Source organism: Hemiscyllium ocellatum, chromosome 18, assembly GCF_020745735.1.
Source record: "Hemiscyllium ocellatum isolate sHemOce1 chromosome 18, sHemOce1.pat.X.cur, whole genome shotgun sequence".
NCBI lineage: Eukaryota > Metazoa > Chordata > Chondrichthyes > Orectolobiformes > Hemiscylliidae > Hemiscyllium > Hemiscyllium ocellatum.
The window spans coordinates 32771160-32843248 of NC_083418.1; the positions used below are offsets into that span (position 1 = coordinate 32771160).

The 72089-nt window shown below is 42.3% G+C and overlaps 1 protein-coding gene across 1 annotated transcript; it reads right to left on the bottom strand.

The window, feature by feature from the left end:
• Nucleotides 1-21745: 21745 nt before the first annotated feature.
• spty2d1 (SPT2 chromatin protein domain containing 1) lies at nucleotides 21746-57040 on the bottom strand. The gene is made up of 6 exons (XM_060838468.1): nucleotides 56804-57040; nucleotides 39579-39693; nucleotides 34479-36104; nucleotides 32832-32991; nucleotides 25018-25095; nucleotides 21746-23134 (listed from the first exon to the last, which is right to left on the bottom strand). Exons 1-6 carry the CDS (start codon nucleotides 56861-56863, stop codon nucleotides 23041-23043), a joined length of 2133 nt encoding a protein of 710 aa, XP_060694451.1. The 5' UTR covers nucleotides 56864-57040; the 3' UTR covers nucleotides 21746-23040.
• Nucleotides 57041-72089: the final 15049 nt, after the last annotated feature.

A 72089-nucleotide genomic window follows, 5' to 3' on the forward strand; every position in this document is an offset into this window, starting at 1 on the left:
ACCCTCCTGTACACATTGGACAAAAATTGATCTTTCTAAAGTACTCGAACTAGAGCTTTCCAGTCAATATTTGGAAAGTTAAAGACCCCATAACAACTACCCTGTTACTTTAGCTCCTATTCAGAATAATCTTTGCAATCCTTTCCTCTATGTCTCTAGAACTTTTCGGGGGCCTATAGAAAACTCCCAACAGGGTGGCCTCTCCTTTCCTGTTTCCAACCTCAGCCCATACTACCTTAGTAGATGAGTCCTCATCAAATGTTCTTTCTGCCACCGTAATATCCTTGACAACAATGCCATACCTGCCCCTCTTTTACCACCTTCCCTGATCTAACTGTAACATCCAAGCTCCAGAACCTGCAACAACCATTCCTGTCCCTGCTCTATGCATGTCTCTGAAATGGCCACATCATCAAAGTCCCAGGTACCAACCCATGCTGCAAGTTCACCCACCTTACTCTGGATGCTCCTGGTGTTGAATTAGACACATTTGAAACCATCTTCTTGCCTGCTGGTATACTCCTGCGACCTAGAAACCTTATTCATGACCTCACTACTCTGAACCTCCTGTACACTGGAACTACAATTCAGGTTCCCAACCCCTTGTAGAATTAGCTTAAACCCTCCCAAAGAGCATTAGCAAATTCCCACCCCTCCCCTCCCCCTGCCCAGGATATTGGTACCCCTCTATTTCTGGTTCAAGTGTAGACCATCCCGTTTGTATAGGTCCCACCTTCCCCAGGATGAGCTCCAATCATCCAGGTATCTGAATCCCTCCCTCCTGCACATCCCTGTTCAACTGCTCTCTCTCCTTATTCCTGGTCTCACTAGCATGTGGCATAGGTTACAAACCAAAGATAACAACTCTGTTTGTTCTAGCTCTAAGCTACCACCCTAGCTCTCTCAACTTCTGCCTTAAATTCCCATCCCTTTTCCTATGATGTGTCTGTGTGGACCACTGACTTGGTACTGTTCCCCTTTCCCTTTAAGGATCTCAAAAACACGATCCAAGACCCTAGCACCTGTGAGACAACACACCAACTGCAAGTCTCTCTCATTGCCACAGAATCTCCTATCTGTCCCCTTATCTATGGAGTCCCCAATGACTGATGCTGTACTCCTCTCCCCATTACCCTTCTGAGCAACAGGGACCGATTCTGGGCCAGCGACATGCATCCCACGGCTTACCCCTGTTAAGGCCCCTCCACCAAAACGGTATACTTGTTATACAGGGGAATGGCCACAGGGGATCTGACTGCTTCTTATCCCTTCCAACAGTCACCTAACTATCTTAATTTCTCAGAGTAACTGCCTCCCTGTAGCTTTTATCTACAACTGTCTCTGTCTCCTGAATGTTCCTGAGTTCATCCAGTTCCAGCTCTAGTTCCCTAATGGGGTCTTCAAGGAGCTGCAGTTGGGTGCACTTCCTGCAGGTGTACTCAGCTGGGATACTAATGGTATCTCTCACCTCAAACATCCCACAGGAAGAACATTGCACTACCTGTGCTGCTATCCCTGCTAACTTCTCTTACTAAGGAACAAAGCAGAAGAATAAAGCTCACCTGATTTCCTTCCAGTGGTGTAAGGTTAGAGGCAGTTATTGGGTGGGAGGCCCTACACCTTTAGGGGCAGAAAGAACAGACCCAGCAGTCTCTTCACTCTGGAAGGTTTTCAAATGAAGAATTTACCTTCCCGACAGCCACCTGAGGACTGTTCTAAAGGAACATTGCTATTCACTGAGATGTAGCATTATCTCATTGGTCACCATTTCATAACTAGTTATTCTAGTAAAAGGATGTGTAAAACTCCATGTATTCCTTAAACAATAAGGTATTAGTTACTGCTGAGGTCAGAGGTATCAGATGTTACTTTGGTTCCTGAAGATTGATTGCAGAGTTCTTTCATTTATATCACATGATGCAGCCTGTCGACAAAATTTAGGAATAGATGAAGGCTTGTTAGAGAAGCTGAGGTTTGATATCTGCTTTCTACCTGTGTCCATTCCTCCTTCACTTGTTTTCACTCGGATGATGCCTCCTGACCAGTATCCATTGCAGTTTGTCTCTATTAATTCTTGCCCCATTCCCAAATATCGCAAATCTTTGCCCTTTTTTGTTTTGCCAGCAGATTTTGTGTCATTCATCAGTCTACATGGCTCATGTTAAAATTTTTCAGCTTCTCTTGGGGAGTGTCTCCTCAGCTCTATCACTGTTTCATGACATAATCTGTCAAACGTATGTGTGTCTGTGTATGTTCCAAAATGACTTATCCTACAAGAACTAACAAAACAAAACCTTTTGCGTGAATGTTTGTGTATCTGTGCATGAGTTGGGTGTTCCTCAGACACAGAAAAGCAAAAAACTGCATGTTTTGCTATACTTATCCCCAGAATGCTCTATTTATCTACAAAAATACAGCTTCACTGTTCAGAGTAATGAGGTAAATTACAAGAAATATCCTCCAGCTACAAAAAGATAGCCAGCTCATATATACAAATACTCCATCATAATAAAACCATTTGACTAGAAAATTGCCATTAATTCTGTCTGGTGAATGACATACTCTCATGATCTGTGGGACGTTACTTGATTGTTAGTGATATTTATAGACTAATGAATGTTTAACAAATGCAGGAGATTTTTGCAAACAGAACTATTACTTTCATTCACTTATGGAATTTAAAAACATGGTTCTGTTCCTTTGTGAGGAATGGGAAAAGAATAATTTTTTTAATAGAATCCCTACAGCATGGAAATAGGCCCTTTGGCCCAACAAGTCAACACTGAACCTCTGAACTGAAAATGTGTTGCTGGTTAAAGCACAGCAGGGCAGGCAGCATCCAAGGAACAGGAAATTTGACATTTCGGGCCAGAGCCCTTCATCAGAAATGAGGAAAGGGTGCCAGGCAGGCTAAGATAAAAGGTAGGGAGGAGGGACTTGGGGGAGGGGCGATGGAGATGTGATAGGTGGAAGGAGGTCAAGGTGAGGGTGATAGGCCAGAGTGGGGTAGGGGTGGAGAGGTCAGGAAGAGGATTACAGGTTAGGAGGGCGGTGCTGAGTTCAAGGGAATCAACTGAGACAAGGTGGGGGGAGGGGAAATGAGGAAACTGGAGAAATCTGAGTTCATCCCTTGTGGTTGGAGGGTTCCCAGGCGGAAGATGAGGCGCTCTTCCTCCAACCGTCGTGTTGTTATGTTCTGGCGATGGAGGAGTCCAAGGACCTGCATGTCTTCGGTGGAGTGGGATGGAGAGTTAAAGTGTTGAGCCACGGGGTGGTTGGGTTGGTTGGTCCGGGCGTCCCAGAGGTGTTCCCTGAAGCGTTCTGCAAGTAGGCGGCCCGCCTCCCCAATATAGAGGAGGCCACATCGGGTGCAGCGGATGCAATAGATGATGTGTGTGGAGGTGCAGATGAATTTGTGGCGGATATGGAAGGATCCCTTGGGGCCTTGGAGAGAAGTAAGGGAGGAGTTGTGGGCGCAAGTTTTGCATTTCCTGCGGTTGCAGGGGAAGGTGCCGGGAGTGGAGGTGAGGTTGGTGGGGGGTGTGGACCTGACGAGGGAGTCACGAAGGGAGTGGTCTTTGCGGAACGCTGATAGGGGAGGGGAGGGAAATATATCCTCTGAAGACTAACCATCCAAACCCATTCCTCCAACCCTCTATTTACCCCGACTAATGCACCTAACCTACACATTCCTGAACACAATGGGCAATTTACCATGGCCACTTCACCTAATCTGCACATCTTTGGACTGTGAGAGGAAACCAAAAGAAACCCACACAGACATGGGGAGACTGTGCAAACTCCACACAGACAGCCACCCAAGGCAGGAACCGAACCCAGGTCCCTAGGGCTGTGAGGCAGCAGTGCTAACCACTGAGCCACCATACTGTCCCAAATCTTTGCCATAATATACACGGAAAAAGATTTTCGAAATTTAACAATGGTGTTGTTTAGCACAAAAATAATTCTGAACAGGAATGTGTTGTGTAAGGGGTTAGATACTAGCCTGGCCTCTCTGGTACTTGAGGCCCTGTGTATTTCAGATTGATGAGGTTATATCCAGTCCAATTAATGCCAAATCTCAGCAGTGAGAATGGCTCCACAGCAACGTTCCTCCAATTCTGCAGTGACCCACCCAGGGCTTGTTCTATATAAATAATGGCAATATATATTAATTGTTCTGAAGAGATAAATGTTCATGTTACATTGGCTCCGTTCGTTCTACTGATGTTGCACACAGGTGGCAACAAGAAGTCCTGCTTTAGTTTTCAGAGAGTGCGAATGTATCCATTAGCAGCTTCTCTAACATCCTAGCAATAATGTCAGAGCAAGTGTACATACTCCCACTCTGCAATGAACTTCCTAGTTATTTTGAGAAAAGGTCCTCTTCTGTAGATACTCTGCAGTGGTTTATTCTCTATCACTTATCACTAGATTGGCCCAAGACAGAGCAAAGGCATAGGAAAGTTGATGAGCCTCAGTCAACACTCCTGTTCAAGGTAACAAATACTGCAGGAGTGTTCATCTGTGAAAAGACTACACTGTTGCAGTTGTGCAAATAGTTCTCTGAAGGAAAGAAGTTGTGCATAACTGAATTGTAAAGGGAACATTGATCCATTTAAGATGGGGTGTGAATCAATGCAGTTTGGTGTTCTCACTCAGGAAAGGCCAGACTGGTTAAGTACAGGTGGCTCTTTGAAAGGTGTAGTGAAACTATTTTTGAGTGAAGTTGAGAGAGCTTCACTTTGCTCTACCTGACCTTGATAGCCATTCTTCTGTTCAACAACAGGATTTTCTCAGTATTGAGTGGCAAAAGTTAATTTTAAAAATGAAAATTGCTGCCATGCTCCTGTTAGAATTAAGGGGATTTTTGAAGTAATGAGCAGAATGAATTGTGTAAACCTGTTGGAACTATGGTGGTTAAGTCCTTTGAGCTATGTGAATAAAGTTTCTCAACTATGTAGTGTGACTTCTAAAGCTCTATTATAATCAGCTTTAGTCTATTCTCGAGAAATTTATTATGGCAAATAATCAATGCGACATTGCTTCCTTTGTCAGCAGAGGTAGTTGTGCCTCAAAGAGCTACCAACCAACATTACCCAGTTGGCTTTTAGCCAGTCAAAAAACTGAATGCTGCATCAGTATTTAAAACCTTACTATGAATTATCGGCTGCTAATTTCCTGACAAAGTACAGAGCAACCCCATAATCCACGACAATGTTAATTTTTGATGACATGATTTGGGGATGTATTTGTGTCCAGTTCTACAAAATTTCATAGTTGGTCGCAAACAGTTCCGTCAAGAACATCACTGCGGTGCCAGAGAGAACACAATTGCAGGCAAATAAGCATCTCGGTATTCCGATGCAACATCATAAGTCACTTGGGTGAAATGTAGGGGAAACACAGCAGTTTTGTGTGGAACCTAAAGATAACTAGTTGAAATTGTTCATGTGGATTGCATGACACCAGCGAGGAATGAAGCAAAACACAAGGATGATCCATTTGATCACAAGCAAGAGTTTGGATCCATTCACAGGCAATGTCTAATGTACCAGTTTCTGAGAAACAAGATCGTGCTTGAGTTTTGAACCAAAACCAAACTGCATAATACCTGACTCTGTGCCAAAACCTGTAAGGCAATCTGGAAGACTTTGTAACCCAGTCACTAAATTTGATTTGTAGGTGTGCTAAGAAAACGTCGCTAGTAATTAAACTACGTCTGTCCAATGATAAAGATTTGTTTACTTACATCTTACTTTTGGAAGCTGTAGAAATAATGAAGCAGGAAATAGTTTATTAAAGGGAAACAGAGGTATTTTTCTTTACAACAGGGGAGACAATGTAATGTATTCATACATTATGACCGTGCACAGTACACAATGATCTAACAAACACTTAAATTGGATGTCTTTGTCTTTTCTGAGTTAGTGCTACTCAATATGTAACAATAAGGAAGGTGAGAAATCTAAACTACAGGCGAATATGGCCGCTTGTTTAAATGGCTTGTTTGGTCCATTTGCTGGAAATCTCAGAAAGTGATTCGACCTGAGAAAAGAATTAATGACCTTGAACTGGGCATGTGGCCAAGTAAATCACCATGGTTTACTTTGCATAAATGTGATAGTGTCTCACCCCTGAGGCAGGAGGCTTAGGTTCAATCCCATGTTGAATAAAATATCTACTTCTTCTGCAGCCATCCTCGCCCCTTTTTAACAGCTATAATAGCAGGTGATAAGAGCAATCACCAAAATCCTGCAGACGTTTATTTTTAATGTGTGGCTGTAAAATTATGCCATGGAAATGAAACTGTAAATCTAACTGGATGGCCTCAGCTAAACCTTTCCTATGAACCGAAGGCAGCGAGTATGGCTCCAATCAGGTCAGTACATTTCCTTTGTGAGTTCAGGAGGAAGCAATTTCTTTCTGAATCATACTTGAGTCATCCTTATCACAGAAGCCTACTGATTATTTCCTAATCATAAGTTAGTCTGTCAACCAATTCCCAACCCTTACCTGGGCTTCGTGCATGGCGGTTTGTCAGATCTGCCAAGTGTTAACCTGGAGGAGCAGGAAATCAACCAGAGGAATTCAAGTATCTAAGGGAAAATGAACTCACCAGCCTAGCTTCCCACACCAAATTCAGAGGCAATTCAGATCCAAGCCTGCATTGCAAAGCTTGAGTGGGGTCAATTCTGTTGGGTTTATGAACTCAAGAGCCTTTCTTACTAGGGGTCTTATCAAACAAGTGCTCATTTTTTAAAACCTTAACTATATTTCTGGCACTGAGAAAAAACTTCTAAAAATCTAAGATCAGTAGTTCCAACAAGTCCAGAACGTTTTGATATATCAATCCTTAATCTTTTCTATATAGCATCATCTGTTAAATAAACTCCTCACTGCACTGAATAAATTCCCTGAACAAACTTCACCTCATTCCTTCATAATGATTACAACTACTTTGTTTAAAAAAAACAATTTCATAGAATCCTTACAGTGCGGAAGCAGGCCATTCAACACATCGGGTCTACACTGACCCTTCAACCCACCCTCTACTACCCTATTCTCGTGATCCTGCATTTCCCATGGCTATTCCTGGACACAATGGGCAATTTAGCATGGCCAATCCACCTACCCTGCACAGCTTTGGACTGCGGGAGTCAACCCATGCAGACACAGGGAGAATGTGCAAACTCCACACAGTCAATCGCCTAAGAGTGGAAATGAACCTGGGTCCCTGGTGCTGTGAGGTAACAGTGCCAACCACTGAGCCACCATGTTGCCTTATCATTTTTTTATACTTTTTAAAAAATCTTTCCTGTGAACTTAGATTCTTGATAACCTGGAAACAAAATATAGGTATAGCATAAATTCATTAATACATTTCTTTCCACGCTAATCATTATTTGATCACAAGTTACAGGTTTGCTGTATATTATGCATTAAGCATGATGCATTGTGGCAGGAAATTAGCTGTACATAATAGCCCAGTTTACGGATGATCTAGAAATTGATTCCAGGAAATGACAGTGGAATTAATTTGTGGCTGCTATGTTGTGTCTGTTAGAATAGTTATGAAGCCATGTTTTGGGTGTTTCCTTATTCACACATAACTCTTCCAGCAGTCTAACAGAAATTAATATACACTGCCCTGCTTCCTCATTTTATTAGCAAACTTAGTACATACATAGATCACAATGTTTCTGCATTCAAAACCACCATACAAAATGTGTCAATAATCATTTATTGCAAAAGTAACATAATGCTACATATCTCCTCTTTCTATTGCATTGAATTGTGGGTGCTGTTGACTTCTTGCATTTCAGATACAAAGTAAAATCTCAATGAGGAAGGATTGAGAGGGATATGGGGCAAGTGCTGGCAAATGGAACTAGATTAGTTTAGGATATCTGGTCAGCATGGACAAGTTAGACCAAAGAGTCTGTTTCCGTGCAGCACATCTCTGTGACTCTATAAGTGCCATTCAACCTCCCTGGTTCAAAGACAACTTTTCCAAGTGTGGAGTTTTCACATTTAATTTGACAAACATCTTAAAATGTAAATTTTAAAGCTTTTTATTTCACTTTTCCTCACTCTAAATCAGTTTTTCTTCCTTCTGATCTTGAAGTATCTTTGAATTCATCCATTCAAGTCTACTCCCTTTACAGTCCTTTGTCTGTAGACAATTAGTTGTCACACTGATCCCAATGCCCAGTTTCCCTCACTGTGATGTTATTAGCTCAATGTTTCAACAGCATCCCACTCAAATTAAAAGCCCAAGAGTAACTCTAACTATAGGCACTGTATCTCAAAATCAGCAACCCTGGGAGCCAGTCTTTGCTAAATTCCAAACCTTGCCTTTTTATGCAGAAAAATTTGGAATTTTAATTGAAGTTAGTGAAGATGCACAAAATCAAGAGAATAAATTGACTTTTTATTAAAGTTTGATAAAAATACACAAAAGTAAAGAAATAATGTTTGAAAACAAAGTAAATAATGGGTAAGTAAGGCTGACTCACATTCTGTGCCAGGGTGGGCTGTTCTATTTTGGTTGAACAGTTTGGATAAGACCAATGTGTCACTCTGTCAATAGAATTGCCGTGTAAGCTATTTTTTTCATCAAATGGCAATTAAAATTAAAGCACGGCACTTGCTAAAAATGCCTTTCTTTTATGGTTGTTGGATAGCTGAGTTTTGGATGCTGACTGTAATTGTAATTGATAGATGTTCTGCACAGCAGATTATGATCCAACATATGTTTGGTGACCTGACAAAAGAAACCAAAAGTCAAGAATACTTCATTTATTGTCACAGCTGAACTAAAATTCTCAGACCTGGGAAGGTTGTAGCCTCGTGGTGATGTCACAGGACTGGTGATCCAGACACCCAGGCTAATATATGGAAATATGTGTGCAAATCCGACCGTGGGAAATGCTGAAATTTAAATGCAATAAAAAATAATGATGATCATGTCACCACTGCTGATTTTCATTTTAAAAAATAACTCCCATTTGGTTCACTAATGTCTTTTAGGAATCTGCAATCCTTATCCAGTGTCTCTATGATTTACATGTGACTGTATAGCCACAGTTTGACAGTTCTGGGGAATTAGGGACAGGCAGTAATTACTGGCTTCGCCCACATCCTGTGAATGAATAAAAAAAAAATTCCAATCCCCCGGATTCCATGGAAATTTAAATCTACTGATCCACGTGTTTTGCAAATAGGGCTCGAGGCACAGGACTTAATAATATCTCCTTCTGAGCATGAGATCAATTTAAATTGTATTGAAAATTTCAAACTTTGGAACAATAAATCGTCACTTAGAAGTTTTGACTGAGTTCTAATTGATAGCTCAAGTAGCCTCTTCTGTAATATATGATTTGATGCACAGATTTATTGAACTAGTAGTGGTACAGACCTGGTAGACTGAAGGGCCTCTTCTATATTGTATGATTTTATCTATCTTGAAACAGTAATATCTTCAAAGGCCATGGTAGCATCGAAACTGGCTAACCTAACTTGTGGAAAGGGAGGAACAGATCTCATACTAACTGAAGATTAACATTTTATTTTCTCATGAGTTCAAACATGTTTGACTGCAAATCAACACAGATCCTAACTGATACAATGTGCTGCTGTTGTGGGTTCAGTGTGTTGTAAATTAATTGAAAATAATAATATTGCATTAACTGATTTCACTCTGGTGATGATAGGGTGGCAACAATTGGTCCAGCTGTCTTAGGGGATCTGTCCAATGATCTCCTGCTGCAAAGTGTATTGGTGTGGGAATCAGGTCAGTACAGCAAAGGCTTGGCTGTGATATCCTTCATTTTGATCAATGCCCTGCCACCATTTACACAAAGAACAAGTATTGTGGGTGAATGGGACACCTCTGGAGGTAGGTGGAGCAATGAGAATTCAACCAATTGCAGTGAAACTCAAATCATAGAATCTCTAGTTTGATGCAGGCCAGCCAGCCATCAAGTCCACTCCAACCTTCGACCCTACCCCTGTAACCCTGCATTTCCCAGCTAACCCACCCGGACTACACAACTCCATGACACGACAGGCAATTTAGCATGGCCAATCCGTATAACCTGCACATCTGTGTGAGGAAACCCACACAGACATGGGGAGAATGTGCCAACTCCACACAGACAGTCATCCAGGGGTGGAATCAAACCCAGGCCCCTTGTGCAGTGAGGCAGCAGTGCTAACCATTGAGCCACCATACCACCTTATCATTGGATTAAAACTGAGAACAGAGGAATAAATGCATCATGCCTATATTTGGTAGGTCTGCAATCTGCTTATTGCTCTGGCAAAGACCTATATTGACAATAAACCCAATTTTAATTTATTCAACAATTCAAACAGTCTCAATGTCAAAAATAGCAGCAACAAAGGAATTAAAGTGATGCCTCCCTGCCAACATTAATTCAATTTGATATCATTCCCATTTTAGGAGTCTTGGGGCCTGCAGCATAATTCCACTTCTGCAGACATGGACAAGATATAAATAGATGTTTGCAATTCAAATTTCTTTAACAGACAAGGGCTGGTCAATCCAACTTCAAAAATATTGGTTTATTTTTGTTGTATTAATTGCTGTGTTGCTGGCCAATTACTCTCCACACCCATACTTAATGAATGAGTGGAAGGCGCCGTGTTTTGAGCATTATGATAATAGTTGTACTTTTTCTGAAGATGGGCGATATTGGCATGACTGGATGCTTCTGCCACAAATTTCAATGTAGCTCAGCAGCTTAAGCTCCCTCCCCCTCTCGACATCACCTTCAGACTCAACCTAATTCATGGAAATGCTGACTTGCACCCACAATTACCAGTTTTTGTTATGCTTATGCACTCTTTTTATGAAGACATGGTGTGGTGCTCATTCATACAGATTAGTAGGTCGCCAGGGCTAATCTCTGCTCTTTACTGTTTTTGTATTTCAAAAATATACTTTATTCATAAAATATTTTGATGATCTGTACAACTGGTGGTGCCATTCATAGGTGCACCTTGCATTTCTTTACATACAGAGATTGTAATTAATCATTCGTATATACAAGTCTGTACGTTTACCATCCATATGTTTAGCTGAGGCTTCAGCAGAGCCCACTTACTGCGTGGGCCCCCTGTTCTTCTTAGGCAGGCAGACGTTACACGGTGGTCTTTCCCCACCGTGCCTTGGCAGCAGCTGCCCCAAGCTTCAGCGCGTCCCTCAACACGTAGCCCTGGACCTTGGAATGTGCCAGTCTGTAACACTCAGTCGGGGTCAGCTCCTTCAGCTGGAAGATCAACAGGTTTCGGACAGACCAAAGAGCATCTTTCACCAAGTTGATGATCCTCCAGGCACAGTTGATGTTCGTCTCGGTGCGCGTCCCGAGGAACAGGCTGTAGAGCACGGAGTCCCGCATCACAGAGCTGCTCGGGACGAACGTCGACAAACACCACTGCATTTGTCTCCAGACTTCCTTTGCGTAGGCACATTCCAGAAGGAGGTGCATGACAGTGTCGTCCCCTCCACAGCCACTTCGAGGGCAGCGTGGGGTGCAGCAGAGAGTCCAGGCGTGCATAAAGGTACCCTTCTCACCACCAGCCAAGCCATGTCTTGGTGCTTGTTGGAAAGTTCTAGCGATGAGGCATTCTGCCAAATGACTTTGACAGTCTGCCCAGGGAACTGTTTGATAGGATCCACCATCTCCTTTTCCCGAAGGGTCTCAAGGACACTAAGTGCTGATCACTTCCTGATGGACTTGTTATCAAAGATGTTTTTCTTCATAAATTTCTCCATGAAGGACAGGTGATACGGAATGGTCCAACTACTTGGAGCGTTCCACGGCAGCGAGGCCAGGCCCCTCCTTCACAACACCGGGGACAGGTAGAACCTCAGTACGTAGTGACACTTTGTGTTTGCGTACCGGGGATCCACGCACAGTTTGAAGCAGCCACACACAAAGGTGGCCATCAGGGTGAGGGTGGCATTGAGTGTGTTTTTACCCCCCGTTGCCCAGACCTTTATACATCTAGTCCCTTCGGACCCGGTCCATCTTTGATCTCCATATAAAATGGAAGATGGCCCGGGTGACTGCAGCGGCACAGGTTCTGAGAATAGGCCAGACCTGTACCACATATAACAACACTGACAGTGCCTCACACCTGATGACCAGGTTTTTACCCCCGATGGAGAGCGACCTCACTTTCCTGATACTCTCTTTCAAAGACTTGGCGCACACCCCAGCCCCCCAAACCAAATACCCAGCACCTTCAGATGGTTGGTCCTGACGGTGAAAGAGATCGGGGATTGGTTGGCCCAGTTCCTGAAGAGCATGGTCTCACACTTGCCTCAATACATCTTGGCCCCCCACGAGGCCCATTCAAACTGGTCACAGATGCACATGAGTCTGTGCACGGACCGTGGATCTGAGCAGAAAATGGCGATGTCATCCATGCACAGGGAGGTCTTAACCTGTAGGCCCCCGCTGCCAGGAATAGTCACCCCTCTCAGGCTCGCAAATGGCTCTGTGCAGCACACAAACAAGGCAGGACAGAGAGGGTAGTCCTGCCTGACTCCAGATCTGACTGGGAAGCTATCTGATTCCCACCCATTGATTGAGATTGCACTGACAATATTAGTATAGAGCGGTCTGATCCAATTGCAAATTCCCTCCCCAAAGCCCATTTTGGAGAGAACACCTCTCATATACGTATGTGATATCCTGTCAAAGGCTTCCTCCTGGTCCAGGCTGATGAGGCAGGTGTCCAACCCCCTGTCCTGCACGTAGGCAATCGTATCCCTGAGTGCGAGACTCTCAGCAATCTTCCTGCCCGGTACAGCACAGGTTTGGTCAGGGTGGATCACCGACCCCAGAGCAGACCTGACCTGGTTGGCGATGACCTTTGACAAGATTTTGTAATCTGCATTCAATAGTGAGATTGGTCTCCAATTTCTGATTTCCTCTCTCTCCCCCTTCCGCTTGTAGATGAGGGTGATGATACCTTTCCTCATGGTACCTGCCAGAAGCATACTGACATACACCTCCAGCAGTAATCTCTGCTCTTCACTGCTTTAGTTTAGCTCAGTTTTACCAGTGGGAGAAACACTTCAGTTGACCCTTCAAGAATCAGAATCAAGTAATCCTGACCACTGTTTAGGGAAGGGTGGTCAAATAAGAATAGGTACAGTCACAATGTCACCCTGAAGGCTGACACTGATGTGTAGACTTAGACATAAAGAATAGCGGCTTCCAATAGTGGGTAGCCAGCTCAAACACTGTGGAATTTTAATCTTTAAAAATTGATCCTCTGAGCAATGATGAAGGAGGGAATGCATTAATCCGGGATTATTAAACATGCTGGGAGTATGATCAGCAAATCTGCACCCAAGCAGAGTAAAGGACAGAAAGTTGTTTATTGACATCTCTCTAGTTTCCTCCTTCATCTTGGCCTGTGTCTCAGTCTTCTGGCACGAGAGGAACACCCTGACTCTCTACTCTTCTTGTGAGTCTGAACAGTGAGTATCAGCAGAATAAATACACCATGGTCAAATCTGACTAGCAATCATTGGAGTGTGATCAGAGGTAGCATCTCTATCTGTTCTTACCCCTCTCCAGGAGATCGGAGACTGCTATAATATTCAACGTTTGGGAGAAGATTTGTAGCTCGAGTGCTCGTTGTTGTGGGTCCGTTCGCCGAGCTGGGAATTTATGTTGCAGACGTTTCGTCCCCTGTCTAGGTGACATCCTCAGTGCTTGGGAGCCTCCTGCGAAGCGCTTCTGTGATGTTTCCTCCGGCATTTATAGTGATTTGTACCTGCCGCTTCCAGTTGTCAGTTCCAGCTGTCCGCTGCGGTGGTCGGTATATTGGGTCCAGGTCGATGTGCTTATTGATTGAATCTGTGGATGAGTACCATGCCTCTAGAAATTCCCTGGCTGTTCTCTGTTTGGCTTGTCCTATAATAGTATTGTTGTCCCTGTCGAACTCATGTTACTTGTCATCGGAGTGTGTGGCTACTAAGGATAGCTGGTCATGTCATTTCGTGGCTAGTTGGTGTTCATGGATGCGGACCGTTAGCTGTCTTCCTGTTTGTCTTATGTAGTGTTTTGTGCAGTCCTTGCATGGGATTTTGTACACTACATTGGTTTTGCTCATGGAAGACAGCTAATAATGCGCATCCATGAACACCAACTAGCCACGAAGCGACATGACCAGCTATCCTTAGCAGCCACACACTCAGATGACAAGCAACATGAGTTCGACTGGGACAACACTACTATTATAGGACAAGCCAAACACAGAACAGCCAGGGAATTCCTAGAGGCATGGCACTCATCCACAGATTCAATCAATAAGCACATTGACCTGGATCCAATATACCGACCACTGCAATGGACAGCTGGAACTGACAACCGGAAGCGGCAGTGACAAACCACTATAAATGCCGGAGGAAACATCACAGAAGCGCTTCACAGGAGGCTCCCGAGGACTGAGGATGTCACCTAGACAGGGGACGAAACATCTGCAACACAAATTCCCAGCTCGGCGAACAGAATCACAACAACTGCTATAATATTCTCAGTAATAATGGAACATTACACTGCATTCTGCTAGAAACTGCTTAGGCTACACTTGACATCTCAAAACTGCATTGCACTTCAGTGTTAGGTGCTGAATGCAGCTTGCTCTGCATGATTTCCATCAGTAAGGTTAAGAATGGAGAATCACATAGGGTGTGCGGACTTCGGTGCTTGAACCATTGACAGGGATCTTGACGTCAGTATTACTCATTTATAAAACCTACTCACAAAACTCAATTCAGTTCAGAAGCTTAAATGATCGAGCTATAATTAACGTTGCTCAGTAAACTCACGTGTTCAATGCCCCAGATTCAAACTTGATATTTTGCTAAGCAACAATTGCTATTTTTAATGCAAGGATTCATCATTGTCATCAAACGCATCTCCTCAATAATAATGACGACAAACTATACACTTGGGTGGGAGTTCCATAATCTATTACCTCACGGACAACAAGTTTAACAGTATGTGCGCCATCCAATGAAATCCACAGGCACAAAGATAATATGAAATAGATGAAACAAAAACAGAAATTGCTGGAAAAGCTCAGCAAGTCCGGCAGCACGTGAAGAGAAATCCGAGTTAACACAGTTCTGAGGAAGGGTCACCAGACCCAAAACGTTAACTCGGATTTCTCTTCTCAGATGCTGCCTGACAGATGTGCCTTTCCAGCTATTTCTGTTTTTGTTTATGATTTATAGCATTTGCAATTCTTGTGGTTTTTATTTAAGAAACAGATGAATATTGTGACCACCCATCGTGAGCCTTTTTTGTTAACTGTTGGGTGAAGAGAAATGGAGAAATGAAAAAGGGTAAGTAAGGGACGATAGAATAAGTGTATGACATCATTCACAGTCTAATTAGTGCCCACAGTTTGCTGCTTTTATACATCTTAATGATTAGATTACTTAGTGTGGAAACAGGCCCTTCGGCCCAACAAGCTTACACCGACCCTCCGAAGAGCAACACACCCAGACCCATTCCCCTACATTTACCCCTTCACCTAACACTACAGGAATTTAGCATGGCCAATTCACCTGACCTGCACATTTTTGGACGGTTGGAGGAAACCGGAGCACCCGGAGGAAACCCACGCAGACACAGGGAGAATGTGCAAACTCCACACTGACAGTTGCCTGAGGTATGTATTGAATCGGGGTTTCTGGTGCAGTGAGGCAGCAGTGCTAACCACTGAGCCACCCATCATGTTTGTAGTGGAACCTCTGATAACAAAGCTATTGACTAAAAATGTACAGGTGCGATAGATACAATGTTACACTGCAATATTTTTATTTATATCATTGGCCAGCAGAGTACTATGTATGTTGGAGCAAAACAGGTTTGTATCTTTATAAGATCAGTCAGAAAAGTAGTAGAATTGACCTGGACCTGATAGGAAGTTGGATAATGCAGTAAAGTGCAATATTAAATAACCATGTAGAATTTTTACACATTCCATAGATCATAAATCATATCACGATATACTATGCTTTGATAGGACTATTCCAGTGGCTGTATGCAGCTTTCCAGCATTATTGTCAGTTTTACCAGGGGTCACATAACAGATTGCTAGTGCTCCTAGATAGGAGACCCTTAAACACTGAATGGTACCAAAGCATTTACTAAAAGTGCGTTCAGTCACAGCTAAGATTTCACAGGGGTTATGTTTTGTCTTTCACATCCCTAGGCCAGGTTCCCACTTCTGGTTACTACGCTGAGTCTACTGCAGGAAGCCTTTGGCTCGGATGATGGGGTTTAGACATGATGAAACCATGATGAGACAACTCTAATACTTCCTGCACATGAATGGCCAATTAAACAAACCACCAGATTTATTGACTTCATCCAATAATATATTTTCTGAAGGAAATAAACACGCATGCACTGCGAGAAAGAAAACAATTTGAGTTTTGATGCGCCAAAGGGCTGTTTTGCATGCTTTAAATCTTATTGACTGGTTTCAAATTGAACTGTGAGCTCCACCCAGTGGTTGCAGCGAGGAACAATCCTTTATATTGCAGTTTTCACTCTTCCTCCAGCTCATATGTGTGGTGAGCATTCCAGCACACTCAATTACTCTTGCTAAGAGGCTTTGAGGAGTCAGGAGGTGAATGGTAATAAAATAAGGGGTGGCGTGGTTGTTAGCACCAGGGACCTGGTTCAATTCCAGCATTGGGTGACTGTCTGTGTGGAGCTTGCACATTCCCCCCTTGACTGTGTGGGTTTTGCTCTGGTTTCCTCCCACAATCCAAAGATGAGCAGATCAGGTGAATTGGCCATGCTAAATTGCCCATAGTGTTAGGTGTGTTACTCAGGGGTAAATATAGGGTAGGGGAATGGGTCTGGGTGGGTTACTGTTCGGGCGATCAGTGTGGACTTGTTGGTCCAAAGGGCTTATTTCCATACTGTAGGGAATCTAATCTAAAAATGCATTCCAGAGCACTTTTCATCTCAATTTGTAGAAGTCCATCAAGAGATAGCACAGTGCTAGGTCTAATTTTGGGGAATGAAGCTGGACAGATAGTCAAGATAGCAAAAGGAAAGCACTTTAATGGTCATGACAATATAACATGACTTAATTCTTGTTATGGAAAAGAAAAGCAATGGCCTGCAAAAAGAAGTATTTTGGATGGAAGGCAAATTTTATTAAAAATAAAAAACAGAATTTGGCCAAAGAAGAACAGTGGCAAGTGAGGAAGGAAGTTCCTGCTTACAGGAAGATATAGATGGGTTGGTCAGATAAATGGCCAGGGGGCATAATTTTAACGTGAAGGGCAGCAAGTTTAGAGGGGATTAGGGGAAAATATTTTTCATCCAGAGGGTGGGGGAAATTGGGAATACACAGAGAGGGTAACAGAAGTGAGAAACCTCAACGTTTTAAACAAGTATATGGATGAACTCATGAAATGCATTTACAAATGGCAGTCAACACGTTAAATAATCATTAGGTAGAAAAGGTTATATAAAAAAAAATTTAAACTTACAAATAAGTGTAATAAAGACCATTTAGCAAGTATGATGGAAGAGCAGACTAAAGATCATCAAATAAATAAACTAAACTATATGAAAGTAGAGTGGGAAACATTTAAAGGAACAATCAAAATGATCAACAAAAGCATACCCCATTGAAAATTAACAAGGTGAAAGATAATGCTGGATTACAAGAGCTTTATAATGTTGCAAAGAACAGTAGTAAGCCTGACAATGGGGAGCGTTTTCAAAACCAAAGAGCCACCAAAAAGTTGATAAAGAGAAAAAAAAGAGTAAACTAGTCAGTACTATAGTAAAGAATGTAAAGAAAAGGGGCTTGCTAAAGTTGGCTCCCTAGACACAGAGACAAGAGAAATCATGTGGTATGAGGAAATAGTAAAGGCACTGAATGAATAGCTGTAAAAATGTCTGATTTCATGATTCCTATGTTTTAGGAAAATAACAGCTTTGGTATTGGAGTGGTTGCTGCTTGTACCAAATTATTGCAATTGAAATCTAGGGTACTCTGCAAGAGTTTAGTATTAGGATGTATATTAGTAACCCAGGTTTGGGTAATTTCAGCATTTGTGAATGACAAAACTCAAATTTAATGAAAATAGAAACTGCAGGATAATGAAGATATATAAGTGAAATATAGAGACTAAGAATATGAGAGTTCAGAAGGACTTTTTAAAAAGCAAATGGAATCATTCAGTTTATTTATAGTGGCCGAGAATACAAAAACAAGGAAGAATGGAACAGTGATAAAACACAAGGGAAGGCTCAGCTGATATACAGTGTCCAATTCTGGTCATTATGCTTTAAAGAAAGAGATCTCAAGAGTGCTCAGGTGTTTTACTTCAATTGTAGCAGGGAAGAAGAATCTCAGTAACATGCAGGTATTGGGCTTTCTCCTTAGAATATAGAAGATTAAGAGATTTGAAAGATATTCAAATAATGAACAGCTTTGAGAGTATAGGAGAAAGTAAGTATTTGCAATGACAAAGGGTTAGTACCATCATCTTGAGCAGGAATTACAGCTGCTGGCATCTTTACCAACTGCTACCAAGCTGCATTCAAATGGAATCATTGTTCCTGGGTTAATATCCAATGAAAAACTCTGATAACTATAACTTAGTGAGTCTTGAGAAGATTTGCAGCTCAGGTTGAGGTTCTGGATGCAGGTTTGCTCGCGGAGCTGGAAGGTTCATTTTCAGATGTTTTGTCACTACACTAGGTAACGTCTTCAGTGAGCCCCAAAATTAGACCCAGCTCTGTGCTATCTCTTGATGGACTTCTACAAATTGAGATGAAAAGTGCTCTGGAATGCATTTTTAGATTAGATTCCCTACAGTATGGAATAAAGCACTGGTGGTGTTACCGGCTTTCTATTTATGTTTAGGTTTCTGTGGGTTAGTGATATCATTTACTGTTGACATAATTTCCTATGGTAATATCATTTCCTGTTCTTTTTCTCAGTGGCCGGTAAATGGGGTCCAAGTCAATGTGTTTGTTGATAAGAGTTCCGGTTGGAATGCTATGCTTTTAGGAATTCTCATGCGTGTCTCTGTCTAGCTTGTCCCAGTCAAAGTGGTGTCCTTCCTCATCCATATGTAAGGATCCTAGTGAGAGTGGATCATGAGGTTGTGGGGCTAGTTGATGTTCATGTATCCTGGTGGCTAGTTTTCTGCCTGTTGTCCAACTGTTTGTTACGGTTCTGGCAAGGTATTTTGGAAATGATGTTAGTTTTGCTTGTTGTCTGTATAGTGTCTTTCATGTGCATTGGCTGATATTGTAGTGTGTTGGTGAGTTTGTGGGCTACCATGATATCAAGGGGTCTGAGTAGTCTGGCAGTCATTTCCGAGATGTCTTTGATGTAGGGGACAGTGGCTAGGGTGTCTGGACGCATATTGTCGGCTTATTTGGGTTTGTTGTTCAGAAATCGGCAGACTGTGTTCATTGGGTACCCGTTCTTTTTGAATACACTGTATAAGTGATTTTCCTCTGCTCCGTATAGTTCCTCTGTGCTCCAGTGTGTGGTGGCTCATTGGAAATAATGTTCTGATGCAGCTTCATTTGTGGATGTTGTGATGATTGCTTCTGTAGTTCAATATTTGGTCCATTTGTGTTGTTTTCCTGTAGACAGCGGTTTGAAGTTCCCCATTGGCTGTTTGCTCTACAAATACTGTAACAAACACTACATTAGACAGGCAGAAAACTAGCCACGAGGATACGTGATCAACTAGCAACAAAACGACATGACCCACTCTCACTAATATCCTTATATACTTAAGAGGAAGGACAGCACTTCGCCTGGGACAACACATCCAACCTAAGACAAGCCAAACACAGACATGCACAAGAATTCCAAGAGGCATGGCATTCCAACTGGAACTCTATCAACACACACATTGGCTTGGATCCCGTTTACCATCCAGAGAAAAACAACAGGAAATGGTATTGTCATAGGAAATGATGTCACCACAGGAAATTACATCACCAACGCAAGGAAACTCAAACATATAAATAGAAAGCAGGTGACACCACCAGTGCTTCATTCCAAGGGTCACTGAAGATGTTACCTGGTATGGTGATGAAACCTCTGAAAACGAACCTTCAGGAAGACAGCTAACAACCCACATCCATGAACACCAACTAGCCACGAAACGAGACGACCAGCTATCCCTAGTAGCCAAACACTCAGATGACAAACAACACAAATTCGATTGGGACAACACCACTATTATAGGGCAGGCCAAACAGAGAACAGTCAGGGAATTCCTAGAGGCATGGCACTCTTCCACAAATTCTATCAACAGACACATCGAACTAGACCCTATATACCGACCACTGCAGCAGACAGCAACTGACAACCGGAAGCGGCAGATTCAAAACAGTATAAATGCCGGAGGAATCAGCACAGAAGCGCGTCACAGGAGGCTCCCAAGCATTGAAGATGTCACCTAGAAAGGGGATGAAATGTTTGCAACAAAAACTCTCAGCTCGGCGAACAGAACCACAACAACGAACCTTCCAGCTTACCTAGCAAACCTACGTCCAGAACGATAACTTGACTGATTTGGAAACATTACCAAAGCAGCAGCTTTGGTTTGCAAACTAGGAATTCTAGTAACAGAAGAGTTGGATTGACATACAAACTCACAATACACTATTCTAATACTTTCCTTGTCAGTCTCTACTTGATATATTCCATAGACTTGAACTCATCTCAACCTCTGAAACCCATATTGTAACTTTCACTAAGTTCTACTTACCCATTTAATCTTTACTCACTAAACGTAACTGGTATGCTGGTTCAGCAATTCAATTTTAAAATTATTCCGATTTTCAATTTTATCCATGGTCTTTCCTTTCCCCATGGTTCCTCTGACCCTATAACCCTCCATGTTATCAGAGTTTCTCCAATTTTGGCCTTTTCATATTCCATATTTTCAGCACCACTTTCCCTCCCTAAACCTATTCACCCCTCTGCCTTCTTTAAAATTTAAGCATTCCTCTTTGAGCAAGTTTTTGGTATTGGTGTCCACATTCCTGTGCAGCAATTTGGGACATTTCACTTTCAACTGCTATATAAATACAAGGGGCAGTTGTAGAACAAAAGTATAGCATAAATTAACAGATAACCCTTCTTGACTTCCAAAATGACTATTGATCCCAGGCTAATATCTGCCCTATGACAGCAACATCCATTGAATCCTATGTTGTTCAAACAATGCAAATGCCATTTTTAGGCAGGCCAAAAGATAGGGAGACAGATGAAAGTGGGAAAAGGTACAGAGAGAGAGAGAGAGAGAGAGAGAGAGAGGGGGAGAGAGAGAGAGAGAATGTTATGGGGGGAGCTTGCACCTAGCCAATGAACCTTGTATTGAAAACAATAGTTTTGTGCTGTTAAAACTGAACCAATGTTCCACAAGTTTAGCTCTTAGTGACCACTGCTATCCAAATATACTTTGAAAATGTGATGATATTCCACTAAAACAACACATTGGCACTAATTTGCCAACATCAAGATGCAATTGGAAACCATCCATCGAATATCATTCCACACTGAAAAAACATACTCAAGATGAATGAGTCAATCATGTAACAATATGTTGCACCAATTCAAATGTGTATAAATGATCAAAATTGTTTAAGATGACTAAAAGAAGAGATATTACAAGATAATATGATAAACTATGTGATAAAAATTTATTGTAGAGTATCAATTACATTTAATGAGTCTGTACTTGCAATATTCTCAAAAAATTACAAAATGTATTTTATTATACTTTTATTCAACTTTTTTAACCTTTTCACTAGCAAACCTAGCATATAGGTTTGAACAAATCGCACTTCAGAGAACAGTAACCTATTTGGTTTTAGAAAATATTGAGTTCAAAGGTGATGGGAAAGTGCCATTCCATTTCAGGCACCTACTGCCAGCATCAATCATGCCCAAAGGAGGTATGGCACAGTTGGATGCAGAGAAAAGCATTCTATAATATTTCACCAATGTGTCTTCGGCCTCAATCACAGATGAGCAGCAAAATTAGGGAATTGGACCAGAGGACATAAAATTAAAATAGTGAAAACTGAATTTAAAATAGTTGCTAGGAAAAATGTCCTCGCTCAAAAATATCATGGTTTGGAATAATCCACGAGACAGCATAATGGAAACAAAAAAAATTATTTAAAGTCCATATGTTGCTACATTTGAGAGATCTATAAGGATCTGCTTCAATAAGCCAAATAGTCTTACGATCTTTTAATATTTTTCCACTGATCACTTGAAACATTATGGGTTATCGGTGACTGCTGGATGAAACAGGAAACAGTTATGTACTATAAGCTCATGTAATGAGGGAACTTAAACTCATTTTACATTTGGCCAGGAGACAGAGGAGCCATTTCTTCCATGAGCCTGGGATGAATTTGAATTCAGATGTGAGACAGAGACCATGGCTAATACGCCACATCATCCATCTCAAACAAAAATGAAGCTGGGACAAAAAAAAAATCAAATTTTTAAATCAACCAGAGGCATCCAGTAGAAAGTCGAATGATAATTGGTGGTAAATCTTTAAAGCACAAAATGGTTTTGCCTTTAAGCTTGAAATGCAAAAAACATTAACATTATACACATCAATATTTTGGAGCACCCAAAGTCCTTGGCTCCATAAATAAAATTTATGGAATACAGAGAATGAAAGAGCAAATTTGCTGTTGTGACCTTATCCAATGCAGATGATCTAGGAACTGAAAAAAAAAAATTGGCGATGGACCATACAATTATGTAAAATTACTCCAGTTACCAGCAACCTATTTAAATGCTAACTTATATCTTCTATTGAATTGGTCAATCAGCTTAATGAGTTCCACAGTTCACAAAGCAAATTCTTTACTTTAGTGCATATTACTTTTTGTAAATAACCAGATTTTGTATATAAATATAATAAATAAATTTGTGATTTTTTTCAATGAATTAAAGCCTTCGTTTCTTAGCTTTCATCTTCCTTCTTAGTTCTTCTTCCTCTTTCTGCAGCTCTTCTGCATCCTCCATCATACCCAACTGCAAGCTGCAGAGAGAAAGAGGCTCAAAATTTATAAATTGCAAACATTTGGTTTCTTCCTTCAAAATTCTTCCACCTCCTGCTACCATCTTTCAGATCCTCCAGAGTGTCCATTTTTAAGGACAAAGGTAATGAATGGGTAGTTTAATGCCATTAGTTTGCAACTCCAAAGTTTCAAATGCCACTACATTTAAATAAGTTACTAATACTAAGAAAGTTGTTCCTTCAAAAATTTACTTTCATAATAAGCTTCTTGGAACACTTCAGACTACAAAACACCAAAAGCATTTCTGTGGCAAACATATCATTATAGGCCATTACAATAGCAATTTCAGTTTTAATATGAAGCCTCATTAAAATGTGAAATGTCACCAAGTTCAGTAATAGAATGCTCATCTTTGTCTATGGAATGAACTAATATTCCAGGATCTGAGCACACAATTTGACGAGTTCTGAAAATCTGGAATGCTTGGTTTGAAAAGGGTGGAGAAGAGGACCTTTTAAAAATGATCTGGCTAAAATACTTGAAGAGGCAAAGATTTCAGAACTGTGGCGAAAGCAAGGAAATAGGGTGAATTAAACTTCTCAGTAGCAGAAATACTATGGACTAAATGATCGCTTGCTGTAATGCAAGATCCTATGTTTCTATGACAATACATTGATGGAGGTGCCATCTTTTGGTTAAAATCCCATGTATGGTTTGAAGAACAGGCAATCTCCCCTCATGTCTTGATCAATTCTTATTCTTCAACAAAAACAAATGACTTACTTGTTTATCTTATTGCTGTATGTACACTGATTGCTGTGTTCACCTACCTAGCAGTGATCATACATTAATTCATTGCTGAAGTACTTTGGGACACCCAAGAACATAAGGCACTGTGCAAACGCAAGTTTGCCTGTTCGTAAAAATTAAAACCAATTTGCAAAAGGCAAAATGATTAATTTGTTGCAGTCATAAAAATAACAATGCTTGACACCAAGATGCTAATGAGTGGGCATCCCACATTACTGGGTTCAGATTTTTGTCAATCTAGGAGGTATGTACCACACTCCATTTCATGTACACTCCACTTCCAATACCACAGATTAGCTGAAAGGATCAGTCTTAGAGATTTTGCTGTGTGCTTCTGCTAACAGGCATGAGAAGCATGAACAAAATGTGGAGAACAGGTTTTCCAGTAGCTCATTGTTGTACAAGTAAACAGACAACTCGTAAGAGAACTGATGTGCTCCATTAAAGAACAGCTTTTAAGTAACCCAATTACAGATAAATATGAAGTATTAGATTGGGCTCAATAATCTTAGTTACTCAATTCTTTGTATTGGGATTTCCCAAAAGTCTAAGTAATCAATTTAACAGTTGGTGAAACATTAAACCAATTCACCGCAGCTTGGTGCTGAATCAGCTAGAGTGACAATGGAGCTTTCTAATTAGGAAGGTACAGATTAACACTGGTTCTAATGGTTATCCAGTAATCTGCTATCTGAATTGAGTTTTTGCGTATGTTTCTAACAAAACTGTTGAAATTTACACTTGAACAGCCACTTCAGCAAGCTACAAAAGGACAACCTGTACCCAAATAAAGGACTACCCCAACAGAGCTATAGCTCAAAAAGAGAGGACATTGCCAAGGCAAAAGCGTGGCCCATTTAAATTGTGGACTATACCATTAAACAATATGTGTGCTCTGCACTTAAGCACTGAGTACATCTGTCTTTGCAATAAATTAATGCCATCAGTAACAATACAAGAGTAAATGATATGCCTCTTGGAAGGCTGAGAAAGCTGTGATTTACAAGCGTAGAGACTATTGTTAAGCATGGAAAGTCATCAGCAACACAGGTTCCAGGTAGGATCTGGAGTAGTACCAATGCTGAGATTTTACCTTTTGGCTTCTTCCTTCTGTTGTTCTTTCCAGCTACTTTCCATGTATCGCAAAGCATAGTCACTTTCATCCTTATACCTGTAACATAAAACAATGCTCAAAAATCTCACTGGGACCATCAGATTACAAATGCTTTTCAATCTTTGCACTGTAGAAAATGGTTGTGCATGAGTAGCTTTACACCATGAAATTTAATTCTTGCTTTATTACTGCTTGTTTTGCAACATATTGACAGTGCTATGGTGTGAATACATAATACTTGGAACAAAATGATAAGCATTCGAGTTCAACCTGAGTCAACTTCCAGAACTCACATGTCAAATGATCATAAAAATACTCCCTTACCTTCACCAGTTTCAATGACTAGTCACACTAGTTATCTTGGCCCTTCTGCCAGAGATTACCATTAATGTCAACTTTAGAAATACTTTTGTGCTGTGTTAATATTCACTGAAGTGAATTTGAAAGAGTCCAAACCAGTAATTGCTACTAAATTAGCTGAATTAAAATCCTTATAGTCAATGTTCAGATTTTCATTCTATGGACTTGAAGCAGGGTTAAATAATCTCATGGGCAGAATACCTCCCAGTTGCTTTGGCATCATATTTGGCTCCACAAAAGTATAATGAGTTAACATAATCAGTAAGATTTTATAATTCATTATATGTACCAATTACTAAATTCATTGAATACAAACTGAAAGTCCTCTTCTTACCAGACAGTCTTATTAAATTATTTATGCAAGAGGTCCTCGTTTACAGCTGAAGTTTGATTAGATTACTTAGTGTGGAAACAGGCCCTTCGGCCCAACAAGTCCACACCGACCCGCCGAAGCGCAACCCACCCATACCCCTACATTTACCCCTTACCTAACACTACGGGCAATTTAGCATGGCCAATTCACCTGACTCGCACATCTTTGGACTGTGGGAGGAAACCGGAGCACCCGGAGGAAACCCACGCAGACACGGGGAGAATGTGCAAACTCCACACAGTCAGTTGCCTGAGTCGGGAATTGAACCCGGGTCTCAGGCGCTGTGAGACAGCAGTGCTAACCACTGTGCCACCGTGCTGCCCACAAGTTGATTTATTGAAAATTGAGACTTTCAGTAAATCAACTCCAAATGAATCACAGTCCCATAGAAATCAATGTTAAATCTAGAGTTAGGTTATTTCAGACATTTGCTATCCAGAAAATAAATGTTCATAGAGTCATAGAGATGTACAGCATGGAAACAGACCCTTCAGTCCAACCTCTCCATGCCAACCAGATATCCCAACCCAATCTAGTCCCACCTGCCAGCACCCGGCCCATATCCCTCCAAACCCTTGCTATTCATAAGACCCATCCAAATGCTTCTTAAATGTTGCAATTGTACCAGCCTCCACCACAACCTCTAGCAGCTCATTCCGTACACATACCACCCTCTGCGTGAAAAGGTTGCCCCTTAGGTCTCTTTTATATCTTTCCTCTCTCACCCTAAACCTATGCCCTCTAGTCTGGACTCGCCGACCCCAGGGAAAAGACTTTACCTATTTACCTTATCCATGCCGCTCATAATTTTGTAAACCTCTATAAGGTCACCCCTCAGCCTCCGACGCTCCAGGGAAAACAGCCCCAGCCTATTCAGCCTCTCTCTATAGCTCAAATCCTCCAATACTGGCAACATCCTTATAAATCTTTTCTGAACCCTTTCAAGTTTCACAACATCTTTCCAATAGGTATTTTGAATTTTCCAGTACACTCAGACTGCCAGTCAGTCACATGACAGGAACCTGCAAGCAAAACAGCTTTCATTCTCTCAAAGGTATAATACACACATTCAACTTCATAACACAAGGCTCCACCTCGTGGCAGTAATTGGTCAATGCATGTAGCAACTGAAGTCCAGAACCACCTACAGTGACCAACCTCTGGCACCTGGTAGAACCAAGGACTTTAGTGTAAGTTTTGAATGGAAGCACAAGAAAGCAGTGAAACTTCCTATAGGTGGTAACAAATGGAGATTTTAAACATAAGAATAGAGGTGGGATGGGACGGGGGTGGTGGTGGTGGAGAGGAACTGTATTGGGGAAGGGCAGCATTAGAAAGGAAGTGATAGTAGAAGCAAAATGGGAATCAGCCCACAGCAGGAGATCCCCCTCTTGGGGTAGCAACTGACTTGGGGGACCTTACAAGTGAAAATAGAGGGTTGTAACAGAAGCTGGGGTAAGGAAGACTCCAGGATCGAAGCTACAAAATGCTTAAAGAGATAGACAAGGTAGACTTATAAGAAAGGGAAAAGACCTTATTTATTTATCCTATCCATGTCCCTAGTGATTATATAAACCTCTAAGGTCACCCCTCAGCCTCCAATACGCCAGGGAAAACAGCCCCAGCCTATTCAGCTCTCCCTGTAACTCAATGTTTAAAATATTTCCTGAGGTTGAAAAGTCTAAAACTGGAGGCACAGTTTAAAAATATGGGGGGGGGGGGGGTTGTCATTTATACTGGGGATAAAGGAGAAATTATTTTATGTAGAAGGTTGTGAATTTTTGGAATTGTCTACCACGGAGATCTGCGGAGTTTCAGTCTCTGAGTGTGTTTACGGTAGAGATTAATAGATTTCTGATTGCCAGTAGCATACAGGGCTTAGGGAGTACAGTTAGGAAAGGACAATGAAGAGTTTGATCAGCTAGTTCAACGGGGTGAATGGCTTACTCCTGTTCGAGAGAACTAGCCTCAGCTTCTGGATTATTAATCCAGTGACATGATCACACCACTGTCTTCCTCCCAAAATAACTACGTCAGTATGTGTTGTGGATTCCCAGCTCTTTGTAGTGTGCTGAGGAGTTTTGTATACCAAGCTCTAATCCCGCCAGTTAATCCAGTGGAATTCAAATCCATTGATACTGAAGATGGGTGGCCTTGTTCTCAGTTCTGCTTAAGCCATGTTAATTTTGCACCTCTCAGTTTATGCTAAGCACCTGGTTTATAGAAAGGCAGTCAACGTCCCAGATATTGCATTAATCAGGAGGATGAAACAAAAGAAAACATTCTGGCAAACAATACTCAAATCGAGTATGTGTGCTCAGATAAAAATACAGAATGATTTAAAGCTCTCGTTATGTTCTTCCATCAAGTACTTTGAAGATTAGTTGCAAAAAGTAATTAAAGCCTTTTCTGTTTCTAACCTTCCTCTAATAACATTCTGCAGTACATTAAATATTAAGATTTTGATAGTAGTTATCTCTGGAGGAAATCAACCTTGACAAACACAGAAGATAGCAGGAGTCGGCCGTGCAGGCATGGTCCACCACTGAATATGATCATAGTTGATAGTCTATGTCAGTACACTGTTCCTGCTTTCCGCCCATACCTTTTGATCTCTTTAGCCCTCAAAACTAAATCCACGTCTTTCTTGAAAAAATTCAATGTGTTGGCCCCAATTACATTCTGTGGCATACAATTCCACAGGCTCACCACTCTCTGGATGAAGAGAGTTATCATTTCAGTCCTAAATGGCCTAACTCATCTCACTAGACTGTGACCCCTGCTGTTAACTTACAGCAACTATGAAGTGGATTGAAATTGCTCAGTCTGGATGGGTTTATGAATAGGAGGGTTCAGAGGGATATCAAAGAGTCATAGAGATGTACAGCATGGAAACAGACTCTTCGGTCCAACTCATCCATGCCAACCAGATATCCTGACCTAATCTAGTCCCATTTGCCAGCACTTGGTCCATATCCCTCTAAACCCTTCCTGTTCATGTACCCATTCAGATGCCTTTTAAATGCTGCAATTATACCAGCCTCCATCACATCCTCTGGCAGTTCATTCCATACACGCAACACCCTCTGCATAAAAAAGTTGCCCCCAGGTCCCTTTTACATTTCTCCCCTTCACCCTAAACATATATCAGCTAGTTCTGGACACCCCCATGCAAGGGAAAAGACCTTGTCTATTTGTCCTATACATGCCCCTCATGATTTTATAAACCTCTAAGGTCACCCCCAGCCTGCTCAGCCTCTCCCTGTAACTGAAACCCTCCAACCCTGACAACATCCTTGTAAATCTTTTCAGAACCCTTTCAAGTTTCACAACATCCTTTCTACAGAAAGGAAACCAGAATTGCATACAATATTCCAAAGGCAGTCGAACCAATATCCTTAACAGCTATAACAAGACCTCCCAAACTCTTTTCTCAATGCCCTGACTAATAAAGGAAAGCATACCAAATGTCTTCTTCACTATCCCATGTTCCTGCAACTCCAAGGTCTCTTTGTTCAGTAACATTCCCCAGGACCTTACCATTAATTGTACAAACATACATAGTCATTTCAAGTATCATCCTTATAACATCAGAAAGACAGCTTTCATTCCTGAGGTTGCATGAACTTGAACGGGACCAATGCACTAAACACATGTATAATTTATTATCAATATGATACTTTAAAATACCTGCAGAGACACAAAGGTCTTCAGTTTTCATCACATATTAGAAATAGTCGTCATAATTCTTTTACTCTTGCAGTAAAACCAGAAAATAAAAAAGGGAACTACAAATAGCACAGCAGAGCAAAAGCAGCTTCTGTGAGTTCCTCCTTTGAAAACCACAATAACTGGTGTTGCTTCAGCTGGAGGAATATGGTATAGCTCTTTCCTCAGCATGTGGTTTCTGAAATACCACATAATATTACAATTTAACTTTTCCTTTTTTAAACTTAACTCCTCTCCTCATTGTTTTCTGAAACAACACTCTTACATAGAATCGCCTATTTGACAGTATCTCAACCTAGAATCCATTTCTCGTGCAGTAGCCTGAGTTTATCAGATGCCATCCATATGCACTTCCCGGAAGCAGTTATATAACAGCATTCAGGAAAGGAATTCAGGACAATTTTTCCTTCTCAATCACTCAGAAGTGCAAAGGCCAAGTATAACGGTCTAGATTAGCTAGCTCAGCACATAGCAGGAGCAAAAACAACTTTCTCATCTGGAAGGGTTCAATGCTTTTACCTAAACAAATTTCAGGTGATAGGAACAAAGAAGGCAATTTAGCTTCATAACCTTGTTTTATCATTCAATTAGACTATATTGATCGACACCTCAACTCCATTCGCCTGGTTTCACATATCTCCATACCCTGACCTGAAAGTACACTCAGTTTCAAAATGTCGATTGAGCTAGCCTCAATATCATTTTTGGGAAGACAGTTCCAGCTTCCTAATTCAATGAAGAATGGAGGGCACTGCCAGAAGCAACATCAAGCATACCAAAAAATGAGCGGTCAACCTGCTAAAACTATAAAACAGGACTATTTGCATGCCAAAAAGCAAATGCATCAGGCAATAGACAGGATTAAGTGATCCCACACCAAAGATCAGATCTAAGTTCTGAAGTCCTGCTAAATCTAGTAATGCCAGGGACCCGGGTTTGATTCCAGCCTCAGGCGACTGTCTGTGTGGGGTTTGCACATTTTCCCTGTATCTGCGGGGGTTTCCTCCAGGTGCTCTGGTTTCCTCCCACATTCCAGGTGCAGGTTAGGTGAACAAATGATGCTAAATTGCCCATAATTTTCAGGAATATGTAGGTTAGATGCATTGGTCAGGGGTAAATGTAGAGTAATTGAGTAGAGGAATAGGTTTGGGTGTGTTACTCTTTGGAGAGTTGGTATGGACTTTGTGGGTCAAAGGGCCTGTTTCCACACTGTAGGAATTCTATGATTTCCTAGTTGACAAGACAATAACAGGAGGCGGCCCCACAAATGATCTTCATCCCCAGTGATGGGGAAGCTTTGCTTATCAGGACATAGACTAGGTTGAAGTATTTGCATCCAGAAGAGCCAAGTGGATGATCCATTTTGGCCTCCTCCTGAGGCCCCCAACTTCACAGACACCAGTCTCCAACCAATTCAATTCACTCTACCTTACATCAAGAAACAGCTAAAGGCATGGAATGTTGCAAAGGCAATCAGCCCTGACAATATTTCAGCATAGTTCTGGAGCATAAATCTTCAGTACTTTGTGTCCCCGAGACAAGATGCTGGCAGCTGAGTATGGAAAACCACCAGGTATGTTGTGTGCCCAAAATGCAGGACAAATTTAACCTGGTCAATTATAGTCTACTCATGAACATTAATAAAGAGATGGAAGGAGTCATTGACAGTGCTAACAAATGGCAGTATCAAAGGAATAACCTGCTTGCTGATGTGCAGCTTGGTTCCACCAAGGCCACTTGGCTCCTGACCTTATTATAGCCTTGGTCAAATGTGGTCAAAAAAGCTGAATTCCAGAGGTGAGATGAAATAACAGTTTGACATCAAGGCAGCATTTGACTGAGTGTGGCACCTTGAGAAAAACTGAAGTCAATGGGAATCGGCGATAAGCCCTCCACTGATTTGAGTCATATGTAGCACAAAGAAAGAAAGTTGGGAATATTGGAGGTTGATCATTTCAGCAACTGCAGGAGTTTTACATGGTACTGTCTCAGGTCTAATCATCTTCACCCCAATGACGTTCATTCGATCAACAGGTCAGAGAGGAAATTTCAATTTTCAGTACCATTCAAAACTCCTCAGATACTGAAGCAGCCCATGTCCATGTGCAGTAAGATTTGGACAACATTGGGTTTCACTTGATAAGTGGCAAATGTCATTCGCCCCATGCAAGTGCCAGGCAATACTCTTCTCAAATAAGAGAATCTAACCATCACCCTTGGCATTATCATTGCTGAATACCCCCTATCAAGATTCTGGGGATAACCATTAACCAGAAACTGATTGACAGCAACTATTTAAATATGGTGGCTGCAACAGCAAGTCAGGGCTAGAAATTCTGCAGCATTTAACTCACTTCCTTTCCAGAGCCTGTCTGCCACATACAAAGGCACAAGTCAAAAGTGTGATGGAGAACTGTCTACTCATCTGATGAGTACAACTAACTCCAATAGCCAAGAAGTTTGACCCCATCCAGGACAAACTAACCAACTTGACTGGCACTTCACTCATCACCATCACAGCTGCAGGAGTGTGTATCACCTACAAGATACACTGCAGTAACATATTAAGGCTGTCACCATACCTCAGGCAAAGGGAAGAGTTTGAGAAGTAGCATCCTGCATGGTAACCTCAGCTGGTGTATGAATTAAACCTATGCTGTTGGCATCACTCTGCAGTACAAACCAGCCATCCAGTTACAGAGTTACTGATTCACTTGGATAAGCAGAACTAATATAGTGCAAAAGGCAGCTATTTGGCTCATTGCTCTGCATTGGATTAATGTCTTTGATTTATTAATTCAGAAGTCATGGTTTACAGCAACTGGCTGAAGGAAAGGTTCTTTAGGCTTTTCTTCAGATTTAAACCGAGTTTGCTCACTGCAAGAATAAGCAGGTTCTGGGCTGGGTCAGCACATTTCTTTTCCTCCCTAAGTTGTTTCCAGCTTTAAGCTGCTCAATATCTTGAGAACCAATCTCTGAGTTGTTGGCAAGCAAATGATCGGTTATTGATGCCTATAACTAGCTCACAGACCAATCAAGCTCATCACCAACAACAGTTACATCAGTACAAACTCAATTCCGGATCACCTACAATCCGTACTTCTATCATTCAAATAGTTATCACAATGTCTGCCGTGGGTATCTGATTACTTCCTTTCAAAGCTGCACCCTCTCTTTCAAATATTTATTTTAATAAATAGTTGTTTCATTTGAGTGTATAGCTTTTAAGAACACAAAAACAAAAGGAAATGGTCCTTACAAAAGTCAAACATTTCTATGCCTATAAAAATATGCTCCATAATTCAACTCATCACAGTATAGTGTGCCTTACCTTGTGCGGTCATATCCAAAGATTGCCTTGATATGTCTTGAGATTTCATCTTGTGATACCCCAGAATCATCAATGAAATCATCCATTTCCGAATCATATTCATCATCATCCTCCTCCAGTCTCCGCCTATAGGATATAGGCATAGGTGGCCTTGTAGGAGCTAGTGCAGCATAGAAACAAAATTAATGCAACTTTACAATACGTATATAGACAATGCCAGTTAATGGGCACAGATCACCACATCTCTCAACCCCCCCTAATGATAAATCTAAATCTGTTTGATCCTTATATATAGCTTCCCTATAAATTCCAGACAAAACTTTACCATTTCAGAATGTGAGCATATTATCATCTATCAAGTTTTAACTCTTGCTAAAGATCAGTCAAGAACAAATAATAGAGCAAGCGAAAGAGCTGCCATTTTGAACTCTACATTCAGTACTTTCTCAGCAGTCTTGCTCGGCTTCCCAGCAGGGCCCATGTACAAGTTGAGCTATTTGAATGCAGCTAAAGGGCAGAGGCCAGATTACAATCCTAACTATTAATCTGGCTAAGATTATCAAACAAAGAAAAGAAAATGAACCTTGCATCTTCTAGCCTGTGTAATATAATGGACTCGATAGACTGTAAAGGTGACTTTACCTATAAATTCTTTGCAGGAACTTCGATTGTCTTCCAATCTAAAGATTCCCATGCAGCCACACTGAGAAAGCATATCTGTAATTTACTTTTGTTTTCTGAATTCGTTTTCCCATACATTTTCTCAAATTCACTGGCACATAACAGATCCCATTGAAAGTAAATCCTGGAGGCAATATTTGTTTCAAAGCAAGTTGCTCATAGTCCTGTTGTATTATGAGCAGAGAATGCACAAATTTTCCTTAATAGCAAAATTCAATTTCCTACAATATCAAAAGCTAAACATATAAGGGTCTACAAAAGTTTGGTTCATTCGCACTGTCAAGATTCATGGTAATTCTCAATGGGAATATTTATGTGAACAGATGAATGACCACGTATGCTACAAAGTAGCGATTTAAATATCTCAACGGGCAGAAAAATAGATACAACCTCAGGGGAGAAAAGGTGGTTTACAACCTTCTGGACTTAGTATCGAGCACTTTACAACCTCTGAACTTAATATAAGAATTCAACATCTTCAAATTCTGAACATATTATCATTCCTTCCCTTTCTTTTAGCTTTACTAGTTACATTCTCTGTCACCATGTCATCTCTTCCCTCTCCACACCTCAGTGCATCTTTCTGTTCCTTCCAGTTTGGTAGTTAAACATTGTTCTGCCATCCTCGTAATCCGATCACTTAATTGTGAACTATCAACATGCTTTCTTCCCCAGCACTCCGCCACACCCACTCCTCTTCCCCCTCTTCCCAACAATATAGCGTAAATGCTGCCCCTCCACAGTTCACATCAGCTCAGAGTCATTGAGACTCGAACATTAGCTTGCTTTCTCTCCATGGATGCTGCCTGACTTGCTGCGATCTCTAGCATTTTGTTTTCAGTCGAGAAATAAATGGTTATCGAAGTCTGCTTTCCTTTCCCCCTAATAAGTTCCAAGTGATTGAACACTACATTAGATACAAATTATTTCTTTTTAGCAACATTTGATATTATCTATTAGAAGTACCTGATGGATGTGCCAATGATCTGTAGCCTGGTGGTGCCGATCTTACATTGTTCATCTGCCCACTGTTGGGACGCGATGTGAAGTTCTTTGAAGATATTGTTTCTGATACAACAGTACATTTAGGTTTTGGCACTTCAACTCTGCTTCCAGGTCGCCCAGCATCAGTGCTTGGATGCCATCCAGAAAAGGAAACAGAAGAATTTCCGGACCTTACTGATCCAGAACCAGCTACCCGTACCGATGTACTCATGCCTCTTGATTGCACAGACCCAGAGTTACATGTATTACTCTGCCTAGGAGGTCCAGAATTGCTTGTATCTTTAGATCGCATGGAATCTGAGCCCCCTATCTTGCTGGGACGGGAAGCTCCATAATTAACTGCACTACCGGATTTATGTTGACCTAAGTTGCTCAATCGTGTGTGGTCTGAACTGGCTGGTCGTTTTTGGCTTAAGTTACTGGAACCTTTGGACCGTTCAGAAGCTGACCTACTTGTGCTTTTGGAGTGCAATGCATTTGAACCACTTGTCCTTTCATGCTTTACGGAGGAAACATCATTTTTCCTGGCTGAAGTTGAGAGTTCAGCTCTTCTCTGACTGTTTTTTGAAGACACTGCAGAATGAATTCCATTTGATCCAGGTTTCAATCCTTTGCTTGGCGTTTGTGAGCTAATTCCAGATTTTGCTGAGCTGTTTAGGACAGGTTTTCCAACATTACTACTGGAATTTTTGGAAATAGAATGTCCAATTCCTACTAAAGACCTGGATTTTTCCTGTGTAGGTGTTTTGTAAGACACTGAAGATGAAGATTTTTCACTTGATGCAGTTTTTGGCTTCTTGTGAACTCCATGAACAGATGTTGCTGAGTTACTCTCTCTGAATAAATTAAGTTTCTCTCCTGGGTCTCGTACCAATTTTGTGTTTTTACTGTCTTTAGTTGAAGATTCTTTCTTGGATGAGCTAGTTGGATGTGATAAAGTGCTCTCTTTCTCAGGTTTCCTTTTGTCATTTTGTTTTTGTCGTTTGCGTTCTAAAAATTCAATTTCTTTCAGTTCCTCTGCTGTGTACAGCTTCTCCTCTACTTTTTTAATTGGCTTTAGCTCTACTGGCTCAAACTGCTTTTTCTCAGCCAACTTCAGGAGATCGGAGAAGTTCATGGGTGCTGACGGTGGTTTCTTTGGAACTTTAGATTTTTTAGCCTCCCTGAACAATTGTTCAGGTTCCTTAGTTGGTGTCTCAAGTTCTTTGCAGAGTCTCTTAGGCTCCTTACTTGATACCACAGGCTCTCTGTGTTGATGCTTACGCCGTTTAACTGGTACCTCCATGTGTTGCTGTTTTACTGGTCTCTCATGCATAGGTTCTTCAAATTCTTCAGAATCCTCTACTTCAGATAGTTCATCTTCGCCCTGTGTCTCATCATAGTAATAATCTTCATTATAATCATCCATTATCTGGTCCTTTGCCTCATCATCAGAAGTTTTCTTTTTGCTTTTCTGTTCCACAGGAATACCATCATAGCCTCTGAAGTTGTCTTTCGTACGGGTAGCCATCGCTCTTGCTTTACGATCATGTTTTAATGCAACTCGCTTTGCAAGTAACTCCGCCTTCCTCCGTCTTTCTTCTAAATCTACATTAAAAATGATTAAAGGTTTGAAGTTGGCCCCTGAACAAAGCACTGAGCACAGCAAGTCTATTAAAACCAAAGATTAAACTCTGATGTGCATATTGAATAAACCAGCTAAAAATACCAGCATCGTGGCCATTTTGATTTTCTACTGTAAAACCTCACACATTGGTCTCAATTACTAGGGATGGTTATTCTTTTTTCTAAGAATAAAAACATAAACACATACCAAGAGTATTCTTGTGGTTTTTCTTGCCACCCAAAACCCTCTTATGCCCTGCCAATGAGTTCCAGTAATGTCATCACCCAGCTGCTACATTACCACTCTATTTTAAATGCCAATCATTGCTTCAAGCTGAAGCACTACACAACTCAAAAAATCACGCCGGGACACTCAGGTTGAGGATAGCCCATTGTGTTAAATAGCGCCAGGGTTTTTAAATGGTTTGGTAGGATCTACATTATTTTCTTATTCAAACTTTCCTCAGACTTTATTACTTCAGATCATAATGCTTTAAATATAAACCATTATTTTTAGTGTGAGTTATCATTCTGTGATGCAAATTACCAAGAGATCTTACTAGATTATGTGAATGGACAAAACTCTAGAAAAATCAGAGTTCAATACAAACAAGTGAGAAGTCATCCACTTTGGACCCAAAGAGGATAAATCACAGTATAGGTACTGACGAAATAAAGAAAAGCAAGAAACTGAGCAGCTCCAGAGAGATTTACATGTCCAGATAAATAGTTATCTTTTCAACTGAACTCTCCAAGTCTGCAATCACTTGATTAAACTAAGTTGAAGAAGTGGTTACTCAAATATAGAAAAGGATGTTTGGTTTTGCAACAAATAAATTACGAATAAGAAACTATGATAAATAAATGGATTCTCAAATATTTTATTGTACGCTTTTTAACAGAAGGTCAGATTGCATTTGTACTTACAGGGTCAAATTTTAGATGTTTGGTCTTGCAAATTGATTACATCCATTTGACAAAACTGAACTAACCTTGCTTATTCTCACACTACAGCCTTGATTTTTTTTTGTGGGCAATTTGCATAAACCAGCTAAAATGGAATGGAGTTTGGAATTTTTTTGCAGGCACACAAGCCGTTGACCTGATGTCAGTGCAAACTTTACAACTAATGACAGTATTACATGCTAAAGGCCATTTAAGTCACTGATTTGGATCTAGGAAGCTAGTAAGAGTTGAACTGCTGGCATTTTATTTCTAAAGAATATCACCACTGCTAAGATCAAGAATATAGGAACTGGTGTAAGTCATTCAGCCTGTCCACCACTCAATAAAACCATATCAGACTGCATCTTTGCCTTGGTTCCATATTCTTTAATAATTATGTCTAAAAAACAATAATCATAGTACTGAAATTTATAATTGAGCTTTTTATTATAGGGAATGCAACAGTGGAAAGAACAGCTGTAGAATTCTGTTTTCATTAATGCTTACATCAGTGGATAACACAGCTCCAATAATATTACGCTACCTCAGAGCAGAATCAGAGCCAGAAGCATATACTTTTGTTCTCTATTTACTGGCAAATCTTTTAATCATCCTAAACATCCCAATTAGATCATCCCTTAATCTTATTTATTGAACTTCCTATATTACTTCAAATATTAGAGTCATAGAGATGTACAGCATGGAAACAGACTCTATGGTCCAACCTGTCCATGCCGACCAGATATCCCAACCCAATCTAGTCCCACCTGCCAGCACCTGGTCCATATCCCTCTAAATCCTTCCTATTCATATACCCATCCAAATGCCTTTTAAATGTTGCAATTGTACCAGCCTCCATCACTTCCTCTGGCAGTTCATTCCATATCCGTACTACCCTCTGTGTGAAAAAGTTGCCCCTTAGGTCTCGTTTATATTTTTCCCCTCTCACCCTAAACCTATGCCCTCTAGTTCTGGACTCCACCACCACAGGGAAAAGACTCTGTCTATTTACCCTATCCATGCCCCTCGATTTTGTAAACCTCTATAAGGTCCTCAGCCTCCGACACTCCAGGGAAAACACCCCAGCATGTTCAGCCTCTCCCTATAGCTCAAATCCTCTAACCAAGGCAACATTCTTGTAAATCTTTTCTGAACCCTTTCAAGTTTCACAACATCTTTCCAACAGGAAGGAGACCAGAATTGCACGCAATATTCCAACAGTGGCCTAACCAATATCCTGTACAGCCGCAACATGACCTCCCAACTCCTGTACTCAATACTCTGACCAATAAAAGAAAGCATATCAAATGTCTTCTTCACTATCCTATCTATCTGTGACTCCACTTTCAAGGAGCTATGAACCTCCACTCCAAGGTGTCTTTGTTCAGCAATGCTCCCTAGGACCTTACCATTAAGTATATAAGTCCTGCTAAGATTTGCTTTCTCAAAACGCAGCACCTCTGAATTAAACTCCATCTACCACTTCTCAGCCCATTGCCCCATCTGGTCCAGATTCTGTTGTAATCAGAGGTAACCCTCTTTGCTGTCCACTACACCTCCAATTTTGGTGTCATCTGCAAACTTACTAACTGTTCCTCTTATGCTCACATCCAAATCATTTATATAAATGATAAAAAAGTAGTGGACCCAGCACCGATTCTTGTGGCACTCCACTGGTCACAGGCCTCCAGTCTGAAAAACCACCCTCCACCACCACCACCACCCTTTGGGCCAGTCCTGTATTCAAATTGCTAGTTCTCTATGTATTCCATGAGATCGAACCTTGCTCTGTAAGTCAGTCACTCAGCCCCTAATGACAGATTCCAGCAACTTCCCTACAGTGTGTTTAAATTGCTAGATCTGCAATTTCCTAATTTAACTCTCCTATCCTCTTTAAATAGTGGTGAGGGCTTAACCTAGATGTGCTATCTTCTGGCTTAGGTGGCCTAATAGAGCAATCACCTCACTCATCAGACTAAAGGGGCTCTCCTATTATCATTTGACTGTCGTAGCACAGCTTGGCTGCATGGCTGGTTTTTGATGCAGAGTGATGACAACAGCGCAGGTTCAATCCCCACACTGGCAGAGGTAACTGTGAAGATCCTGCCTTCTAAACCTCACCAGAAGAATGGTCATTTTCAAGTTAAACTCACCACCAGCTGACTGTAATGACAGAGCAGCTCTAAGGCCCTCAGGGACTCTGGCAACTTTAGCTTCTTTAGGGCAATTGCCAGTAAAACTGGCATGAATCAGCACCCACAACGGAGATGGAAAGGAAAAAGTATAGCACCTGCACAGACAACACCTTTTTTGTTTAACTATGATACAATTAAAAACTATTTTGCTGCTTTGAATGACACTGCTAACATATCCCACCAGTTCTCAAATTTGCTCGTGATTTCTATCCTCAAAAATCAGTTATTGGAGGCTGGTAAATACACTGCAGACAGCTGAACAAAATGTAGCAGGAGCTTGGTTACAATAGAAGTCAAATACTAATTATTAGCATACCTTTATTTTTTAACTCTTCTTCTCTGCGTTTGAGGAATGCTTGCACCGCAGTAGATTGCACCACTTTCACTTGTGGCTTTTTCTTCAGAGGTTTCACTGACAAACTGTAACGCTTCTATTAGGAAAAGAGAAAAAAGAAAACGGCAATAAGATGCCAAGTAGAAATCAGCCTAGCTACATCTTTGGAGAATGGTGGCTGTTAGTATTGTAAAGTAAATATCTAGGTATAAACAGTGTCAAGCTATCCCTGTGATATTTTGCCAAAAAAACATCACCTTTCATACACCTTGTGTTCAAGTCAGTTCTAGCTTTTCAGCAGTCAAATCTCAAATTCTGAATTTAAGTATAACCCCGAAGATGTTAATGATCCAATTTCATTGTAATGAGAGGTACTACTGGTTTTAAAAAAAAGCTTAAAACATTTATTCAAACAAGTTTTATATTTATTTATTTAAGCACATGGTGAGGACAGTGCAGGAGAGAGAGAAAGAGAGAACCTGCACAGTTACTGCTTTTGCTGTTTTTGAATTCACGTGTCGCTGGACATCAGAGTGCATCTGGAAAAATTAACAAACAGTGAATTTCACAACTAATCTTGGAAGAACTGGTTTGGGCGGACTTTACAACACAGAATCAGATAAGTTAATTGTTGTTTTAAGTCTGTCCAAGAGAAAGACTGTAGTAGTGAGTACAGCGAGTTCTTTCTTGATTATATGGTTTTGGACATAAGTCTCTTGATTAAACTTAAAATATAAGCCATAGCTCTTAATTTAACCTGGTGCAGTGTTTTGTAGAGGAATAAGACGGTGCTATTTTCTGGGTCTGTAGATTGTGAAGGAGCAAAAATGGCCTTTGCAGTGATATGTACTTCTTGTCAGATGTGGGAGTTTAAAGAGAGTTTAAGGGTTACTGTGGATTATATCTGCCACAAATGCTGTTGATTGCAAATCTTATCAGATCGAGTGGATTGGTTGGAGAGACAGATAGAAGCAATGAGGAATTTGCAACAGCAACAGTATGTGATGGATGGCAGTTATAGAAAGGGGGGAAAGTCTCAAATACAGTCACATAGATGGGTTAACTCCAAGAAGGGTAACAGAGGTAGGCAGCTAGAGCAGGAGTCTTTTGTGGATATACCCATTTCAAACAGGTATGCTGTTTTGGAAAATGTAGGGGGTGATGGATTCTCAGCAGAACGTAGCACGAACAGCCAAGTTTCTGGTATTGAAACTGGCTCTAATGCAATGAGGGGTATGTCGGCTTCCAAGAGATCAATTGTGTTAGGGGATTCTGTAGTCAGAGGTACAGACAGACGTTTCTGTGGCCAACAGAAAAAAAGCAGAATGGTGTGTTGTTTCCCTGGTGCCAGGATCAAAGATGTCTCAGAGGGTGCAGAATGTTCTCACGGGGGAGAGGGGCCAGCAAGAGGTTATTGTCCACATTGGAACCAATGGTATAGGAAGGGAAAAGGTTGAGATTCTGAAGGGAGATTACAGAGAGTTAGGCAGAAATGTAAAAAGGAGGTCCTCAAGGGTAGTAACATCTGGATTACTCCCAGTGCTATGAGCTAGTGAGGGCAGGAATAGAAGGATAGAGCAGATGAATGCACGGCTAGGGTAAATAGACAGAGTCTTTTCCCTGGAATCGGGGAGTCCAGATCTAGAGGGCATAGGTTCAGGGTGAGAGGGGAAAGATATAAGGGAGACCTAAGGGGCAGCTTTTTCATGCAGAGGGTGGTACATGCATGGAATGAGCTGTCAGAGGATGTGGAGGAGGCTGGTACAATTGCAACATTTAAGAGGCATTTGGATTGGTATAAGAATAGGAAGGGTTTGGAGGGATATGGGGCGGGTGCTGGCAGGTGGGACTAGATTGGGTTGGGATATCTGGTCGCCGTAGACAGGTTGGACCAAAGGGTATGTTTCCATGCTGTACATCTCTATGACTCTATAAATAAAAGCAATCTGATGATTAATAATTATGGTATGATTAATTACTCAGTGATGCTGGTTTTGACTCCATTACCGGTGCTTTATTTGCATTTCACTGGACCCAAATCATGCCTTACAAACATTATCTGCATAGATGTTGGTTCCATAAGCTTTGGCCCAAAAAAGCTTGAATCTTACATGAGAATATGGTGAACAAACAAAATCAAAGTAGTTCTACCACCTGCCCATGATGAAAAACAAGGCACAAAGATGCAAGGCCTGACAAGATTAGTGGTCAATTCCCAGCCTGCATCAGGTTACATTAGATTAGATTACCTGCAGCGTGAAAAAAAAGAGGCCCTTCGGCCCAACCAGTCCACACCAACCCTCCAAAGAGCAACCCACCCAGACCCGTTTCCCTACACCTAACACTGCGGGCCATTTAGTATGGCCAATTCACCTAACCTGCACATTTTTGGACTGTGGGAGGAAACCGGAGCACCTGGAGAAAACCCACACAGACACGGGAAGAATGTGCAAACTCCACACAGACAGTTGCCTGAGGCGGGAATTGAACCCGGGCCTCTGGCGCTGTGAGGCAACATCACCTGACCTGCACATCTTTGGACAAGCAGATCTCAAACTGAGGAAACCTAGTCGCGTAAATGGGTCCCTAACAACATTCAAAGGGAAAATGGTATTTATTCCACCACAAACAGATGAACACAAATATACAAATTCAGAGGAGCATACCATTCAACCCCTCAAGCCTGCATCGACATTCAATAAGATCATGACTGATCTGATCATTCCATATTCCTGCCTTCCCCAGTATCCTACTGCACCCCCACGCATCCCCAGCTTATTAAGAACCTATCCATCATTGATGGATAGTGAGTTCCAAACACAGTTGGTTCTGATATAGTAGTTCCATTCTCATGCAATCTTACATTAAGAAAACCGCACAATAGCCACGCCTTTTAAACTAGTAGGGCTGGAATCCATTGTAACCAATACAGATAAGGAAAGTTTGCCTTCTACAAATAATGGCCTAAATTCTCCAATCACTTTAAAGCCAATTCTCATTGAGGGAACATGCACTATAGTAGAACTGGCTCTACTCGCAAACCTGAGAAAAAAGTTTGCTTTATCCGTTTAAATGGATGATCCCTTTGTTTTTAAATAGTCAACCTAGTTCTAGATTTTCCAACAAAAGGAAATATTCTTTCCACACACACCTGTCAAAACCACAAGATCTTACACGTTTCGATTGACTCACTTCTTAAGGTTTTAAACTCCAGTAGATACAAACCTAATCTATGCAATCCTTCTTCATAAGGCAACTCACCCATTCCAGATACTGATCTAATAAATCTTCCCCCAACTACTTCCAATGCGTTTAAAATCTTTCCATAAGACCATACGAAATAGGAACAGGAGTAGGGCATCCTTGAGCCTGCTCTGCCATTCAGGAGGAGGATGGCTGATCAAACATTCCATTTTCCTGTGTTTTCTCCGTAACCTTGGTTTCACCTAATGATCAAAACTTTATTCATCTCAGCCTTAAATATACACATGGCCTAACACTAACAGCTTTCCCTGTCAAAGAATTCCAAAGATTCTTAACCATCAGAAGAAATTCCTCACCTGTTTTATCCAGAGGCCATGTAGTCTGGTCCTAGACTCTCCCATGAGGGGAAACGCCCTCTCAACATTTACCCTATCAAGCCCCTTCAGAACCCTATATGTTTCAATGAGATTACTCACTAGAGTTTAGAGAAATGAGAGGCAATGTCCCAATCTGTTCAGCTTTTGCTCACAAGACAATCCCTCCATACCGGAGATCGTCCTAGTGACCTTCTCTGAAATGCCTCCAATGGAATTATGCCTTTCCTTAAACAAGGGAACCAAAACTGTTCATAGTAGATGAACCAGTATTCGAATTCCACCATGGCAGATGGTAAAATTTGAATTCAATAGAAATCTGGAATTGATGTGGTTCAATGACAACTATGAAACTATTGTTGCTTGTCAGAAAAACCCATCTGGATCAATAATGTCCTTTAGGGAAGGAAACTCATGTCCACATAGTTCTGGAGTACATGTGACCCCGGACTCTCTCTCTCTCTCTCTCTCACTGAGTTCTAGATGCTAGTTAACTTGACAGTAAAAAGACTCTCTCATCCTAAATGCTGGAATTCAATCACAGTCAAAAGAAATCAAAACTACAGAATCTCAAAGAACCTACATAATTAAAAGATAGTGAAATTGACTGTTTAATCACGGACATCACCACCAGTCAACTCCACTGGAATGGCTGCAACATTGCTCTTCACAAACAATTTAAAGACTGACTAAAATAAACGTGTTTTTAAAACTTCTTTCTTTTGAGGCTTAATTATTATTTCTATTCAATGTGCTGTGTTGGTATTGTTTCTGCAGTTAATAAACTTTTTTTTATTAATTTCTGGAAGTCTGGTTACATTGGCTCCTCAAATCAAAACGTCATGTGATCTGGGAGCAGAGTATTCACAAGAGCAGAGGTTCTTTCTAAATTAAGCTTAATGCAATCAATCAAAAGGATGGGTGAATAATGATGGGGAGCTAGTTCATACTTCCTTTCCCCAGACCTTCACTTTGGGGTATTCTGTATGAAACTGTAACTAACTGAGAAACCTTGCCCAAAGTCTGATCGCAACATTGATGCAGCTTTATTAATCTTGTAGCAAAGGGTCCTTTGGGGGAAAAAAAAGTGATCGATTAAAAATGAATTATGTATCAAGTTTGAGTGTAACATTCAAGAATGCAAAACACGACAAACTTAACTAGTAGGTATAGGTACGAGGGGGAGCTGGCTAAGGTTAAACGTAGCGACAGCTAAACAATGGGAGTATTTAAAATGATTCAAAATATTTAATATGAAATAAGTTCAATTTAAAAAGGTTTCAGCAAAAAAGTTCATCTGTGGCTTACGAAGATTGTTAAGGATAGAGTCTTGCAATACCTCAAAGAAAACTTGAAAATTGGGTGTTTTAGAAACCAGCAAGCACTGATTAAAAAGGAATAGAGAGTCATCTAGCCAGGAGCATAAAAATGAATTGAAATATTTTTAACAAGTATATAACAAGCAGCTAATACAAACATGATCCTTTACAGGTGGAAACAGAGAAAACAAATCATCACAGGAAGAAATAAATGGCAGAAATATTGAACAAACAAATTCTTTGCAGGAAGAAACACAAATAGGTGGTCAAACACTGCTGTTCACATGATCTCCTTTTGAAAATTCACTTCTCCATACAGATCATACACTACATGTCTTGTCCTCCCTTCTTCACACCCCCTGGAGGTGACTGGAGTATATAGTGCAGTCTGACACATTTTCAGTTTGTAAAAATTGTGTGTTTTTTGAAGTAATACCTACAAATTGTGGTACTTTGTAGTACCGAAAATAGAGGGCAACTGAAGGAATGATAAGATTGAGGAATTTTAAAAGTCACAGTATCAAACTAGAAAACATACTGGTGAAATGTGAACAATCAAAAGCCACTAAATCTCACAATCTGATGGCATGTGGCTCAGTCGTTAGCATTGCTATCTCACAGCGCCAGGAACCCAGGTTCAATTCCAGTCTGTGTGGAGTTTGCAGATTCACCCTGTGTCTGCGTGGGTTTCCTCCGGGTGCTCCAGTTTCCTCCCACAATCCAATGATGTGCAGGTTAGGTGAAATGACCTTGCTAAATTGCCCATAGTGTACAGGGATGTGTAGGTTAGATGCACTAGTCAGGGGTAAACGTAGAATAATAGGGTAGGGGAATGGGTCTGCGTGGGTTCTCTTTGGAGGGTCAGTGTGGATTTGAGCCGTAGGGCCTGCTTCCACACTGTAGGGATGCTAATCTATTCTTATCTACATTTTTGGATTCTAAGAGATTGCTGTTAACAGTGGATCCACTGGTTATAATTTTCCAAATTCCCTCACTTTTGAGAGTGGTGATCAGATTTAAAATTAGCAAACTAAATTCCATTATTCAAGAAAAGAGGAAGTGAGAAAATGGTAACCTGCCATTTGGTTAGAATGACAATCATCATCAAAGTGATGGAATCTATAAAGGGAGTCTTACAATAGAAATTCATAGTTTATAAAAGGAGCTTGCTGTTGATAATTTACAGTTTGAGGAAATGAGTGCAGTGGAGAAGGAGAAACATGAATAGGATATATCTGAATTTCTGAAAGGCCTCTAAAAGGTGCCACACACGATGTTAACATATTATTCATGAATCCTTATTTTGTATATTTACATTGCTGGAGAATAATTAATGGATAGGAAACAGACAGCAGTGATAAACAGGAATTTTCTAGTTGGCAGATTGTAACTCAGCATCACAGGGTCTGTGCTGAGCAACTTATAATTTGAATTAATGACTCAAACAAAGAGGCTGAGAAAAACATATCCAAGTTTGATAATGATGCAAGTTTAGGTGAGAATTTAAGCTAGGAGATATAGACAAGTTAAATGAGTGAACTAAGGTAGCAGATGGCATATGTTGCACTTTTGAATATTCAACGTTGGGATAGATAGAATTTTGTTTTGTCAGAAAATCAAAGGATATGAGGAATAATTAGGAAAGTGGAAGATCACCCATGTTCTATTCGAATGCAGAACAAATTTGAGACCTGATTTGTTTTCTTTTTATGATGTCCAAGATATGAATTGTCATTTTGAAGTGTGCCATACCCCTGTTAAACAAAACTGCTCATTGTGTCAAGCAAAGTTGAGAGTCGGTTCAAGAAAGAGGAACATCAAAGCCTGTCTAATGCAAAGAGGCTACATAATAAATGACATGGAGACAGAATGAAGATAGCACAGAGCACTTTCACTGAAGACCAAGCAAACATGGTCACACCAAGATTCAATGATAGTATTCGATGACAGGAACTAGGTTTTAGCACATAAATAAAGAGGGGACAAAACAATTTCTTACAAATTGAAAGAAAAATCAGGATATGAGTACCAGAAACCAGAGCATCAGGATCAATTGTGAAGGGGTAAATGTAGGGGAATGGGCCTGGGTGGGTTGTGCTTCAGAGGGTCGGTGTGGACTTGTTGGGCCGAAGGGCCTGTTTCCACACTAAGTAATCTAATCTAATCTAACCTAAATTTGAGTTTATGTTGCACTAGCTGAACTTAGCCAGGCCATTTTGGATTGCATAATTTGCCTCATTTTGAAGAGAATGAGATAAATTGGAGTTCACTGCTAAGGATACTGAAAGTGGATCAAGTTTGTTGGGGGTTGCAATACCCACCACGGGAAAATTGTATGCCTATGGCTCATTCACTGAGCTCACACAAAGATGGTGGTTTGGATGAAATAATGTTGAAAGCTGCCAATTTCCATGGTATCAGAGTGTGAACTATTTCAAAATGGGGGTGGGCAAGAGGAGAGAAGAGAACAGATAAAATTGGTTGAAAAGAAACAAGGATTGAGATCCAGTTCGAGGCAATCACTCCAGTATGGACAGGCCTGCACACTTCCTAAATCTATTTGTTTTCACAATTAGATCATTGAATATCTCCTGGGAAACTTGCTCAATTCCAAGCACAGACAGACTTATGCCAAGAAGTCTCAGTATATCAGCACATTACTCCCACAGGCAAATGTGATAAAAACATGCCACAAGTTCAACGTAGATATATAAAATCTTGAAAACTGAACAAGACACATTGAATAGCCACAGTCAGAAAGTCACTGTGACAGCCAAAGTTTCTAATTACTGTAGAGTTACTTCAGCTAAAAGCTAACAAAGCCAATAATAGTTACAGTAGCAGTTCTGCCTTTACAAGGATTTTCAGTTTGGTTTGTGAAAGTCTTGGTCAACTTTATAAAAATACATGGATTCTTTGTGTGATGCAATTTTCACATCTGTCCTTGAATGTTATCTCTAAAAGGAGTGAAATCAACTAGTATGTGTACATTGTGGGGGAGGGTGTTGTCGCACTCTCATGAACAGGGGTTTTATGTGCTTTTGCATTGTGTAGCAAATGTTGTGTACAACATCTCAGAATATCTAATCACATGTAAATCATTTACTAGCTTTTTCCAATTTTAAAAAGGTTGGACATCCTCAGATGACAAAATATTAAACTATCTTATATCTTCTAAGTCAATACAAATCTGGTATAGAATGTCAAAATTCATTTTAATTAGAATTATGATAATAATTGCTTAAGGTTCCAAGACATTTAATGTTTCAAACAGATAAATCAATTGTTGGTTAAATAACAGCTAGTTTGAGTTTTGAATTAAAATTAAGTTGTAACCAAGATAGTAAGCCAATAGGCAATTGTAACACAACACAAAACTAAAATATTGTCAGCGCTAGAATTATGAAATAAAAACAGAAAATGCAGAAAGTAAATATTCGGTTAGGTAGCATCTGTGAAAATAGAAGACAGGTAAATGAGATTTCATTAGAAATAGAAGAAATTAAAGATATACTAGATTTTAAGTACAGAGGCAGGGAAGAGGCAGAACTGGAGGTACAGGTGGGAGAACAAAAGAGAAGGTGAGAGAGAGTGGAAGGCTGGAGACATTGAAGGACAGAGGCACTGTTTTAAGGGAGAAGGAGATAGCAATGGGACAAGTTCAAAGAATGGTCTATAGCATTGGTAAAAAGGAACTGCAGAATCATTAACATTGCAATCAGCTTTCCCAGTTACACCTTTTATTGAGAGCTTCTATTCATTTGTTCATTCCTGGTCTGTTTGGCGAGATTGTCTCAACAAGAAAATTCGTATTCAGGAAAGATTCTATAGCAAAGTACACACTTAGAAACAGAAACAAATCTGCAAGCTCAGCAAGCAAGCTTACAATCTGAACGGAAACACACATTCCTGAACTTCAAAAACCACTTGTTCGTTGTAAAGGGGCCTCGAGAAACATTGTGTAGAGAATCAAATCACATTAACCTCGAACTCAGCCTTTTTGGCTTCAAGAAAAAGGAGGCAATGAGCTTTAAACATCTGTTAAACATTTGATGGAAACATTGTCTAAAAAATGTTGGTCTAATAATTTTGCAAAACCCGAGTGAAGATTTGATATGTCTACTTCAATAAAAACTTGGTGACCTGGTTGTATGCTCTCTTCAGTAGGAAGCATATAAGTTCAAGATCTATTCAGGCAATGCTGAATTTGTAATCTAAAAAGTGAGTGATTGGGACAGCTACATTTTGGTCGTACAAAAATTTAACCTAATATTTCATCAGGCTGTTCAAATTGACAAGGTGGTCAAAAAGGCATTTAGCACACTTGCCTTCATTTCTCACTCCTTTGGGTATAGGAATTGGGAAGGCATGTTGAGGTTGTACCGGAAATTGGTGAGGCACCATGTCCAGTTCTGGTTGCCCAGCTATGGGAAGGATATAATTAAGTTAGAGTGGGTTCAGAAGAGATTTATCAACATGTTGCCAGGTATGAACAGTTTGAGTTATAAAGAAATGTTAGGCTGGGACTTTTTCACTGGAGTGGAGGAGGTTGAGGTGGCCTTATAGAGGTTTATAAAAGCATGAGGGATATAGTTAGGGTTAATGGTAGGTGTCTTTTCTCTAGGATGGGTGATTTCAAGACAAAGGGGCGTATTTCTAAGGTGAGAGGAGAAGATTAAAAAAAATTTGAAGGGCAAATGTTTTACACAGAAGGTGGTTCGCATGTGGACTGAACTTCCTGAGGTGGAGGATGCAGACACAGTTACAACATTTCAAAGACACTTAGCTAAGTACATGAACAGAAGGGATATGGGCCAGAAGCAGACAGGTTGGACTAGTTTAGTTTTGGATTATGTTCAGCATGGACTGGTTGAACTGAGAGATCCGTTTCTGCGCAATATGACTCTATGACTAATTAAAATCACACAAGCTGATGTATTTCACTCAGAAAATAACAGGCATAGTATTTGAAGTGTAAATTTCTCAAAGTCCTAAGCTTCTCAAAACAGATTCAATGTCCAGAATCTAATTCATCCAAAGATTGGAAACATTTTAACAAGTGTCTCTTAATAGATAACCTTATCTAGTCACGTTCTCAATGTGTTTCATGTCCTTCTCTCTATACAAACACATCTAATAGCCTCAACACAGCCTATACTGTCTATTGCAGGAAAATAAGTTTCCTTCTTTCAATTTAATTTTCAGTTGAATTCCTGGTACTTGAAGGGTACCTTCAATGAAAGACTCTTTTCATTCACGGTCAACCTTTAAACTGCCACAAAAACTTTGAGGTTTTAAACAGCCAACTGCTAATTTGAATAGTTGGAATCATTAATACTGTCCAAGGGATTCCACCTGGAACCAGAAATACTATTTTTGAGAATGCTGTAGGTTTATATAGCAGTACAGACAGATGGTGCTTTCAGAGATGAGCACTACGATTAACTCATTTGTATATTTTAAGTGCATTTAATATCAGCAACAGTTTTCACCCCCAACAAATTCTCCTATGTTCTGCAGATGTGAAGAACTTTTTCACTATTACAGAACTTATAGTTTTGACATATATACCGTCATTAATAAAGATAATACTTCTAGGAAAGCAGATAAAATATAGATCTTTCTGTTAACACAAAATGCAGCAGTGCTTTTATACTGTGACTGGTGTGTGATGGGATATGCAGCTGACAGCATTATCAGCATTATCAGTATAGCTAAGGTTGGCTGTGGGAGAATCCTTTTTTAAAACTTTTTCTGAATCCAGTAAGTTATCTCTGGGACCATGATTAGATATGCAAAATAAATGCATCATCATCATCAATCACTCTCTATGCACAAACTAAATGGAAACCAACATGTAAACTCTGCATATAAGGACTCATCACCCTTGCAGTTTAATAAATTGTAAACGGCATAGATAAAAATCTAGGTGTAGACAAAATAAAACTATTAAGTTTAAGATCAGTCTTGCAAAGATATTACAACTTTTTACCTATCATCAGCACTAATTTGACAGCATTTTACAAAAGCAACCTTGATTTTATCTTTGCAACATACTTGATACAGTGCAGAAGACTAAAGGATAGGAAGGGTGTACCCGTCTTAATGTGAGTAAAGGGTATACCAGTTAAATATCATATATAAAACAAAAGACTGGATTCTTTGCTGGCCATTCTACTCCCTCTCCAGCTGGCACACTATATCCCTGCAACCTTACCCAGCTCAGTGTGTACTGCTGAAAAATCACAGCAGGTCAGGCTGTGAGGAGGAGGATAGACGTTTCGGGCATAAGCCCTTCATCATTCGAAGCAAAACACTCAGACAGTAGTTTTAGAGTCATAGCGTCACAGAGATGTACAGTGAGGAAACAGACCCTTCGGTCCAACCCGTCCATGCCGATCAGATATCCCAAACCAATCTAGTCCCACCTGCCAGCACCCAGCCATATCCCTCTAAACCCTTCCTATTCATATACCCATTCCTTTAAATGTTGCAATTGTACCAGCTTCCCCTACTTCCTCTGGCAACTCATTCCATACAAGTACCATCCTCTGCATGAAAATGTTGTCCCTTAGGTCGCTTTTATATCTTTCCCCTCTCACCTTAAACCTGTTCCCTCTAGTTCTGGAGTTCCCCCACCCACAATTTGTCTACTTATCCTATCCATACCCCTCATAAAAACCTCTATAAGGTCACCCCTCAGCTTCCGACGCTCCAGGGAAAACAGCCCCAGCCTGTTCAGCCTCTCCCTACAGCTCAAATCCTCCAACCCTGGCAACATCCTTGTAAATCTTTTCCGAACCCTTTCAAGTTTCACAACATCTTTTCCGATAGGAAGGAGACCAGAATTGCACGCAATATTCCAACAATGCCTTGTACAGCTGCAACATGATCTCCCGACTCCTGCACTCAATACTCTGACCAAAAAAGGAAAGCATACCAAACGCCTTCTTCACTATCCTATGTACCTGCTTTCAAGGAGCTATGAACCTGCACTCCAAGGTCTCTTTGTTCAGCAACACACCCTAGGATCTTACCATGAAGTGTATAAGTCCTGCTAAGATTTGCTTTCCCAAAATGCGGCACTTTGCATTTATGTGAATTAAACTCTATCTGCCACTTCTCAACCCATTGCCCATTACAGCAAGACCCTGTTGTAATCTGAGGTAACCTTCTACCTCCTTCTGGAGGGAGAGAGAACTATTGCCCAAGTGCACAGAGACATGAGTTCTCAGTCTTCTCTTGAACAGCAGATCCTTAATGAATTATATAGTCACTTACAGAGAGCAACATAAGGATAAGGCAACATTCATATTGAGCGTTACAATCAGAAAGTGCCAACAGTAGAGGTTAAGTGATCTGGTGTTATATAATGAATGTTCTTAACCTTAACTGGCTTCACATAATGAATGCTTTTCACCTTGTTTAACTGTCTTTGCATAATGAATGCTTCATCTTGTTAACTGGTTCGATGTAATGAATATTTTTTCACCTTGTTAACCTACTACCCTTGCCTCCAGTACCTCACTGTTTACTGGAAGTTCTTATCTGATTAAAGTCAGGCTAGCTGAACCTTTTGCGAAGCAACCTTAAACTTAACTCTTTCCCTACCTGCTCATACCATATCCACTTTCCCATCAGCACTACACTTTCAACTCTGTTCTTCAAAATCTGCAATACTCACTTTCTCCCACCTTATTCAACTTGCCTGCTGGGAGTCACCTAGAATTTGGAACTGACAATTTTACTTAAAAAAAGTCAACATGCATTTTTGCTCTGGGAAACAAATGATAGAAGGCAAAATCTTGTATTTACACAGAATTTCCCACATCCTGAGAATGCACAAGGCTATCACTTTGAATTGTAAAATGTTTGTAGGCAAGTGCAGTAATCAATTTACACACTGCTGGATTCCATAAACTGTGAGAAATAATGTGATAGAAATTCGTAAAATCAAGTATCAGGTTGTTACTAAAACTGGACAGTGTGTTCTAGACAAGGCTTAACTATGGTCTTGCACCAGGACCAACACCATGATGTTTTATAATGAACTGCTCTTGACTTGTGCCATTGTTCTCAATGCCTTCTAGGCAAAATGTGGGAGAAAGTATTTTGATTGCATAAATGAACCAAAATAGGCTGAACAACCAACACCATTTTATTTGGTCTTGGGAAAATCATATTTGCTTAGACAATTTGCATTTGTACACTGCATTTCACAATATTGGTGTCACAAAGTGCTCAAAGTTAATTAAGCACTTTTGCACAATAGTCAGTCATATGGCACAGGATGTTTAAAGCAGGAAAAGGTTGGACTAACGTGAAGGATGGGGTGGGGGAATCCAGAACTAGAGGGCATAGATTTAGGGTGAGAGGGGAAAGATATAAAAGAGACGCAAGGAGCAACTCTTTCACGCAGAGGGTGGTACGGGTGTGAAATGAGCTGCCAGAGGAAGTGGTGGAGGTTAGTACAATTGTAACACTTAAAAGGCATCTGGATGGGTATATGAATAGGAAGGGTTTGGAGGGATATGGGCCAGGTGCTGGGAGGTTGGAACTAGATTGGGTTAGGATATCTGGTCAGCATGGACGAGTTGGACCAAAGGGTCTGTTTCCGTGCTGCACATCTCTATGGCTTTATAACAATCTTCCTGAGGGACTACTGCACTGAAGTGTGTACTTAAAAACATTATTTATTTCAGTTATCATAGCATAGATGGCATGCTGACGTTAATACCTTGTGGAAAAATTCTACTTCTGCACATACTATGAATTCTGTTTGCATTTTAAAATGTAAGGAATTTTGCTTACCTGGAACTTATAACAGGAAAGCTACATTTATAGTATAGTTAGATTAAACATTCACATGGCCATTACTTTACTTAAAGCCTACATTAGTAAAGTTGGAATTACTGTGCTGAGTCAACTTACAACAGTGGCCATGATTCAAATAATTTAACAGTCTTGTACAAAGTTAATCCTTTGCTGCAGTTAGCTGCCTCAACATGACACAACATGATCTGCTTCGTGGAACAGGCATCACCAATGATGAAAAGAGAAAGCAATCAAAAAATTGTATTGATTTTGCAAAGTTACTGGGTTATTCATGATCATAGTCATCTACAGAGACAAAAGAAAATTTAGGTGGAGCCAAACCAACCAAGAAAAAGAAAACTGAATATTTTGGGTGGCCATAAATCTCCAGGGTTTAACAGCTGTTTGCTGTTGCATGACCTCTAGAGAAAAATGTGCTGCGTAGTCAAGTTTTTTTCTCTTTCCATTCAAAACCAGCGCAGCTACACATTAACAAACCCAAAGAAACAGCTGCAACTGTCTGTCCTACCCAATGTCACATTACAATTAGCTTTAGCACATTATGACTTTACCTGCAGTAAATTATTCAAAGCTGCATTGTAAAAAAGCAAAAAAAAGTACTCCAAATCAATTCCCAAATATGCTTCAGGTTCTCTCCTAGATGACTAAAACTAGCAAAAACAGATCAGCAACTTAAAGAACCACAAATAGAAAAAGGAAGATGCAGAGAGCTGACTCAATGAGAACCTCATCTTGGCCAGTTCCTAGGTAGCAGTTTGGTATTTCCAGATGATGTCAATCAACTTTGAAGCTTTGTTTGCATCATACTTACCAAATATGATACTACATGAATTTACCTCAAAAGCTTGTTCTTCCAAACAACTAGCTAAGCACACAAAATCCCAAAACATTTAGATCATCAATTTCAGATTTATGTTGTTCATAAATAAAATGTACCCCCTCTGTGGTTGATCTTTCCCTACATTTGTCAGATTAGTCCTTTGCTGATTTTATTTTTGACTGGTGTGCCTGATTCACTCTTCTGTACTCAACAGAAAATGCTGTCTATTTATATTCTCCAAAAGCAGTGTTGTGTGTCAAATCTGACAGTTACTAACTTTATGTAACATCCTTCTTCATTATCAATTGTTACCTCAAATACAGCAGATGTGGAAATTCTATCACTGAAGCTGCCTCATAAGCTTTGACATCATGTTCCTTTTGGTCATTCATGTCTTTTTTTTTAAATCAATTCCAATTGTGTCTAATACTTAATCCCTGCTCAATACTGAGACTCCTTCTACAGCCTTCTAAGACTTCCAAATTGTGACAGGTGTTATTCAGTCACAATTCGTTTTTTTCCTTACAATCCAGAGAATACATAAAAATTAAGCAATCATTTAAATCAACAATTCTAGATTTACATTATCATTTACTTGCATCCCCCCCCCCAAAAAAAATGGCAGTGCTCACAACATAATGCAGATGCCATTTGATATATTTTTCACTTGAAATTTATAGTAGTTTTCAATCTATGCCTTTCATTGCCTGTACAGTATCACTGCAGAAATTCTGGATGTAACTGAAAATACCATATGCAAAATATTACAACAAAATTGAAGATGTTTTGTGCAACGAAACAAAACTTATTTAGAAAAATAGCTTGATACAGTCATAGCTTTAACACTCATTCCCTATGAATGATCACGTTAATGAATGGGCAGCATTTTACAGAGTTTGCAGACCTACTCTGAACAACAGTATCACGTCTTTACTATTGCACATGGCCCTATTATGTTGCAAGCAAAAACCATTCAAGAAAAATCCTTCTGCTTCTGTTAAAAAAAGACAATTGCATAACACCCCTTGAGAAAAGTCTATAATGTAAAGGGATTTGTTTTTTTTTTAAATTCTGAACTCAGGCAATTTGCTGTAATGTTTTCTGCTAACTGAAATGCTGTAGTGTCAGGCCACAGCTGGTTTACAGTTGGATTCATGTCTGGTCATCTTATATCTAAGGGGATTACAGAAATAGAAACCATTCCAATTTGTATACTGGAGGGGGAAATCTCAAAAAAATGTGATGAATTAAATTTAACAAAGTTCAATTTAATTTACTGATGGAGGATCTACTTTGTGAAGGTTTAAAAGTAACCCTAAACATTAAAGCATTGAACAGCATAGATAGGGCACATTTAGAAAAATTCAAAGTATATTAGCCCAGTTGAATTAAAGTAAAAATATTGAAGTGAAAAATCAATTTTTGATGTTAAAATGAATTATCTCACTCAATAATTTGAGGAATAATCAGTCAGGAAACAGAAAATATTAGGTATTAGGCTCAAATTGCAATTATTGTTATTTTTGTTCAAAGCTGCATTCCTAGCCCTGGCCAGTTATTATGAATGCAATGAATGGGAAAACAGACTTGAGGGGCAGAATGGCCTATATCTGCTCTTAATTCTTGCATGGAAAATCAACATTAAAAAAATGAACATGAAATATTTAAAGTAAAGGTTTCAATCTTCTCAACCCTCGATCATATACTTAATAAGTTTGAATAGCTTTACCCTGGGAGCAAGTTTCAGAAGTTCTCTGTTATTTTGTTGTATCCATTTCAATGAGAACACAGACTTATTACACATTACTTTTTAAAAATATATTCTATATATCCTACAGCCTGACTAGCCATCTACGACACTTAAATAACAACTGCTTTGGGTAATGAGTAGTGACAAAATATAATGTCACATGCTGGGAACCTAGAACTTTTTAAAAGCTATGAGACTTTCATCTGGCACAGTGGTATTTAACACTAAAGGTAATGGTGTGGAGATGATATTGCTAACAACATCTGGGCAAATAAGAATGGAACCAGATGACAGCAGTCCTATCCAGCTAGGGGACTAGGGAGAAGTGTTTGAGAAAGATATAACGTTCAATTATGTCAAAGTTTACAAACAGGTCAAAAATGATAGGGTGGGAGAGTTTATTTTTGTTACTAACATGCAACATGGTGACTTGTGGTTTGGAAAGAGCTATTTCGGCTTTTTGACTTGTTGAACTTTTGATTTGGCAGAGTTCAAAAACGGTATTCCGGGAAAGACAGGCTGTGATTTAGGAAGCAACAACATACTCAAGAAACTGAGAAGAAAGGACTTGGGAAATGGGCCTGCAGTTTGTAAACTAACGTTAAAGGGTCTGTAATCTGAGATAATAATGCGCAGGTCTGACTCTAAATTATCAGAAAGTTGTAATGAACTCTCTAAACCTGTCGCTGCGAGGAAGGGCTTTTGAAGGGATTCATGTGAACAGTACGGCCCCAGGCCGGACACTGGGTGTGAGAGTATTTAAAAGGTTTAACGTTATCTCTGCCGAAGCCAGAGAAACGGTATGTATGTGTTATTTAAAACCATAACCATCCCTGAGTGCAGTGTATTTAAAGGGGATGGTATCACGCCCTCCAACATGTAATAAGTTCGCAGCTGTCACTCACCGGGACCTCCGACACCACCTTGTTTTCCGAAGCCTTGCTCAGGATGCTGCTGAAGTCCATTTCTCCGGGGCCTATCCGGCAGCGGCTCCAGATTCAGGCACCATTCACCACGCAACGTCGTCACTACCGGAACACCGAGCATCACTTCCGGCCACGGAGATCACACGTGACCGACTGTGCTGTCACCCAATTCGCAGCCCGGCCGACAAAAGGCCCGAGATGGACCCGGATACAATCCTGCTCGCACCCAGAGTCCAATGCATACATAACAGAGACACCCCAGAGCGAATATTCAGTGCACACACGTTGTAGAGGTACCCCAGACCCAACACCGAGTCTAAACACATTGCAGAGGTACCCCAGACCCAACACCGAGTCTAAACACATTGCAGAGACACCCCAGACCCAACACCGAGTCTAAACACATTGCAGAGGTACCCCAGACCCAACACCGAGTCTAAACACATTGCAGAGACATCCCAGACCCAACACCGAGTCTAAACACATTGCAGAGACACCCCAGACCCAACACCGAGTCTAAACACGTTGCAGAGACACCCCAGACCCAACACCCTGTGCACAAACATTGCAAAAATATCCCAGACCAAAACGCGGAGCACACACATTGCAGAGATATCCCAGACCAAAACCTGGAGCACATACATTGCAGTGATACCCCAGAGGAGAAAGTGAGGACTGCAGATGCTGGAGATCAGAGCTGAAACTGTGTTGCTGGAAAAGCGCAGCAGGTCAGGCAGCATCTAAGGAGTAGGAGAATCGACGTTTCGGGCATGAGCCTGGGGTTCCTGAAGAAGGGCTCATGCCTGGAATGTCGATTCTCCTGCTCCTTGGATGCTGCCTGACCTGCAGTGATACCCCAGACCCAACACCCTGTGCACACACATTGCAGAGATAGTCCTGATCCAACATCCAATGTCACACACATTGCAGAGATACCCCTGAGCCAATACCCAGTGCACACACATTGCAGAGCTCGAAGAAAGTGAGGACTGCAGATGCTGGAGGTTAGAGTTGAGAGTGTGGTGCTGGAAAAGCACAGCAGGTCAGGCAACATCTGAAGAGCAGGAGAGTCGACGCTACAGGCAAAATCCCTTCATCGGGAATTCTGATGAAGCCCTGATGAAAAGCTTTTGCCGAAATGTTGACTTTGCGGCTCCTCCGATTCTGCCTGACCTGCTGCGTTTTTCCAGCACCATTCATTGCATAGCTAGACCAGACTCAACACCCATTGTACACACATTGCAGAGATGGTGTCAACCCAACATCCAGTGTATACACGTTGTAGTGTTGGCCCAGATCCAATGCCCAGTGCACATACATTGCAGATGTGGGATATAGGTAAAGCAGTGTTACTTCTGCAACCATAATTACTTATGCAAGGTAAATGAACTCACACCAGTGTATAATTGTTTCAGCCAAGAGCTGAGTCAGCAAGAATGGAAACTATGTGAAGGAAATATATAATTGTTTTTGTATTAGCTAAAATGTGCATACAAAAATGAAACATGCCTGCAAACAATGGTCGATGTTACAGACAAATAGATATGGTGTTGTGAGGGGAGGGGGTTAAGCTAGATATGCCTGTACAAACAGTAGTTATAAGCATCTGTTTCTCGCTTCTGCAAAAACAAGAACAAACCACAATCAAGAAGTCATGAGGTCATAAGGTCACAACAAGTAAGGGAAATAGTTGGTAGGGAAGGAGGATATACCTAACAATGGACCACAGCAGGATGTGAGGCCTGAAATAAGCATTTTGTCACAGACAAGGCCGGATAAGGCAAGAGATGAACAAGAGTAATGGGCGCTGGTCTTAGAGAAGTGGGAGATGTAAAGAGGGAAGGAGCAATTGGAGGAGAGAATAGGAACAAATTATATAAATATTGTGTACTAGTTGAATTCAGTGTGTGTGTGTTCCTGCCTTGTGGACAGTGGACACAACATCCCTCTTGCAAGAGCGTAATAAACGATACTACTGATTCAGATCTTGTCTAGGACTGAAATTATTGAAGTGCGTGAGCTTCGTTTCTCACAATTGGGGCCGTCGGGATATTCTTCCATCTCTGGGGGGAGTGGCTGGCCCTGGACACTGGAAAGATGCTTCCTGTTCCCGATTGAGGAGCGGTCTCGTGTCCTTGTTAGGTTCGCTCCCTTGGGTGACTGGTACGAATCCCACAAGAGAGACATGTGAATCAGACAGTGAAGTGAGGTTGATAGGAAATAAGGCAAAAAGGAGCCAGGCAACTCTGTGCACAGACCAAGGTAAGAAAATTGACTTTTAAGTACTGCCTTGGTGGCTGGGATTGAGTTTTAGTAGTTAATAAGGGACTAACAAAGGAACTCAATATGGGCTGTGCTGTGGGTAAGGAAAAGCCTCTGGGGAAACAAAAGAAAAAAAAAACGCAATGGAAATGGCGGTGGGGTCCCTTACAACATACCTCCAGAAAGTCCGTTGGGCAGGATGTTGTGGAATTGGAAAAATAATACTTGTACAAGGGAAAAAGATAGGAAAAAGATGATTAAATATTGTTGCTTTGTATGGACTAAGGAATCCATTCTTCGTCCTGCATCTTCTGACCAAAGTACGGGTCAGACGAAGACTGGGTTTGTAAATATTTGAATTTATATGTCAATGAAAAACAGCCTTACAGTCAGGAGGAATTAGATTATGCTTCAAGTCAGAAGGGCTAGTAGCTGAAGGGTTACTGAGGGTACACTTTGGAACTAAATCATGGCCAGACATATGGAAAAATATTCAAAAGATAGAGGCGTGGAGCGAGGAGCACCTTGAGGTGTTGTTGCGGGAAGCTCAGAAAGTATCTGTGAGATACGATGTGTGTGTGAGAGAGAGAGAAGAGCTGTATAGCTGGCAGAAAGTATAATCCCTTGTGATTTGGTCTGAATGCACATTTGTTTGTTGGTAATTGAGTGTTTGTGCTTTGTTCCCTGGAGCTTGAGTTCCAGGACTGTTTTGAATCTGATTTTTATTATGGAAATTTAACAGGATTTGTTTTAAGGTTAAGGCTTTTACAGTGATTATGAAATAAAATGTTAATTCCTGTTATTTTTACAGGTCATGACTGCCTTATTATCAGTTTCTAACTAATCTCTTTTATCCTTACATAAAAGTGATTTATGGAGGACAGTTGAAGTTTCAGTTCAACATTAGATTGTAGTAAAATAAATCCTGTGCACATATTGCAAAGATACTACAGACCCAACATCGAGTGGGCACACATTGCAGAGATATCCGAGACCCAACATCCAGTGCATACGAACTGATGAGATACCCCAGACTCAACATCCAGTGCACATGAATTCTGGAGGTACCCCAGTCACAAAACCAGGTGCACACACATTCTAGAGATACGCCAGACCAAATACTAAGTGCACACCTAGTCTAGAGATAGCCCAGACCCAACATCCAGTGCGCTCATATTGCAGAGATACCCCAGACTCAACACCAAGTGCACACACATTCTGGAGATAGGCCAGTTACAAAACCCAGTGCAAACAAATTCTTGAGATACTTCAGACCAAATACTGAGTGCACACCCATTCTAGAGCTACCACAGACCCAAAACTCAATGCACACACATTGCAGAGATACCCCAGACCCAACACCCAGTGCACACAAATTCTAAAGACACCTGAAACCCAACACCCAGTGCACCTACATACTAGAGATACCACAGACCCAACACCCAGTGCACATACATTGCAGAGATACCCCAGACCCAACATCCAGTGCACACCCAATGCACACACATTGTAGAGATAACCCAGACCCAACAGCCAGTGCACACAAATTCTGGAGAAGCCCAAAACCCAACACCCAGTGCACCCACATTATAGAGATACCCCAGATCCAACACACTGTGCACACACAATGCAGAGGTAGCCCATTAGCCAACATCCAATGCACACACATTGCAGAGATACCGCTGAACCAACACCCAGTGTACACACTTTGCTGAGCTAGAAGAAAGTGAGGACTGCAGATGCTGGAGGTTAGAGTCAAGACTGTGGTGCTGAAAAAGCACAGCAGGTCTGGCAGCATCAGAGGAGCTGGAGAGTAGATGTTTCATGCAAAATCCCTTTATTAGGAATTTTGATGAAGCCCTGATGCAGGGCTTTTGCCTAAAACATTGACTTTCCGGCTCTTCGCTTGCTGCCTAACCTGCTGTGCTTTTCCAGCACTACTCATTGCAGAGCCAGCCCAGACCTAACACTCAGTGTACAGACATTGCAGAGATAACCCAGAGCTAGCACCCAGTGTACACACATTGCAGAGATAGCCCAGAGCTAGCACCCAGTGTACACACATTGCAGAGATAGCCTAGACCCAACATCCATTGTACACACATTGTAGGGTTGGCCCAGATCCAATGCCAAGTGCACACACATTAAAGAGATACCCCAGACCCAATACCCTACGCACACACATTGCAAAGATACCCCAGACCTAGCATCCAGTGTAAAAAATGAGGTCTGCAGATGCTGGAGATCACAGCTGAAAATGTGTTGCTGGTTAAAGCACAGCAGGTTAGGCAGCATATCAGGAATAGGGAATTCGACGTTTCGAGCATAAGCCCTTCATCAGGAATGAGAGAGAGTAGCCAAGCAGGCTAAGATAAAAGGTAGGGAGGAGGGACTTGGGGGAGGGGCGATGGAGGTGGGATAGGTGGAAGGAGGTCAAGGTGAGGGTGATAGGCCGGAGTGGGGTGGGGGCGGAGAGGTCAGTAAGGAGATTGCAGGTTAGGAGGGCGGTGCTGAGTTGAGGGAACCGACTGAGACAAGGTGGGGGGAGGGGAAATGAGGAAACTGGAGAAATCTGAATTCATACCTTGTGGTTGGAGGGTTCCCAGGCGGAAGATGAGGCGCTCCTCCTCCAGCCGTCGTGTTGTTATGTTCTGCCGGTGGAGGAGTCCAAGGACCTGCATGTCCTCGGTGGAGTGGGAGGGAGAGTTAAAGTGTTGAGCCACGGGGTGGTTGGGTTGGTTGGTCCGGGCGGCCCAGAGGTGTTCTCTGAAGCGTTCCGCAAGTAAGCGGCCTGTCTCCCCCAATATAGAGGAGGCCACATCGGATGCAGCGGATGCAATAGATGATGTGTGTGGAGGTACAGGTGAACTTGTGGCGGATATGGAAGGATCCCTTGGGGCCTTGGAGGGAAGTGAGTGTGGAGGTGTGGGTGCAAGTTTTACATTTCCTGCGGTTGCAGGGGAAGGTGCCGGGGGTGGAGGTTGGGTTGGTGGGGGGTGTGGATCTGACGAGGGAGTTTCCCTCCCCTCCCCTATCAGCGTTCCGCAAGGACCACTCCCTTCGTGACTCCCTCGTCAGATCCACACCCCCCACCAACCCAACCTCCACCCCCGGCACCTTCCCCTGCAACCGCAGGAAATGTAAAACTTGCGCCCACACCTCCTCCCTCACTTCCCTCCAAGACCCCAACGGATCCTTCCATATCCGCCACAAGTTCACCTGTACCTCCACACACATCATCTATTGCATCCGCTGCACCCGATGTGGCCTCCTCTATATTGGGGAGACAGGCCGCTTATTTGCGGAACGCTTCAGAGAACACCTCAGGGCCGCCCGGACCAACCAACCCAACCACCCCGTGGCTCAACACTTTAACTCTCCCTCCCACTCCACCGAGGACATGCAGGTCCTTGGACTTCTCCACCGGCAGAACATAACAACACGAGGGCTGGAGGAGGAGCACCTCATTTTCCGCCTGGGAACCCTCCAACCACAAGGTATGAATTCAGATTTCTCCAGTTTCCTCATTTCCCCTCCCCCCACCTTGTCTCAGTCAGTTCCCTCAACTCAGCACCGCCTTCCTAACCTGCAATCTCCTTACTGACCTCTCCGCCCCCACCCCACTCCGGCCTATCACCCTCACCTTGACCTCCTTCCACCTATCCCACCTCCATCGCCCCTCCCCCAAGTCCCTCCTCCCTACCTTTTATCTTAGCCTGCTTGGCTACTCTCTCTCATTCCTGATGAAGGGCTTATGCTCGAAACGTCGAATTCCCTATTCCTGAGATGCTGCCTAACCTGCTGTGCTTTAACCAGCAACACATTTTCAGCTAGCATCCAGTGCACACACATTGCAGAGATACCACAGACCCAAGAAGCAGTGTATACATACAGTAGAGATATCCCAGACCCAACACCCAGTGCAAACACGCTGCAGGGCTAGCGCAGACCCAATACTCAGTGAACACACATTGCAGAGATAGCCCAGACCCAACATACAGTGTACATACATTGCAGAGATAGCCTAGACCTAACACCCAGTGAACACACATTGCAGAGATACACCAGACCCAAAGCATTGTGCACACATTTTAGAGGTAGCCCATACCAAATCCCCAGTGAACACACATTGCAGAGATGGCGTTGACTCAATGCCCAGTGCACACATATTACAGAGATATTCCAGTCCCAACACCCAGTACACACCTTCTAGGGATGCTCCAGACCTAAAATGCAGTGCACACATATTGTAGAGATACCACAGACCCAACACCCAGTGCACACGAATTCCAGAGATAGCCCAGTCACAAAACCCGGTGCAAACAACTTCTAGAGATACACTAGACCAAATACTGAGTGCACACCTATTCTAGAGATACCCCAGACCTAACATCTAGTGTGCACATATTGCAGAGATACCACAGACCCAACACTCAGTGCACACACATTGTAGAGATACTCCAGACCCTACATCCAACGCACATACATTGCAGAGATATCCCAGACCCAACACCCAATGCACACAAATTTTAAAGACACCTGAGATCCAACACCCGGTGCACATACATACTAGAGATACCACAGACCCAAAACCCAGTGCACGCACATTGCAGAGATAACCCAGACCCAACAGGAGGTGCACTCAAATTCTGGAGATACCCTAGTCACAAAACCCAGTGCACACACATTCTAGAGATACGCCAGATCCAATACTGTGTGCATGCCTATTCTACAGGTACCCAGGTGCAACATCCAGTGTGCACATATTGCAGAGATACCTGAGACCCAAAACCAAGTGCACACACATTCCAGATATATCTTAGACCAAACATCCAGTGCACATACATTGCAGATATACTCCAAAAAGAACAGCCAGTGCACATACATTCTAAAGATATGCCACTCCCAATACTGAGTGGACACCTATTCAAGACATACCCAAGACCCAACATCCAGTACACGCATACTGCAGAGATACCACAGACCCAACACCCTGTGAACACACATTGCAGAGATACCCCAGACCTAACTCTCTGTGCACACGCATTATGAACATAGCCCATTAGCCAACACCCAATGCATACACATTACAGAAATACCCTTGAGCCAGCACCCAGTGCACACACATTGCAGAGCTAAGAGAAAGTGAGGATTGCAGATGCTGGAGATTAGAGTCAAGAGTGTGGTGTTGGAAATGCACAGCAGGTCATGCAGCATTCAAGGAGCAGGAAAATCAACATTTCAGGCAAAAGCCCTTCATCAGGAATTCTCTGAAGGGATTTTGCCTAACATGTCAACTGTCCTGCGCCTCGGATGCTGCATGACCTGCTGTGCTTTTCCAGCACCACATATTGCAGAGATAGCACAGACCTAACACGCAGTGCGCACACATTACAGAGCGAGGCCACACCCGACACCCACTGCACACATATTGCAGAGATATCCCAGACCCAATACTTTATGCACATACATTACAAAGATATCCTAGACCCAACATCCATTGTACACACATTGCAGAAAGACCAGAGACCCAATACCCAACGCACACATATTGCAGAAATACCTCAGTCTCAGCATCCAGTGCATATACATTGCAGAAATATGACAAACCCAACACCCCATGCACATAAATTGAGATATCCTAAACTCAACACCCAGTGCATGCAAATTTTAGACTTACCCCAGTCACAAACACCCAGGGCACACACATTGCAGAGATACGCCAGACCAAATACTGAGTGCACACCTATTCTAGAGATACCCCATACCCAACATCCAGTGCGCACATATTACTGAGATACCCCAGATCCAACACCAAGTGCACATACATTGTAGATATACTCCAAACCCTACACCCAGTAGACACACATTCGAAATATACCTAGACCCAACATCCAGTACACACTTGTTGTAGAGATACCCCAGACCCAACACCCAGTCCACAAGCATTGCAGAGACACCACAGACACCACACCCAATGCACACACATTGTAGAGATACCCCAGACCAAACACCTTGTGCACAGACATTGTAGAGGTAACCTAGATCCACAACCCAGTGTGCACACACATTGCAGAAATACCCCAGAACTAACACCCAGTGCATGCTCAGTTTACAGATAACTCAGATTCAACATCCAGTGCACACACATTGCAGAGATACCCCAGACTCAACACAAAGTGCACACACATTCCAGATATGCCTCAGACCAAACATCCAGTGCACATAGATTGCAGATATACCCTAAACCCAACACCCAGTGAAAACACATCGCAGAGATACCCACACCCAATACCCAATGCACACATATTCTAGAGATACCCCAGACCCAATACCCTGTGCACACACATTGCAGAGACACCCCAGACCCAATACAATGTACACGTATTATAGAGATACCCCAGACCTAACATCCAGTGCACACACATGGCAGTGATGCCCCAGACACAACACCCAATGCACACATATTCTAGAGATACCCCAGACACACACCCAGCGTACACACATTGCAGAGATTCCCCAGACCCAACACCCTGCATGCACACATTACAGTGACAGTCCAGATCCAACATTCAATGCACACATATTGCAGAGATATCCCTGAGCCAACACCCAGTGTACACACATTGCAGAGCTAGAAGAAATTGAGGACTGCAGATGCTAGAAATTAGAGTCATGAGTGTGGTGCTGGCAAAACACAACATGTCAGGCAGCATCCGAGGAGCAGGAAAGTAGACGTTTCAGGCAAAATCCCTTCATCAGGAATTCTGATGAAGCTCTGATGAGGAGCTTTTGCCTGAAACATTGACTCTCCGGCACCTCAGATGTTGCCTGACCTGCTGTGCTTTTTGGGCACCACTCTATGCAGGTCTAGCTCAGACCCAATGCCCAGTGTACACACATTGCAAAGCTAGAGCAGACCCAATATGTGGTGTACATACACTGCAGAGATAGCCTAGACCCAACACTCAGAGCACACACATTCCGGATATACCTCAGACCCGACATCCAGTGCATACACATTTCAGAGAGACCACAAACCAAATACCCAGTGCACACACATTATAGAGATACCCCAAATCCAACACCCAGTGCACACACATTCCAGATATACCTCAGACCCAACAGTCCAGTGCACATTAATTGCAGATATACCCCAAACCCAACAGTGCACACACACATTCTGGAGATACCCCAGACTCAACACCCGATGCACACACATTGTAGGGACACTCCAGACCCAACACCCAATGCACACACATTGCAGTGATACCCCAGACCCAACTCCCTGCGCACTCACATTGCAGACATAGCCCATTAACCAACATCCAATGCACACACATTGTAGAGATTGCCTTGAGCCAGTACATTGCAGAGCTAGGAAAAACTGAGGATTGCAGATGCTGGAGATTAGAGTCATGAGTGTGGTGCTGGAAATGCACAGCAGGTCAGGCAGCAGGAGAGTCGACTTTTTGGGCAACAGCCCTTCATCAGGAATTCTGATGAGGCCCTGGATGACTGGATTTTGCTGAAACCGTCGACTGTTCTGTGCCTTGAATGCTGCCTGTCCTGCTGTGCTTTTCCAGCACCACACATTGCAGAGATACCACAGACCCAACAGACAGTGCACACATATTGCAGACATACCCCAGACCCATCACCCAGTGCGCACACATAGCAGAGATACCCCAGATACAACACCCAGTGCACACAAATACTAGAGATTCCCCAGACTCAACACCCAGTACACACTCCTTCTAGAGATACCCCAAACCCAATATCCATTGCACACCTATTATACAGATACCCCAGCCCCAATATCCAGTGTGCACATGTTGCAGAGATACCACAGACCCAAAACCAAATGGACACACATTGCAGAAATACCCCAGACCCAATACCCAGTGCACACAAATTGTAGAGTTATCCTAGACTCAACAACCAGCGCACAGAGGTTTCAGAGATACCCCGTCACAAATACCCAGTGCACACACATTGCAGAGATACGCCAGACCAAATACTGAGTGCACACCTATTCTAGAGATACCCCATACGCAACATCCAGTGCGCACATATTGCAGAAATACCCCAAAGCCAACACCCAGTGCACACACATTCTCGAGATACCCAAACCCAACATCCAGTACACACATATTGCAGAGATACCACAGACCGAACACCTTATGCACACACATTGCAGAGATACTCAGACCAAATACTGAGTGCACACCTATTCTAGAGATAAAACTGAAAATGTGTTGCTGGAAAAGCGCAGCAGGTCAGGCAGCATCCAAGGAACAGGAAATTCGACGTTTCGGGCATAAGCCCTTCATCAGGAATGAGGAAAGTGTGTCCAGCAGGCTAAGATAAAAGGTAGGGAGGAGGGACTTGGGGGAGGGGCGATGGAGATGTGATAGGTGGAAGGAGGTCAAGGTGAGGGTGATAGGCCGGAGTGGGGTGGGGGCGGAGAGGTCAGGAAGAAGATTGCAGGTTAGGAGGGCAGTGCTGAGTTCGAGGGATTTGACTGAGACAAGGTGGAGGGAGGGGAAATGAGGAAACTGGAGAAATCTGAGTTCATCCCTTGTGATTGGAGGGTTTCCAGGCGGAAGATGAGGCGCTCTTCCTCCAACCGTCGTGTTGTTATGTTCTGGCGATGGAGGAGTCCAAGGACCTGCATGTCCTTGGTGGAGTGGGAGGGAGAGTTAAAGTGTTGAGCCACGGGGTGGTTGGGTTGGTTGGTTCGGGCGTCCCAGAGGTGTTCTCTGAAGCATTCCGCAAGTAGGCGGCCTGTCTCCCCAATATAGAGGAGGCCACATCGGGTGCAGCGGATGCAATAGATGATGTGTATGGAGGTGCAGGTGAATTTGTGGTGGATATGGAAGGATCCGTTGGGGCCTTGGGGAGAAGTAAGGGAGGAGGTGTGGGCGCAAGTTTTGCATTTGTTGCGGTTGCAGGGGAAGGTGCCGGGAGTGGAGGTTGGATTGGTGGGGGGTGTGGACTTGATGAGGGAGTCACGGAGGGAGTGGTCTTTTCGGAACATTGATAGGGGAGGGGAGGGAAATATATCCCTGGTGGTGGGGTCCGTTTGGAGGTGGCGGAAATGACGGCGGATGATATGCTGTATACGGTGGTTGGTGGTGTGGTAGGTGAAAACCAGTGGGGTTCTGTCTTGGTGGTGGTTGGAGGGGCGGGGCTCAGGGGCGGAGGAGTGGGAAGTGGTGGAGATGTGATGGAGGGCATCGTCGATCACGTCTGGGGGGAATCTGCGGTCCTTGAAGAAGGAGGCCATCTGGGCTGTACAGTATTGGAACTGGCCCTCCTGGGAGCAGATGCGGCGGAGACGAAGGAATTGGGAATATAGGATGGCATTTTTACAGGGGGCAGGGTGGGAGGAGGTGTAGTCTAGGTAGCTGTGGGAGTCAGTCGGTTTATAGTAGATGTCTGTGTTGATTCGGTCGCCCGAGATAGAAATGGAAAGGTCTAGGAAGGGGAGGGAGGAGTCTGAGACAGTCCAGGTGAATTTGAGGTCGGGGTGGAAGGTGTTGGTAAAGTGGATGAACTGTTCAACCTCCTCATGAGAGCACGAGGCAGCGTCGATACAGTCATCGATGTAGCAGAGGAAAAGGTGGGGGGTGGTGCCAGTGTAGTTGCGGAAGATGGACTGTTCCACATATCCTACGAAGAGACAGGCATAGCTGGGGCCCATGCGGGTGCCCATGGCTACTCCTTTGGTTTGGAGGAAGTGGGAGGATTGGAAAGAGAAGTTGTTCAGGGTGAGGACCAGTTCAGTCAGTCGAAGAAGGGTGTCAGTGGAAGGGTACTGGTTGGTACGGCGGGAAAGGAAGAAGCGGAGGGCTTTGAGTCCTTCGTGATGGGGGATGGAGGTGTACAGGGACTGGATGTGCATCGTGAAGATAAGACGTTGGGGACCGGGGAAGCAAAAATCATGGAGGAGGTGGAGGGCGTGGGTGATGTCTCGAACGTAGGTGGGGAGTTCTTGGACTAAGGGGGACAGAACCGTGTCGAGGTATGTGGAGATGAGTTCGGTGGGGCAAGAGCAGGCTGAGGCAATGGGTCGGCCGGGGGAGTCAGGTTTGTGGATTTTGGGCAGGAGGTAGAAGCGGACGGTGCGGGGTTGTGGTTGGAGGTTGGAGGCAGTGGATGGGAGATCCCCTGAGGTGATGATGTTATGGATGGTCTGGGAGATGATGGTTTGGTGGTGGGAGGTGAGGTCATGGTCAAAGGGGCAGTAGGAGGAGGTGTCCGCGAGCTGGCGTTTGGCCTCAGCGGTATAAAGGTCGGTGCGCCAAACTACTACCGTGCCTCCCTTGTCTGCCAGTTTGATGGTGAGGTTGGGGTTGGAGCGGAGGGAGTGGAGGGCTGCACGTTTCGAGGGTGAGAGGTTGGAGTGGGTAAGAGGGATGGACAGGTTGAGTCGGTTAATGTCGCGGCGGCAGTGGGCTATAAAGAGATCGAGGGCGGGTAAGAGGCCAGCACGAGGTGTCCAGGTGGATGGGGTGTGTTGGAGGCGGGAGAAGGGGTCGTCAGGGGGTGGGCAAAAGTAGGCACGGAGGTGAAGGCGGCGGAAGAATTGTTCAATGTCTCGCCGCGTGTTGAACTCGTTAATCCGAGGGCATAGGGGAATGAAGGTGAGGCCTCTGCTGAGGACTAACTCGTTAATCCGAGGGCGTAGGGGAATGAAGGTGAGGCCTCTGCTGAGGACTAACTCGTTAATCCGAGGGCGTAGGGGAATGAAGGTGAGGCCTATTCTAGAGATACCCTGTACAACATCCAGTGCGCACATTGCAGATATACCCCAAACCCAACACCCAGTGCGCACAAATACTAGAGATTCCCCAGACTCAACACCCAGTGCACACACATTGTAGGGACACTCCACACCCAACACCCAATGCACACACATTGCAGAGATACCCCAGACCAACTGTCCAGTACACACAAGTTGAAAAGAGACCACAGACACAACACTCAGTGCACACACATTGCAGATATACCCCGAACCCAACACCTAGTGCACACACATTGCAGAGATACCCAGACCCAATACCCAGTGCACACATATTTCAGAGATGCCACAGACTCAACACCCCATGAACACACATACCCCAGAGATACCCCAGACCCAATACCCAGACCACAAACATTGCAAAGATTCTCCAGACTCAACACCAAGTGCACACACATTGTAGGGACACTCCACACCCAACACCCAATGCACACACATTGCAGAGATACCCCAGACCAACCGTCCAGTACACACACATTGAAAAGAGACCACAGACACAACACTCAATGCACACACATTGCAGAGATACTTCAGACCCAACACCCAGTCCAGACACAGCACCTAGGGCACACACATTGCAGAGATAGCCCAGACCAAACACCCAGTGCACAACCATTGCAGAGATACCTCAAACCAACCATCCAGTGTATGCACATTGCAGAGATACCCCAGACCCAATGTCCTGTGCATACACATTGCAAAGATATTCCAGACTCAACACGATGTGCACACACATTGCAGAGGTAGCTCTGAGCCAAACACCTGAAACGTTGACTCTCCAGCTCCTCGGATGCTGCTTGGCGCGCTGTGCTTCTCCAGCACCACTCATTATACTGCTAGCCCAGACCCAACACCCAGTGTACACATATTGCAGAGATAGCCCAGAACCAATAATTAGTGCACACATTTTGCAGAGATACCCCAGACACAACATCCAGTGCACAAATATTCTGGAGATACACCAGACTCAACACCCAGTGCACACAAATTCTAGAGATTCCCCAGTCCCAACACCAAGTACACACACCTTCTAGAGATACCTCAGACCCAACATCCCATGCACCCAAATTGTAGAGGTACCCCAGACTCAACACTCAGTGCACACAATTTCTAGAGATACTCCAATCACAAAACCCGGTGCACAGAAATTCTAGAGATACGCCAGACCTAATATCAGAGCACACATATTGCAGATATACCACAGACCCAACACCAAGTGAACACACATTACAGAGATACCCCGGATCAACACCCAGTGCACACTAATTCTAGAGATACCCCAGTCCCAATACCCAGGGCACAGAAATTCTAGCGATACGCCAGACCCAACACCCAGTGCACACAAATTGCAGGGTTATCCCAGATGCAACATCCCATGCAAACAAGTTCTAGAGATACCTGAGACCCAACAAACAGAGCACACACATTGCAGAGATCCTGCAGACCAGCACTCAATGCACACAAGTTCTAGAGATACCCTAGACCCAATACCCAATGCACACCTATTCTAGAGATACTCTAGACCCAACATCCATTGCACACATATTACAGAGATATCCCAGACCCAAATTCCAGTACACACATTGTAGAGACACACCAGAACCAACAACTAGTTCACACCCATTACAGAGATACCACAGACCCAATACCCAATATACACTTATTGCAGACACAGCCCAGACCCAACACCCATTGTATACACATTGCACAGATGCCCCAGACCCAACACCCAGTACACACACACAGTGCAGAGATAGCCCACAACCAATATCCAGTGCGCACATATTGCAGAGATACCACAGACGCAACACCCAGTGTACACACATTGCAGAGACACCTCAGACCCAACACCGAGTACACACACATTGGAGAGACACCCAGACCCAACACCTGGCGCATACACATTGCAGAGACACCACAGACAAAACACCCAGTGCACACACATTGCAGAGATACTTCAGACCCAACACCCAGTACACACACACATTGCAGAGATAGCCCACACCCAACATTCAATGTGCACATATTGCAGAGATACCACAGACGCAACACCCAGTGTACACACATTGCAGAGACACCTCAGACCCAACATTGAGTACACACACATTGGAGAGACACCACAAACCCAACACCCAGTGCACACATATTCTAGAGATACCCCAGAACCAACACCAAGCTCACACATTCTAGAGATAC

What these genes read in the sequence shown, in the direction of transcription:
- spty2d1 (XM_060838468.1), bottom strand. Translation starts at nt 56,863, where the DNA reads ATGGACTTCAGCAGCATCCTGAGCAAGGCTTCGGAAAACAAGGTGGTG. An exon ending in AGAAGAGTTAAAAAATAAAG is followed by an intron (nt 36,105 to 39,578) that starts GTATGCTAATAA and finishes TTTTTAATGTAG; the next exon opens with ATTTAGAAGAAAGACGGAGG. An exon ending in CAGAAGGAAGAAGCCAAAAG is followed by an intron (nt 23,135 to 25,017) that starts GTAAAATCTCAG and finishes TTCTCTCTGCAG; the next exon opens with CTTGCAGTTGGGTATGATGG.